This window comes from Strongylocentrotus purpuratus, unplaced genomic scaffold, assembly GCF_000002235.5.
Source record: "Strongylocentrotus purpuratus isolate Spur 01 unplaced genomic scaffold, Spur_5.0 spur5_scaffold_2, whole genome shotgun sequence".
Taxonomy (NCBI): domain Eukaryota; kingdom Metazoa; phylum Echinodermata; class Echinoidea; order Camarodonta; family Strongylocentrotidae; genus Strongylocentrotus; species Strongylocentrotus purpuratus.
This window is the reverse complement of record NW_022145605.1, coordinates 39116832-39188920: the sequence shown is the minus strand read 5'-3', so window position 1 is coordinate 39188920 and position 72089 is coordinate 39116832. Positions and strand designations below refer to the sequence as shown.

General features: G+C 38.3%; 3 protein-coding genes across 6 annotated transcripts; all 3 read left to right on the top strand.

Annotated features, from left to right (window-relative positions):
* Positions 1–1688: 1688 nt before the first annotated feature.
* On the top strand, positions 1689–16556 carry LOC593670 (arginine/serine-rich coiled-coil protein 2). Of its 3 annotated transcripts, none has more exons than XM_030992411.1 (9): positions 1689–1825; positions 4424–5117; positions 6071–6153; positions 9554–9837; positions 10239–10516; positions 11110–11228; positions 11449–11568; positions 12690–12807; positions 13552–16556. In XM_030992411.1, exons 2-9 carry the CDS (start codon positions 4448–4450, stop codon positions 13734–13736), a joined length of 1857 nt encoding a protein of 618 aa, XP_030848271.1. In that variant the 5' UTR covers positions 1689–1825; positions 4424–4447; the 3' UTR covers positions 13737–16556. The 3 variants fall into 3 exon arrangements, with proteins under 3 accessions (XP_030848271.1, XP_030848270.1, XP_011675404.2); XM_030992410.1 differs by having other exon boundaries at positions 9536–9837; positions 11113–11228; XM_011677102.2 differs by having other exon boundaries at positions 9536–9837.
* A 19665-nt stretch (positions 16557–36221) lies between these two features.
* LOC115926867 (muscarinic acetylcholine receptor M5-like) lies at positions 36222–38397 on the top strand. Its single transcript, XM_030992409.1, has one exon. The coding sequence runs from the start codon at positions 36625–36627 to the stop codon at positions 37894–37896; it is 1272 nt and encodes a 423-aa protein (XP_030848269.1). The 5' UTR covers positions 36222–36624; the 3' UTR covers positions 37897–38397.
* A 129-nt stretch (positions 38398–38526) lies between these two features.
* LOC583487 (probable G-protein coupled receptor No18) lies at positions 38527–69276 on the top strand. Of its 2 annotated transcripts, none has more exons than XM_783394.5 (2): positions 38527–38590; positions 65799–69276. In XM_783394.5, the coding sequence occupies exon 2, from the start codon at positions 65898–65900 to the stop codon at positions 67380–67382; it is 1485 nt and encodes a 494-aa protein (XP_788487.1). In that variant the 5' UTR covers positions 38527–38590; positions 65799–65897; the 3' UTR covers positions 67383–69276. The 2 variants fall into 2 exon arrangements, with proteins under 2 accessions (XP_788487.1, XP_030848268.1); XM_030992408.1 differs by lacking the exon at positions 38527–38590 and adding an exon at positions 47554–47763.
* Positions 69277–72089: the final 2813 nt, after the last annotated feature.

Sequence of the window (72089 nt, the reverse complement as noted above, 5' to 3'; positions counted from 1 at the left end):
AACACGATTCGTTGTACCGTTTTCGACTCTAAATAAGCCCTATTAATTTTGTCTGAATTCAGTTTCCCCCTCTCGCGCGAAGCGCGGAAGCTTTGACGTTTCCTGAAATTATTAGAGAACGAAGACGATTCGTTGTACCGTTCTCGACTCGTCTAAATGAAGTTTCCCCTTCCGCGCGAAGCGCAGAATTTTGGGCGTTTCATCACAATATAAAGAAAGAAAGACGATTCGTCGTACCGTTGTTGACTCTTAAACCTTGTTTGAATTTAGTTTCCCCGAAAATTTTAAACTTCTGATTTCTTTAGCTGATATTATAGGCAAGTGAAACTTCGAGAAAATACAAGTAACTGTTGTAGTCACTCTCGAAGTCGTCAAAGCGGATAAGAAGTCACAGTTCGTAGGGAAAAAAACTTGTCGACCGACCGACAATATACTTCTGCATTGATATAGTACACGAGGATCGAGCAAGAATACCGACACAGCTGACCCGACACAGCAACATATTTACCCGTGTCTTTCTTGCTCCCTCGACGAGACGACTCCACCCAACAACCCCCTCGTCTCTTTTAGTCCCACTCCTCCTCTCTCAGTCTCTTATCTTCCCTCTCTCTCCTCTCTTTCATCCCCCGTTTCTTTTGTTTCCCTTTCACTCTTTTTTCCTTTTCTTTCTTTTCCTTTCTTTCCTCTCCTCTCTCTTTTTCTTTTTTCTCTTTCTTTCTTCTCTTTTCTTCCTTTCTTTTCCTTTCTTTCCTTTCTTTTCCTTTCTTTCTTTTCTTTTCTTTTCCTTTTCTTTTTTTCTTTTCTTTCCCTTTCCCTCTCTTTTTTTCCCTCTCTTTTTTCCCTCTCTTTTTTCCCCTCCCCCTTTTCTCTTTTCCCGACGGCAGCGCAATTTTACCGACAATATCCTGACAGGTGGGGGGTGTCGCACCCCCCCACACCCCCCCCTTTGGCGACGCCCCTGCCAACAGGAACCCATAGAAAATATCTAATGGACCAACAGAAACCCATCATAGAAGAAAATATCTTATGGACCAACAGAAACCCATAGAAGACATTGGTGGATGCTGGTCCAATAGAAGCTTTCGGTTGGTCCATCAGCATTTCTTTCTGTGGGTTTTTGTTGGTCCAATAGATATTTTCTAATGGTTTCTGTGGGTCCATCATTTCACTTTCCTTATTGAAACCATTAGACACCAATAGTTCTAATGGTTTCTGATGGTCCAATAGGATCGGATCCTAATGGAATTTTGACCTGGGGGGGGGGGGGGGGCGGATTGATACCGGAGGCGTTTTATCATGTTTTCATATTAGGCCTACTTTAAGTTAGGACATGTTCCAATTCTTACTGACAGCCCCATCAAAGAATGTTTGGCTCGTTTCGCCACATGCCCTATCCAATTTTAAGGGGCAATGGCCCCTAGATTTTTTGTGGTATATATATATATACAATTGGTAATGTAGATTTACAATTTTAATTGTTGGTGAAAATGATTTATGGCACATACCCCCTTCCCATCGATTCACGCCTGCCACTTCAGTGCAGACATACCTCAACCCCTTTTGTTTCTTCTTCTTCCTATATACTTCAGTTCAGAAAGAAAACAAACGAACCAAAATTAATATACAAACAAAATTATCACGACCGAAAACACAATTTTCACTTAACTGAGTAGTACTTGACTTCTCGCAAAGCACGAGATTTTAGTAACGGGGAAAGCCGAGCGTTTGTGTTTCCTCGTTTGCTAGCGGTTAATTTTTCTTTTGCGGAGGAAGAAAGTGAACACGGAATGTTTGATTTATTACAATGAAGAACTTAAATGGAAAGGTAAGAAAACAGTGTATAAGTGTAACTTGAATAAAAACATATTCATATAGAAAGCCTTCTCTTGAATTGTAATAAACCAGACCAGGCCAGGCCAACCGGCCAGGCAGTGTAAGACAGTGGCACTGAGCTGTGAAGTGTGACTACTCACTGTGAGTGTAATACCCCATTCACAGTGGTTTTGAAATTTGTAGCGGCGTTGTAGCGGAGCGGCGACACCGCCATAACACCGCTACAAATGCATTCACAGTAGAAAAGTTATCCCGCTGCAGCAGCGGGATAAATATCATGTACCCATTCACGCTGCAGCGGGTGATTTTTATTACCTCCGTAACAAACACGTGTATGCATGGCTCATGACCCGCGAGTGACCCCGATATGACCGGAAATACTTCAGCGCGGGGTTTTATCATATTACTTTTTAAAAAAACTAGACCCCTCTAGCATTTTTATTGCTTCCAGTCAGAATATTTTAATTTTTTGAAGTGTGAAATATTATTATTTGGATAATTATAATATCTACATAATAATAAAATTAATTTGAATCCACTGGTTACTTTATTTCTATTTCACTTTATGTTCCCCATTGCTGGAGAAAAGAGGTCAGTGATAGGTAAGTAAACAAATCACACGTGTTTGTCGCGGTGTTATAGCGGAGAGCCTTCACACTGAATAAACACCGCGACAGCAGCGGGACTGTCCCGCTGCTGTAGCTAGGCGAACCTAGCGATAGTTTGTCGCGGCGTTATCGCGAGGCGGTGTTATCCCGCGATAGTTTATAACGGGTCCGAGCCTTCACACTGAAGACAACACCGCGACAGCAGCGGGACAGTCCCGCTGCTGTCGCGGTGTTTGAGGCCACTGTGAATGGGGTATAAGTGTCTCGGCTCGGCTCAGTTGCAGTGTGTCCACACCCGCACACGCATTACAGCATGTACTTTTAGTTTTACTAGAAGTCTAGTCTATCTAGACTATTATTGCAATATTTGTTCTTGTGAATGTGTGGCTGTGAGGTGTTTTGAGAAAAAGAGTTTCATGAAATATTGTAATTAGATCTATTTATAATATTATATCAGCACTGACAACAGAAGGGGCACTGCTCCGAGAATAAGGATCGTCCGCAGAATCAGAAACAAGGATCCTGTTCGTATTAAAAGCGGACAGATGCGTCCGCATTTTCAAAAAACTTTCATATTTCTGATCCGCGCATTTTACATGTTTACATTTGTACAGGGACTCTTACGATATGACCAATACAACCTCAAGAAGACGGACAAAATTAAAAGGTAGACCGGGAACTGGGGTTATTTTCTTATGCCGCTTACGCGTAATCCGTTCTTCGCATCACTAGCGTGCGGTTTGGGAACCCGAAACCTGCAGAGCGCCGATTAAAAAAAACGTCAGCGAAAATGAGGACGATCTTTATTTTTGAGTTTGAGTTTTTCAATTTGTCTGCGTTTACGAAGATAATGTACCGTAACGCCTTGTTTAGGCGGACGATCCTCATTCTCGGACGAGCTGATCAGTAGGGCTTAAGCGATGCGAAAAACGGATTCCACGTACCGGTAATAAAATACCCCCAATCACCATCTACTTTTATGGGTTGTCCGTCTTCCCACAGATTAATTGCTCATAACGTGAAAGTCTCTGTACAAAGTCAATGTAAATTGCATCAAGGAAATCATCGCGGAATCACTTTTTTGCACCTCCAATGCGCGTACCAGTAATAAGAATCATCAGCGAAAATGTGGACAATCCTTGTTTTTGCGGACGCGTCTGTCCCCGTTTACGAAGACAATCGTCGTTTGTGCTGACAATTCTTATTCGAGGACCAGTGCCCCTAATGAATAACATTAGTAACATGCGATTTATAGTTATAGACTACTAGTACTTACAAAAAACTCTGACCTCTCACTAGATTCGCTGAATTCAGCAAACTCCCCTAGACTTTGAATACTTAAAGGTACTATGTCCCTTTTGCAGACAACCTCAAATTCTGTAGAACTTTGCAGGAATTATGATGTCATGTACATGTATGTCCTATCTGTAAAATTTAAACGCTAGCAGTGTCCTAATATTCAAATTATGCAAGGAAACCCGTTTTCTTATTAGACTTCACCGTCAGACACTATTGAGTGACTAACTGGCTTTTTCTTCTTTGGTAATAACATACATAACATGAGCCGTAAAGGATTTGTCTACATCAATAACCCACTTCTTGTAATGGCTAAAATCAAACTGATTGAATCTTTGCGCAGCATAAAACATACGACCATGCGGTACAATGGTCTGAAAATCAAGACTATTACTTATTGGCTCTATAGCTCCCAAGTCGTTTGACAACTAATAGTCGTTATTTTCCCACTTAAAGACATTTTCAAGTCCTCTTTTTTTAAGGGGAGTTCTAAATTAGTATTATCTTTCAAATGCCATTGGAATTTAACCTTTTCATTTTTTCATTGGCCCGTGGTTTACATTACAAAAACAAAATAATTTTATTTTAGTCATTTCAACATTTTGATAAAAATGTATTTTTCTTATTTTCAGTGGCCTGAAAAGTACTCTCCCTTGTGACTTATTTCCTTTTCTTCATCATCATAGGTGATTTCTGAAACACTATAAGTCATGGATACTGAAAGTGATATTCCGGCTGCTACTATGTCATCCCCTGTGCAAGAGGAGGACCCTACAAATCATAATGAAGGAGGAGGTGCAATAGAGAACAGACTACATTCTGCATCAGAAGATCATGAACATAAAGCAGATCCTTTAAATGGAGACCATGGTTCTCCGGGTTCTGACAGGGGAAGGGGCTCGAGGTCACGATCTGGAAGCAAGTCACCTGGGTCCCCTTCCTCACCCATGGTAAAAGATGGTAACGGTGTTGATAAAAAGAAGCGGATCGACAAATCGCACTCCAGAAGCCGGTCAAGGTCACGGTCATTCTCGCCACGACGAAAGAAACACTCCAGGTCCCGCACTCCCAAAAGGAAGAAACGTTCACGCTCTCGGTCGCCGAAGCGAAGGAGACGATCTCGTTCGAGGAGTCCGAAGCGGCGGTCAAGGTCAAGGTCACCGTCACGCAGCAGCAAGCGAAGATCCCGCTCTAGGACACCACGGAAGAAACGGAGGTCGCGCTCGCCCCGGAAGAAGTCCCGATCTCCAAGAAGGCGGCATTCAAGATCGCCCTCTCCTGGAAAGAGGCGTAAAAGGTCACATACTCCAAAGAAGAAGAAGAGGTCACGATCCAGATCTCATTCCAAAGAGAAGAGAAGAGCTAGAAGTAGGAGTAAAGGTAAGCAAGCTTAGTACTGCTTTATAATATTAAGAAGATGTTGGGTTCTGGGAAAGGTGAAAAATAACTTGTGAGTCTTTTCATGTTAGTGTGGAAGAATGTGAGAAAAATGTCCCCTGAAAAGGATTTCTTTTCAAATGCTCCCATCTTTGAAATACGACGAGTAACAGCTGGACCACACCTTTCATGTCACATATTTGAGTACCGGTAGTCCCATACATGTATAAACACTTCAGTGTACAGTGCTTGTGACTGTAAGCAAGATTGGACTCTTTCTTATCAGTTTAATGATTCCAAACCCTCACAATATTAGGTGACATAAAAATTCTTTCATTCCCTTCCACGCAGTTTCTTTTACACTGAAATTACTTAACACAAATGCTCCGCCAAAAATTGTTCTGTAACCAGTGTGACACATAACAGAACTTCTAACTTCAACCCTGAACCCAAGACCTAAACCTGACCCTAAACCTAGACCAAACCTTAGCCCTTTCTGTTTGACGAAATAAAACCTGAGCAATTATCGCCAGAGTGAATATAAGTTCACCAAGATAATTTAGTTCTAGTGATTTACGTCGTTGAAAAGCCATACGTCTTTTAAGAGCATGCTTGTTCGAAGAGGAGACATGTTGTTCAAACCTCTGCAACCAGTCATGGATTTTGGCCACAATGATGGGTGATATTTCATTTCATTTTCATTTTTATCAGCCGTTGTCAATCCACTGCAGGATGAAGGCCTCAGCATGATGTTTCCAAATGCCTCTGATATTAGTTCTTTAATATCCTCCAGTTCATGATTTACTTCACTTCACTGTCCATAATCTCTTCCTTGACATGTTAAAACATGTATTTTTTAAAAACTGTTTACTGTTATCATAGCCACGTTACTGCTACGTATGATTGCTCTGATGTTATCAAGTTTCTGTTTGGTGTTTTCCCCTATTTTTGTCCAGATCGTCGCAGAAATAAACGGAAAACAAGTTATCGCAGTCGAAGTAGAAGCCATTCCACCAGCAAGAGCAGAAGTCCCTCTCAGGTAGGAAAGTGATGAAACAAATGTTTCATTAGGTACCGTTGTAATCGTCACCCTGTTCATTCATTGGCTTGATTTTATTTATTTACCATTTGATTGTGATTTTTGTCAACCCATTATTGGTGTAGGGATGCATATTAATTATTTACGAACAATAGCATCTTAGTGGCTGATGAACAAAGGAAATGTAGGTTGAACAAAATAGTATTAAAAAGGAATGCTTGGAAATATTGACAAAATATTAGGCACAAGACACTTCAAGATCTTAACTAGAACTCTCATTTTCCCTTAGTCCATGTATCTCTTTTTAAACGAGGTACATGTACATGTAAGCATGTTGCAGTGGGCTCTTTTATGCATGCATCTCAAATATAAGAGGGAGGGGTAGGGGGTGGTGAACACATTACAACACAACACTGAAATATAATCAAGAACATCACACAATATGTTTTTAAAATGTACATCTCAGATACACCTCACATCAACATCCTTGACATAGTCTGTGTCAAAAGAAGCCAAGTCTTATAGAAAAGTGGTAGTAATGTGCTTTGCCGTACCCAAAACCAATTGTGCATTCAGCCCGATGATAAACGTCAAGAGAGTGTTGCTGATGAGCCAGCGGGCCGGCCTTGGCTCCTTGGAAGAGAGCCATAGCAGTACCACCTACAACTCTTCCTCCTACCACTTCTACAATGGTGCCAGAACCACCCGTAGGTTCTGACACGGAACATGTCGGTGCAAGCAAGGTGAATATCTGGGGCAAATTACCGATGGGGTGTCTGACTGTCTGTAATATTGAAGCTTTTTGGGTAAGGGCATTGTTGTCAGAGTAGATTGTATGTTACCCTTGCCTTCATAGTTCGTAGGGTGCCACTTTGTTGATAGTACATTTGCGTTGACTCTATGGTGTTTTTTTTTAAAGGTTGCTGGTTGTAAACATAAAGTCTTGTATGTACATGTACTGTACGTAAGGGTCTATGTCCAATCAGTTTCATCAAACCCTAATCAGGCCAGGGGGCCACTATGGCCCCCCCCCCCCCTTCACGATTTTTCTGATTGTTTTCGGGTAACGCGTAAGGATGACGCCCCGCTGCTAGGTGACTTTTTTCTTTCGAGTCTTGCACATCTTTAGAAACAATTTTTGTTTACATTGGACCTATCGTTAAAAAGTCAAGTGACCTATTGTCTTTGCATGTCAGCCCAAAAATCGCTCATTTTTGTGATTTGTGTATCAAACATATAGAATGCCCGCCTCAAATACCAGCCTTCCTTTAGGGTTTACCAAATTAAGGCACACATTTTAAAGTATTACCTGTACATGATGGATATTCTATTCTATAAGTACATGTATAACCAGCAGCCTTATGGTATCATCTGATGAATATGACTGTATTCATTTAGAGCTTAATCGATCTTTCTTCCAGGAGTGGCTTACTTTGAAACCGAAGCTCTTGTATCTCACAATCATGTTATATTCTCTTCTACAGTGACCTATTAGATGATCATATTGTTGTTTTATTCCTTTCTATTTTCCAAACCAATAAGATACCAATAAAACCTGCAGATTCTGGTTTTAAAATCGTATCTTCAATTTTAAAACCAGAATCTGCAGGAATCATTATATAACTCCTCAATTATTAGTATTGTACCAATGTTCTTTTTGCTAGTAGATGTAGCTTTGGTATTTGTATGATAATTTTTTTTAAAACAAACATTAGAATGTTTAATTTTCGAAAAGTGGAGAATTATATATTATATATACATGTACACTAGGCTTGCAGGTGCACCATGTGAGAGAGAGAGAGAGAGAGAGAGGGTTGACGAGTCTGACTCGGTAATCTTTCTTGGGGGTGTGTAGTCCTGAAAAGGACTGTTTGTTATCTTTCTTAGCTTATAGTTCTAAGGAGAACTATAGCGCTTGGAGAGGATGAGTGGCTCGGAGTTTCGAACAGGTTGACTATCGGTCGTCAGGAGTGACGACGGACGACAGATGGTCAACCTGTTCGAAACGTCGAGCCACTCATCCTCTCCAAGCGCTATACATGTAGTTCTCCTTAGAACTATAAGCTAAGAAAGATAACAAACAGTCCTTTTCAGGACTACACACCCCCAAGAAAGGACTCCTCAACCCTCTCTCTCTCTCTCACATGGTGCACCCGCAAGCCTTCTGTATATTTACAGTACACCACCATGCAAGCCGACACTTACAAGCAGTATATATTATATGTAAGTGAAAATGCATAAGGTGGCAATAATTTATTTCGGTGCTAGTTATTGCAATTATTCAGAGTAGAATAATTGTATTTTTTGCTCCATGATGACATAAAAACCTAAAGATCTGAAACATATTTGGCTTCAGACAGTAGCTTTTTGGTGCTTAGGCTTTTAGGAATAACATGATTGTAATTGTCTGTCAGCAGTTAATTTAGATCATAAATTTGGGATACTGTGTGCCCCTTATTTTCAATCGTAGTTGTGCCTTTAATTCCTCCCTTGGAAGGGTTTAGGATGGGAAAAATGTATATTTCTCCTCATTTAAATAATAGAGTGGAAAAAGCACTTCTATCACACTGATTTATACATGTAGAACCACAGGTAAAATCTTTGTAGTTTTTTTTGTTGCTGTTGTTGTCAACTGCTGATCATTTGAACCTGAGGTCAAATCAAATCACAAAAATAATTTGAATTTTAGTTCTTTAAAAAAAAATCTGAATTTTGTCCATCCCATATTAATAATGATAAAGTTGTGTTATCACTTCATTTTCCTTCAATGTCAACCATTTGTCCGTAGTGCTACAGATTACATATGGGAAACGTGTCAGAATAAATACTGCATTGATCTCTTGAGAATTTTTAGGTAGCGACATACCCACATGTAGGAGACTGGGAGTGGAGTTACCCTCTAATATTTTTTTTGATTACACCGTACCTAATTTGGTAGAGGTACATGTAGACCGAATCAATGTAGACATTTTCATGTTTTGTATGTTAAATGTTTTGATTAGGGATAGGTTTGCTTGCTATGCCTCTGCTTTGAAAATCATACAACTTTTATTTATGAAATTTTGCAAGATTTTTAGATTCATGTTTTATGTTTAAAAATATTTAAATCGTACCATAAAAAAGTAACTTCCAATTTGTGATTTTGTTAAAAGTTTTTACAGCAGGAACATCCATCATGAACATTTTCCAGTAGTTTCTATTTATAAAGTTTAGTGTGTTTTATCTATTTGTGTGTTATTGTACATGTAAGTGGATGTGACCAAAGTTTGCATACAGTTACATGTACTGTACATGTACAGCCCAATGATGAATCAATGTCATCCAAGAAGTCGTGTTCTGTGATAACGCTAACACTTTTTGTTGGCTTATCCCTTCAAAATAGCGCCCTCTTTCCCCACAGATCAAGTCACGCCACTCCCGCAGCCCGAGCTCCTCATCCGGAGACGAAAGCGGAGCAGAGAAAAGGACATCCTCTCCTGCTAAAGCTAGCAAGCGGCGCTCATCTACCTACAAGAAGAAGAAGAAAAGGACAAGGTCGATATCAAGGTCGCGGTCAAGGTCAAAGGAAAGACGCAGGAGGCGGAGCAGGTCGAGGGAGAAGAGAAGGAAATCCCCTGCAAGGTCACGAAGGTCACGATCCCACTCAAGGTCAAAGAGGAGGTCGCCACCTCGCCGCAGGACAAGGTGAGAGAGAGAGAGAGAGAGAGAGTGGTGAGGGGGAGGGGGACCAGACATTAGCTCCATCGACATAAAATTGCTAGACCTGGACTTTAAATTTGTCAAAGATATAGGCTAAGGTTTACATCGAGTAGTCTCTTCTTGAGAGGACATGTTATGCATAAACATTATGCAAATCAATAAACATTGAAATGTGCAGATTAAGATGTGTTTGGGCACGAAACGTGATTGCGAAATGCTGACATAGTCTCTTTTCCTTGAAATGCTTTCTCTAAATTCGTTGCTCATTACAATAGACCTAATTTTAAGGAAGCCAGATTTACTTGATTGGAAAATGCTAAAGGAATTAAGGTTACTTCAATTTAATCTTTCATTGACAATGATGATATATTCTCCTGAAACAACAGGTCCAGGACTCCTCCGAGACGTCGTCGATCACCCGGTAGAAAGTCGCACAGACGTCGGTCTCGCAGCCGATCTCCCGTGAAGCATCGTCGGAAGTCATACTCGTCGTCGGACAGCGACACGGCGATGAACGCCCAAGAGCAGCTCTCCAGGAGACTGGAACGTGCCAAGCAACTACAGGACGAGAGAGAGAAGAGAGAGAAGGAGCAGAAGAAGAAAGAACTGAAGGAGGAGGAAGAGGAGGAGAAGGTGGAAGATAAGATACCTTCTGCTCAGAAAGGTACGTTTTTCTTGAAGTCTTTGAGAAGGTTGAGTTCTGACAAAGGGATCTGGTAACTTTGTCTCAGATCCTTAAACAAAATCCTTGATTTAGCTCATGCTGCAATCATAATTATAAACCTTTAGGTCAGTCAGAAACTCCATGACTTTTACAAGCCGATCGCCTGTCTGATTATCAAAATATCTATGATTGGAAATCGAAATCAAATTTTACGTTTTCCTAAAGGTTTTCATAACACTACAGTCTATTGGGGGAAAACGAGTATGGTCAAACCGGTCACTCAAAGGGTTTTACTTGTTTGAGGCACTTCTTGATCATTTTGAAGCGCAGTTTTTGTTTTGGCTTCAATAATACACCATATTACAGACACTGATAACACATAGGGCCGTGCATTTTAGATTTAACATTGTTAAACGATGCCTTTAAGAACGCAATTAACTATTTGAAGATTCAGATAATCCCTTTGCAATTCTTTTAGCACAGAAGTGATTTAAGAATTGTACTAAAAGAAATAAACAAGCTGATTTTTAGCCAAGTTGTAATAACTAAAGTATATTATATTTATGATCTTGTCTTTGTGATGTTTTTTCCAGCAGCAGCAGCAATAGCAGCAGCTCTGAATGCTGCTGCTAACCCTGTAGCTCTGGCAGCTGCCTCCACTGTCAACCCTCAGATAGCTCTACAGGCAGCAGCTGCTGCTGTACATGCTCAGGTAAGAAGCACAGTAATCTAGAACTTTTCAAGACTAAAGCCTTGTTCAGATATTGTTTGTTTGTTTGATTGATTTTATTTCTGCGTTCAAAAATATACAAATTCAAAGTCAAAGTACAAAATTTCGATATGCATATGGCAATTATATAGTTAACTAGATTGATGGCACACATTTTAAGCATTCTAATTAACATTATTTACGTTTGTTATGTTTTGTGTAGGTTCTTGCTCAGACAGGTATAGCCGTGCCAAACTTCTACAACCCAATGGCTGTCAACCCCGTCCACTATGCAGAGCAGGAGAAGAAAAGAAAACAACTCTGGGCTAAGAAGCCAGAAGCGGTAAGAAAAAAGATATGATAATAACAAAACTCTGTTCTTGTATCATGCATATCACTTAACGATATAATGTCTCTATGGACTTCCAAAGGACTTTAGAAAGTGTAACCCTGGCTTTCGCTCCTGGCAACCTCAGCACTTAGTGTCTTCAAAGAATGATTCACACCAGGTGTTTCTTACATTTGGGTCAAATATGGCAAATTCATATTAATTTCTTGCCAAAGGACGATTGGTGCTGCAGCAGGGATTTGAACCCTGTACCTTGTGGTTCGCAGTCCAGAGACTTATCGAGTAGACCAATGATGTGCTCAGATTTAGGAACATTCAAATTCATGTTAGACACATCTACAATTGTAAACCAGCATGCACTCAGTAAATGAAATTATAAAGCAATCATTGAGTGTGAAGGAAAATGTTATAGTTGTGTATCAAAAGTTGATTGAAGACCAAGACCGCTTATTTCATCCTATTTCAATCCAATAAATCATATTTTGACATGATACACCCATTTTGACTTCTGCTACGGCAAGCACGAGGGTTGGGAGCTGGTAGAGTTTTAAACTTGGCAATAGGGCTGTACACTCCAACATGAGATCAAGCTGCCCTGCACTTGCACATGATACAGTAGTTCCTGGGTTTAAGTCTTTTTTTATGCTTACGTCCTTGGACAAAGATGGTTTGCCCACATTTGTTTCTCTTGTCCTGGGTGCATTGGATGGTTGCCTGGCCAATTTTTGAGGTTATAATAATAGGAAGAGTAGTGTTAATACTGATCAGGCCGTCTAAGTGAACTATTTGTCTTGATTGCACTGTGAACCAGTATATAAAGACCTCTCAAGTAGACAAGATAAGATCTTAATAGGCTGGATTTTAATGTACCGGTTTCTAAAGTACATGCTTTAATGTGAAAAACTGTTCAAGGGAAATGAGCAGTATGTTCTCTAAAACAGTTGGTATTTACAGTATATACAGGTGGTTGCTGAAGCAGGTCTCACTGTGTCAACTCACTCCTTACGTGGAACTGTCGCTTCCTGTATTATTATTAAGCCTATGGGAATATGATACACTGTAAGTCAGTAGCCAATGGGTTAAACAAACCGATTTCATTTGTTGTTTCCTTGCAGAAAACTGAGAATGCACCTTCAAGCAACAACTGGGAGAAGACATCATTTGGTGATACAGCTACCCAGGACAAGTTTAGACGCCTCATGGGTATCAAAGGTGCTGCAGCACAAGCAACAGGTAAGATCAACATCATCCAGAAGGTTTCTTAGACCTGTCTCTACCTGCCTATGAAAGTGTAGAATATTTGTGTGAAGTTACTGGACAGTTAATTGCTGTTTCAGAGATGCAAACCAGTACGATTAAATCATATTTAGTACGATAATAAGAGTGAAATACGATATCACCTCTTAAAATTTTTCATCTTTAACAAATTAAAAAAAAAAAAATTAAAACCAATCAAAAAAGCGGAACCGCATAGAAACATCTACAAGTAAACCCCTGCAACCCCAACAAAAACTTTGCTTTACAATTTTCTCATTAAATTTTAATGAAAGAGGGCAGGTCCAAGCTATTTGGATTGTGACGTACGGGACATTTAGAGACTTTAAACAAGAAATAACAACAGATGAAATTATTTATATGGCTATCTTTTGGTATGAGTCTGTGGCTATTATGGGCTAGTTCATTTGTGGAAAGTTTTAGTTCTGACCAATTTTTAATTAATTTTAAATGTAATTAATGTGCTGCGTGACGTACGGGACCACAGCGTCCCGTACGTCATGCAGCACATCTTAGTCTTGGTGAAACCCCCCCCCCTCCCCCCTTGACAGTTATGGGGCAGTGCTACTGGTGCCCTAGAAGGTAGCTCCTACTAATGTTGATGTTCCTGTTGATGAATTTGTTATTGTTGTAGTAATGCCTACTAAAAAGCTACAATGACTGATCTTAATTCTGTAATATTCCTCTTTATTCTTTCTTTAGCTGATGGCAATGAGGGCACCAACTTAATGGATCAGTTAGATCACGACTATCAGACAGCTCGCATCAAGACACATACCCAACGTAGCTTTGGTCTAGGGTTTGGGTCCCTCTACTCTATGCCAACACAGCAAGTAGCTGCACCTTCTACTGCAACGTCCAGCAATGATCCAACCAAGAAAGAGTGATTCAAATTTTTGAATGAGCTTTTGTTTAGGCTTTACAACTGTAGGACCTGCATAGTACTTGCCAGAGACGTCTGAATGGCCAATCCTGGTTTGAGATGGGCACAGTATGGCCAATATTGCTTTGTTGGCCAAGCACAAAATAAAAGAATTTCTGACCAACTAATACCACATTGGCAAAACTTTGTTTAATGGTGGCTCTGGTAGTTTCACCTACTAAAGCTACATCTGGTACAGATCTACCCCCAAAGTGTGATCCAATATTCTGTGGCTGTTGTACATGGTTATGGCGCATGTTCATTTGATCTTAATTTCTTTAAAAATAACAGATGTTGGTTCCATCAAAATTGCTGCATTCTTTTGAAAGACTTTTATTTTTGTCGTGTAATACTTAGAACCATACTGCAGTTTGATAAACACTGATTGCCTATTGAGGGCAAAGCAGAACTTATTGACTCCCTGTTAAAGGATGTGAGTTATACCCTTCTGCTTTTCAGTAGACATGATATTCAATCAGAATGGATGATCATTGAAGACTAGGTTTTGCTCAACCTTTTCAATGTACAGATGCCAAGGTTGGGTCTCAAGTCACCTTGTAAATATTGAAAAATTACTCTTCTGTTTTGTAATTTCATGAATTCTACTGCTGTACATATGAAGGTCATTTTTATGAAACATTTACTCTTTGCAGTCACAGCTCACAACATTAATTTTCTTTATTGTTTTCATATTGTACTTGTCATTAACCAAAAACAAGCCGGAAATTAATGAAAATACACAGTAATTTTTTAATGCTTAAACTTATGAATGTTTCTTAGAAGCCTATTTCCTGTACAGATGGGAGAGGCTATCCTATATTGACATTTTGGAAGCATGATACTGCACAGTATTGTATATAGATCATAATGGGCAAAAAACAACATCAAAAGAAAGAAAACGATCACAAACCAAGTGAGCAATCATTTGCAACTTTGTAGTTATCTGAAGTGAAGTGATAAATCTATTTAAACAAAGCATGTGATCAAATGCTTGCAAACATATATATCTAAATATATATATATGTACACGTATATATGGATTAGATTCACATATAGTTTGTTTCTGAGAACAACATACCACCATATTTTGTTTTTATTTCCACTCTTGTTTGAACACCATTACCTGTAGAACAGTTTCACGTTATCACATTAGGAAAGTAATGCCATTTATACAACATTGTAAGCTTATTGACACATTTTTTTGTGTGTTACCTATTAATAATGTGTAAAAGGTGTGTATGATTACCGGTAATCAAGATAAATGGTCAACTTTGTAAGGCCAGAGAGTCTTTCTGTAAGCTTGGAGTCCAATCTATGCTTAAGCAACTTCATTGAATTGACATTTAATATGGTGACATTTGCTCAAGGCTCTATGTCAAAGATTTGGATTATGTTTAGGATTGCACTTAAACAAAAAAAACTTAGCAGTAAGCGTGAAATTTCAAAAGACTATTAGTTGGAATGATGGGGTACATTGAATCATATGAATGCAGCTCCATCACTCATCTTGTGGATTTTATTATGCCATTGTTTGATTATTTTATGTTAAAACTTTTTATCCTGTCATTTGTAAAAGGGTTCTTGATTTCAGTCATAGAAAACAAATTCTTGAGATTTCTTACTTGCTAATATTTGTACATAACAAAATTCAGCATGCTTTTTACTTTAATGCAATTGTACCATGTGTTAAAATTAATTTTGATTTTTACTTGTTTTGATTGCTGTAGGAAATGGTCCTGTTGAACCCTTTTCCCTTTTAATAAGCATCTATTTCTTTAAGTTGTACATACACAATGCAGTTTTATTTCATATTTTGCCAAATTTCTGATGACTCGGACTGAGAAGAGAATGTGTGGTTTGTAAATAATTGATCATTTAGTAGTTCATGTTAACCAATCAACCCAACCACTTATTTTATGTTCATTTTACATTGTCCTTGTTGATTACACTTGTAACCTTCAGATTTTGTTGGATGCTCCCTGTTAAGAACTTATCAAATATATTTGCTGCACTGCTAATATTTCATGAAAATATTATGAGAAGTAAAAAATAGAGATGGAAAGAAAAGTTGTTGAGCATTTCGAAAATGTGTGTGTTGTTAGTGACATGTGATTATATTATCAACAAAAAGTAAAATCATAGCACTACTGCAATGTACATGTTATTTCAGAGTTTTAGAAAGACTTTCTAAACATGAAGTACATGTCTTTTCAACCAGGTAGGAAATTGGGTGAGTTCTAAGGTGGATTCTTGAGCACATAATTACCTTTAGATGTATGTGTTTTCTCCTCTTATAGTTCTTTGATTGAAAAGAAGCAAAGTTGATTTTGTGTTGTTAAGTGGCAAGGGATTATATTATTAACAAAACTTAAAATCACAGCACTACTGCAATTGACAGTACATGTAACCTCAACATTTTAAAATCACTTTCTAAACATGCTGTACATGTACTTCGAATTAGGTATGAAATGGGATGAAATCTTAGATGGATTCTTTATAATTACATGATGTGTTTTCTCCTCTCATAATTTTTTGCTTGAATAGCAATTGTAGTGGTCTCACAAGACCACAATTCAAGTTATGTGAGCCTTGGAATTTGATTTGGATTTTCTGAGTGGGTTTTTAAGAAATTATTATTGTAGTATTTTTTAGTGACCTCAAAATCATTGAGCCGCGTTTGAATTAAAAAGACTGCTTACTCGTTGGATCTTTTCTTATAACCTTTGGGCTTTGAATAGCTGTATTAAAAACTTTCATTGAGATGAAATTCTGCAGAATTACAAAACGTGCGATGTTTTTTGTTTTGTATTCTTTTTGCATGATTTTCATCTGCCATAACATACACTTTTGTCAAGAAATGGCAAATTTTTGAGGGAGAATTAAGCACAGATTGGGAAAAGACAGGGAGAGAGAGATCGAGAGAGAAAGTGTGTGTGTGTGTGTGTGTGCGTAAGAGAGAGAGAGAGAGAGAGAGAGAGAGAGAGAGAGGAAGGGAGAGTGTGTGTGAAAGAGAGAAGGGGAGAAACATGGGCCAGAAAAAAAATCGATTAAAAGGGAAAAAATAATAGAGAACATAAGAGAGAGGGATACAGTGGAGTGTGTGTGTGGGGGGGGGGGGGCATTATATGAGAGCAATGCATCCGAATCGTGCCTAACAACGGTTCCAGCTTTACAAAATAAATGTTGATGATGCCCTAACATACAAGAAGCTACGATCCAAGACCAGGGGCGTCGCTAGACCTTTTTCAGTGGGGGTGGGGGGGGGGGTGTAGAGGCCAACGATTACCGACAAAACTAGCCACCAATTACCGACAAAATTAAATGTCCCAATATCTACAAATTTAACCCTATAAACCCGGGGCCGAAGGTTAAATTGTTATTCTTATGGACTATCTATAGTACTTGCGTATGCGCAAATGAGTATTTTCCTCGACGACATCACTATACGAATTATTTCGTCAACTTAGTCAACATCATAGCTATATATAAAGAGCGCGTGAAGCGCGCTCATTAGGGTGGTGTCGGTGTTACTGTTAGGCCTCTGTTAAGCTTAGACGTTTCCTTAAATTATTAGGATAAGTAGATGATTTATTGTACCGTTCTCGATGTTAATCCTTGTCTTAATTCAGTTTCTTCCCCTCCCGCGCAAAGCGAGGAAGCTTTGACGTTTCATTAAATTGTGAGAAAAAGCAGACGATTCCGTGTTCTGTTCTCGACTCTTAATCCTTACCTGAATTCAGTTCTCCCCCTCCCGCGCGAAGCCAGGGGCGGATCTAGCTTTTTGCTAAGGGGGGGGGGGGTTGACCAATAATGACGATGCGGAGCATCGTCCACGAGCCGCAAAGCGGCGAGCCGATTTTTTTAGGGGTGTTTATTTGAACCCCGTAAGTGATGTTTTCCTGGCATCTATTAACACAATGGAGACCATAAAAAGCAGTGCATGATAACGTCTTTTTAAATCAAGTAACAGTTGAATACACAGTTATATCCAGAGTTATCATGTGTTTGGTTAAGTTACCAGATGAGTTGAATATCTTTTCACAATATTTGCACTTGAAAGGGTTTCTCTCCAGCGTGCGTTCTTTTTTCTTTCTTTTTTTCTTTTTGTTTCTTCTTTTTTCCCCCTTTTTTTGTTTTGTTTTTTGGGCCGCCCAAGGGGGGGTCTGTTTGCTTCCATATTGCTTGTCACTACACTCAGACCAGACTGATAAAAAAGTGAGCAACTTGAACAAGTAATCCAGGAAATGAGCAGCCCAGCTCAGCGTGCGTTGCCAGGTTAAATCTTCACAAAATCCCCACCCAAACGACACTTAAAATATCCCCAAAGTTGCCAAATTTTAATGTGGGGATTTTGGGGATGAGAATCGGCAACGCTGGCCTAGCTTGTCACTTCGGCGGTGGCCCGTGTCCTCAAAAAAGCTGATGGGGGGGGGGGGGTGGCAAGGGACTCTGTGACATTTGTTCGCCCAACCCCCCCCCCCCCCCCTCCCCCCAAAAATAAATAATAATAATAATAATAATAATAATAATAATAATAATAATAATAATAAATGAAATAAATACATAGAAATAGAATAAAATAAAATTACAAGTTTAAAAAAAAAGATAAGATTTTAAAAAAATGGTCCCCGGTTTTTTTTTTTTGGGGGGGGGGTTGCAACCCCCCCAACCCCCCTCTAGATCCGCTTCTGGAAGCGCGGAAGTTATGGTGTTCAATTAAATTATTAGAGAAAGTAGACGATTCGATGAACAGTGCCCGACTCTTCATCCTTGTCCGAATTCAGTTTCTCCCCCTCCGCGCGAAGCGCGGAAGGTTTGACGTTTCATTAAATTATGAGAAAAAGCAGACGATTCGGTGTCGGCCTACTGTTCTCGACTCTTAATCCTTTTCTAGCTGAATTAAGTTTTTCCCCCTCGCGCGGAAGTTTTGACGTTTCATTAAATTATTAGAGAAAGTAGACGATTCGTTCAACCGTGTCTTAATCCTTGTCTGAATGAAGTTTTCCCCTTCCAGCGCGAAGCGCGAAAAGCTTAGACGTTTGATTTAATTATTATAGAAAGAAGACGATTCGTTGCACCGTTTTCGACTCTTATTAAGCTCTATTAATCTGAATTCAGTTTCTCCTCTTGCGCGAAGCGCGGAAGCTTTGACGTTTCCTTAAATTATTAGAGAAAGCAGACAATTCGTTGTACTGCTTTTTTACTCTTTGTCTGAATTCAGCTTCCCCCTCTTGCCCGAAGCGCGGAAGCCGAGTTTGACGTTTCATCACATTACTAGAGAAAGAAGACTATTCTTCGTTGTACCGTTTTCGACTCTTAATAAGCCCTAATTGTCTGAATTCAGTTTCCCCTTTAGCGCGAAGCGCGGAATCTTTGACGGCTCCTTAAATTATAAGAGAAAGCAGACGATTCGTTGTACCGTTTCCACTCTAAATCCTTGTCTGATTTCAATTTCTCCCTTCCAGCGCGAAAAGCTTAGACGTTTGATTTAATTATTGTAGAAAAAAGATGATTCGTTGCACCGTTTTCGACTCATATTAAGCTTTATTAATCTGAATTCAGTTTCCCCCTTCTTGCGCGAAGCGCGGAAGCTTTGACGTTTCCTTAAATTATTAGAGAAAGCAGACAATTCGTTGCACCTTTTTTTTAACTCTTAATAAGCACTCTTTGTCTGAATACAGCTTCCCCCTCTTGCGCGAAGCGCGGAAGCTTTGACGTTTCCTTAAATTATGAGAGAAAGAAGTCGATTCGTTGTACCGTTCTCGACTCGTCTAAATGAAGTTGTCCCATTTTTGCCTACCTTCAAAATATAGAGAAAGGAAGACGATTTGTTGTACTGTTCTCTAATCCTTATCTGAATTCAGTCCCCCCCCCCCTCCGCGTGTATGGCGGAAGCTTAGACGTTTCCTCAAATTATTAGAAAAAGAAGACGATTCGTTGTACCGTTCTCGACTCGTCTAAATGAAGTTGGCGTTTCAGCAAAATATAGAGAAAGGAAGACCATTCGTCGTACCGTTGTTGACTCAAAGTTAATCCTTGTTTGAATTTAGTTTCCCCGAAAATGTTAAACCTCTGATTTCTTTAGCTGATATTATAGGAAAGTGAAACTTCGAGAAAATACAAGTATTGTAGTTTTAGTCACAGCGGATAAAAAGTCACAGTTCGTAGGGAAAAAAAACTTGTCGGCCGACCGACAATATACATCTCACCTACTTCAAAATTCTGCATTGATATAATACACAAGGATCGAGCAAGAATACCGACACAGCTGACCCGACACAGGAATATATTTACCCGTCTCTTTCTTGCTTCCTTGACGAGACGACTCCACCTAACAACCTCCCCCCCCCCCCTTTCTTTTACACTCACTCCTCCTTTCTCAGGCTCTTACCTCCCCCACTCTCTCCTCTATTTCACCCCCCGTTTCTTTTGTTTCCCTTTTCTCTTTTTTTTTTCTTCTTTTTTTCCTTTTCCTTCTTTTCTTTCTTTTCCTTTCTTTCCTCGCCTCACTCTTTTTTTTTTTCTCTTTCTTTCTTCTCTTTTCTTTCTTTTCTTTTCTTTCTTTCCTTTCTTTTCCTTTCTTTCCTTTCTTTTCCTTTCTTTCTTTTCTTTTCCTTTTCTTTTTTCTTTTCTTTCCTTTTCCCTCTCTTTTTCCCTCCCCCTTTTCTCTTTTTTTCCCGACGGCAGCGCAATTTTACCGACAATATCCTGACAGGTGGGGGGGGGGGGGTGTCGCATACACCATGTGCGACAAAAAACGCTCAACCTTCTTTAAAGAAAATTCCTCAGGTTTCCTTTGATGGTACGGAAACAGCCTATACATTATTGGTTGGACTAGCACTTGAATACAGGTGCGGATCCAGGATTTCTTAGGGGAGGGGGCCCAACTTTTTTTTTTTTTTTGCTCCCGAAAATTTGAAAAACGCGCCGGCCAAAAATTCGCTCAGTGGGGGGGGGGGGGGGGGGGGGGGGGGGTGTGAGCACATTTTTTTTTTTTTTTGATCCTCAAAAAAATTTCAATTTGCACCCTCTCCCCCCCCCCCTTGAGCGCCAGGGGGGGGCCCAACCCCCAAAAAAGGTAAAAATCACGTGATTTTAAATGATTTTTTTTTCTCAAGGGGGGGGGGGGCGGGCCCCCGGCCCTCCCCCCCTGGATCCGCCACTGCTTGAATATGCCGCTACCTATTGGGACCCATACCATCAGACATCAGATGAAGTTCAACAGGATGGAATCTCGGTGTACCAAAAAAGGGCGGCTAAAACTCATTAGCAACGATCGACTCCAGGAGAACAATTGATTTAAAACTTACATCATTCCAGCAAGGACATGAAATGTCGAGGCTACCTATGCTTACAAACTACTCCTCAATCAAGTACAATTGACAGCCTCGATCACTTCTTAATGCAAGATTATTCGACAAAGAGTAGAATAAACCAGCATGAAGGTCGATCAGTACAAAGGGATTACTCCAAGGATAGACGCGTACTAATACAGTTTTTACCCAAGGACCATCCATCAAAGTATGTATGGAACGTTCTCCCCATCCACATATATTAATGCACCCACTGTAAACATGTTTCATGCACTAGCCCAGCTATGGGTCAAAAGAATATCATAAGGCAGCTGTATAATTATGAGCTCTGTGACTTCTCCTGTTGGTGCAAGCTTTGATTAGTTCAACGTCATCTAATACTTGTCACCCGCCCCCAAAGAGTAGAATAAACCAGCATGAAAGTCAGTACAAAGGGATTATTCGAAGATTGATTGATTGATTTTTATTCGACAAGCTTCCAACATACAACAATATACAATAATACCCTTTTCACATCTATTTTTCTTAACCCCGGACTATCCTTAACCCCATACTATCCTTAACCCCATACTATTTTTTTTGCTGTTCACATCTATTTTCTTAACCCCGGACTATGTGCTTAGCCGGGGTTAAGAAATTTCACGCGATTCACACTACGTTCGCCTTAGCCCCGGACGCGTTATTTTTTTATGCGGCACAGATTGGGGGCATGGCGCGTGTTAAACCTATGGGAAGTACGTTCTTTCCCTTCTGAATAGTGTCTGCACGTACGTGAGACTAGTCATGTTCGCTAGCGGATTAGCGCTGCGAAGAAGTTTGTATATCCATCGCGAACTATGTGTTTAGATAACATTCCAATTCGTTTAAGTTAGTTAAGTTTCATTGACTAATTATTGTGATGTTCTCCTTATCGACGTGCTGCCTCTTCTTCAGGTTTCCAATTTGATTTTAATTGTTGATGTAATGATTTTCCATGCGGTAGTGGATTACATGTAACACTATTAAAAACAGACCTCTACTACTTATACTGTCTATAGTACAGTCTGTAAATCAAGACCCCTTTAAAAAAAAAGCCCCAATCTGTGCCGCATAAAAAAATAACGCGCCCCGGACTATTCGATAGCTCATGAATATTAATGCTTTTGCTACCGCGCAAAGCGTTTTCCCTTTATTATTTTACCGATACAAATCAATTACCCATTTTTCATCCAATTCACTTGATAAATTTACCTACGTAAATATGACTGATAATGATAAATGCAATAAAAAATTATGAGCTACATGTTCTTTCACTATTTTTTTAAATCAATTTTATAATAAAGATTTTTTCATAATGACCTCTGCCTCGTAAAAGACTAAACGTCAATACAGAGAGCATGCATGCGTAACGTGAACTGCATGCATAGCGCGCGATAAATGCAAATTCACGACCACACGACCACGCTGTCTGTGATTGGCTGTTGCTTAGCCCCGCTTCTCCTTAGCCCGGTTCGGATTCACACTACGCAGCTTAGCACCACAATTGCCCGGCTAACCCCGCAATTGCCCGGCTAACCCTGCTATTTTGCAGGGCCAGATAGTCCCGTACTATTTGTGGGGTTAGCCCACTTTGGCAAAACGTAATGTGAACAGAAAGCCGGCTAAAATTACCCCGGGTAATTGGTGGGGCTAAGGAAGGAATAGGTGGGGCTAAGAGCCCCCTTAGCCCCACCTATTTCCCGGGGTTAAGCAACATATGGAAAACTTACGCGCATCTGCTCTGCGCCTCGTCGCTTATCCTGTTAAGCACGGGGAACGTACACCAAAAAAGCCATGTTTTGATATAATTGCTGGTATTACGGGAAAATGGAATTTTTTAAAAAAAATCTTCGGACGGTTTCTTATAATTTGAAATGTCGTCTTAAAAATGATACTAAATTTGGGATTATTCTTTCAGGGGAAACGGTTGCACTTTTCCCCTAAAAGTTTTGACTTTTTCAGCCTGCCTATGGAGATTGCACTGTTTCCCCCTTTTTTGTCGGGTTTCGCTCAGTCAACCAGTCGGCAAATCTTACACGAGTGACGTATAAAAAATCTTCGGACGGATTCAGAAACCTTGACATCCCACCTTTACGTTGGTATAACGATTGTTTTCATTTGTGGAGGGGAAACGGTGGCAATTTTCCAACAAATAAAAGGTAGCTTTTCATAGTAAACCAAGGTGACTGGGATAGTGTAGCGCTATAGCTACTCACAACGAGTGCGCCCGTACCGTACAAACAATGCACAGTTATAGCTTCCGTGCAATCGCTGTAGAGGTCAGTGTGTGTATTTAACGCAGTGCGTACAGAGTGTTTGCGTTGCGCTCAAAATCTCGGAGACCGCATTACGCGCATCATGTCTATACATGCGCACCCGAATGGGTCATTGCACTCCAACTAGAGGGAAGTCAGTATAATCATTGGCAAAGGGAATGAGTTCGATTTCGTCTACGGTGTAATGGCAAGCCTCTGCTGGTGTAGTCTACCGTAATTTTGCATTTATTTAACTATAGGTGAGTTTCATTTCTAATTCTAGTTTGTTAGTGTTAGTAAGTAGTCAACGAGAGCAAGCGCTCGCACCCCTGCTTTGTCGCATTGAACTAGTCCGATCAGTGTACTTTCACGCAAGAGTGCACTTGAGCGCGCTCTCTTCGTTAAAGCGGTTGTTTAGTGCTGTATTCTTTTATGCGCGTTTAGGGCTAAAAGTTTTCCATATGTATTTGGTAGATGTGAAAAGGGTATAACAGATCAAAAATAAGTCAGCTTGAACAGGATAACACACGAAAGCTCGAGAGCTTATTTCCAGTGGGGTCCCTTACAGACATGTATAAAATTAATAAGTTAAAATAGTAATATTTACAGACAGATAAGAAAATTAAAAGAACTACTTATTAAAGATAATAATAATAATAACAACATTAAACTGATGATAGAATGATATTAAGTACAAGAAGGAAAAGAAAAAGGAGAAGAAGAAAAAGAGGAGAAGGAAGGAGAGGAAAATAATGATGAATTTGTAGAATTTCTATAACGTACGAAAACATAAGTATATATAACATGAACAAGTATGAACCGACAGAAGAATACAAATTTCAATCATATAACATGTCATTCACTTCTCTTCTCTGACTGTCAAGCATTAGGTATTCCTTTAATTTCCTCTTAAAATGATCATAGTTTCCTATTTCTTTTACACCATTGGGAAGGGAATTCCAATTTTTATGGCATTGTAATAAAACGAATTTCCAATACTACCTACTTTTTCTGGTAAGTTAAAGTTGAATCGGCTATTTCTTGTATTATAATCATGTACGTCAGTAACAAGATCGAAGTTGGATCGAATATATTTCCAACTAGCCACTGGCTCAACAACAAGAGGCCATGATTTCAAGATTGTCAAACAACGTTTCAACACAAGACTTAGGCAGTATAGTTTCTCAAGAAGGAGTGTAAATAATTGGAATGCCCTGCCTAAAGAAGTAGTCAATGCTGCCACCATTAACCAATTCAAGTCATTCCTAGGAAGGTATTAGAGAAACAATCCAATTAAGTTTGAACCATACTTGAGACGGGATGCAACAGTAAAGAGGGACAAATAAGCAAAGATTCCAGTCTCTACACCCAAGTATATCCAAGTAAGTAAGTATACCAATCGTTTGGTTTTTCTTCTTCCTTCTTTTTTTTTTTTAAAATTTGAAGTTCAAACTTTAAAAAGATCACAACTATGAGATGATGTTTCCCTTATACCGAATGTGCCTTTCAAACACTTGGCCATAAAATAAACCATGGAATTACTAGTAACTCCATGTCTCCATGAATAAACTGAACGGTCTACCAAGAGTCGAAGACAATGTACATGTCGATGTAAGATGCGTTAACACGAAGAGAAAAAACGGGGAGAAAGAAAATATGTGTGTGGGTGTGCGTATAAATGACAAGAGAGAGAGAGAGAGAGAGAGAGAGAGAAGAAGAAGAAGTGAGAGAGAAAAGAAGAGAGAGAGAGAGAGAGAAGATGGGGGTGGACATGTCTCATGTATTTTAACTCAAGGTATCTAATAGAAATAATGATTCATTATTTCTATTAGCTGAATTTCCATATTAACAAATGTTTGTAAAATAATTATAACCATTATTTTGGGTCCTTCCCCCCATACACACTGATACACACTATACAACCTTCATAATGATATATATAGAAAAGAAGTTCTTTGCAAGTTAACCAAACCAAACCAAAAAAACTATTTGTGCACACTTGTTGATAAGAAAACACGTTTTTTGTTTTCGTTTTTTTTTTTCATTCTCATGTAAAAAGCATAAAAATGAACATATAATCATTAACAATTTCGATGCAAATTATACACAAATAAAAATTGCATTGAAATGTTGAATAGCTTGCAAATTATATTGGACAATGAAAGGAGATAATTAGAATAAAGCCTGAGAGGCCTTGTGGGGGGTAATTCCCTCGAAGAAAATTGTTAATAATTTGCAGAAATATCTTCAGTTTTACCTTCAACATATAACAAACAACAGAGAAGATTTTTTTTTTTAAGTTGTAGCCTCCAAATTATGAATATTTTTGTTGTTATTCGAGTTTGTTTACTTGATGATATCTTATTCAATCGAACAAACTGCACCTCAGATCTAAGATCTGTGATATATTTGTGATAAAACAGGAAAGACTGTAAGTTGATGAATGTTTCGCAGTCAACCACAGCGCTATTAATTAGGAGAGTTTTGCCAACCCGATTCGAACGGGGCACATTATGGCGAATACTAATTTATTGGGCAAGCACAGAGCAAAAAAAAAGCCATGTTGTGACCAACCGAAACGAAGTTGGCCAAACTTTGTGTATAGATGACTCTGGCCAACCATGAAGAGCTCCGCCACAAAAACACGCGAATTTCCCCCGGAACTTAAAAAAATATGTTTTTTCACATTGAATTTTTAAATTATAGGATATTCTATTTCGCTGAAATTATTTTCTAAAGAAGTGACTTGTATGTCTTTGTGATTGACATGCTGATTTTACTCTTTTAGTCCTTTGATATAAGAAATATTCTCTTGGGGGAAAAAAGCACCTAAACCGAAACAAATCATCTTTCTTTTGTCTCGCTACCCGCCCTCATAGCTTCTCTGAACACGGGAAAACTGCAAAAAAAAAAAAAAACACGAAATGCAATCTGGTCTCGTCAACTCGGGCAAATGATTTGATGAGAAAATCAATCCGGTTCAATAATTTATGAGGTGTGCATTAGCGGTTACCGTGCAAATTTCTGTCGCCTTTCTCCTCTCATTATCGCTGAGGCATAATGGTGATCTAATCCTACATAAATCATTACGACAATAGAAAATATAAGAACCACAATAAGGTTAATGCGAATATTATAAATACCCACAAATCATCCTGAAAAAATCATTTTGTCGTTGGTGCAGGCCGGAGAATTGTCGTTTTAAATCAAGTTGCTACCTCAATTTTATTGCTGTTATCCTTTCTGCCGTTTCCGAAGTCAGTATTCATTAACAAAAAAATAAAATAGAAATATGTTTATTCATATCTAATACTATAAATAATTTATTTTGTTGAAGTTGCTGTTTGGCGCTTGGAAAAATATTGACCATAACGTTGCAGATACATTCGTATATCAATTATGTCTGTTCATTTTGTTTTGGTTGTTTATTTGTGCTTTGTTTGAATATTTGTCTTGTCTTGTATTTTTTGGGTATCATGTTTAATTCCATGCAATTAATTTATCTTTTAGATCTTTTGGAAAAAACGCAACAGTTTGTCATTGTTGATTTCAGACGATAAAAATTCCTAAAAATATTGATTGACAATAAAATATCATTACACGTCGAGCTGTTGTTGGAAAATAATTATATACGTCAAGTTTTTAAGAGATACAGAATTCTGTGATCATAATGTAGACGTTCGATTGCTGTTTTTCTTTTCTTATGTGTAAAATAAAATGGCGGTTATGTCAGTGGAAAAAAAAGAAAATTATTAATTTTTGTCAATGAATTTTTTCGTGGCGGAGCATGCATGATGACTTTCCAGTCTTCTTCAAATGTCGTAACGAAAATTGAAGTAAATGAAATTATGTCAACAATTGCTCTATTCATTCAGCGACGCAATTTAATTATCTTTGATCATGTCACCCACAAAACAATTGAACGGATAGATTTTTTCGAACATCAAATACTACCTTTAACCAATCATTCGAACGTTTGGGAAGTGGTAGTTTAGTTGAAAAGGATATAACAAATTGGTAGGTATATAGGTCTATGGGAGTACTAGTGTTTAAAAAAAAAACGTTCGAATTATGAAGAAGTTTCTTTTGTGTATCTATTGTGTGCGTGTGTGTGCGTGTGTGCTCTCACCTCAGCATTCTTGTGGGGTTTTATGTGTGCTTCACATACCCCTTGTGAGGCATTTTTACTTTGTGGGGTATTTTTTCAGGACCCCACAGAGTAAAGTCTTTCAAATGACTGTATATTCGGTGTCCTATGCCCTGCGGGGCATTAGAAGTGGTACCCCATAAATGACTTTTTGTGAGCGTGTGCTAAAACTTGCACACTTTTTTTATGGTAACATCGTAAGCACACCGCCGGGTTGTTATCGCCAGGTTGTACATACCCCACTAGTAGGGGACCACAAGGTTTATCTGGAACGCACAGAAATACCCCCACAATCAGGTGCCCCACAAAGGCCCTGATGTGAGAATGTGTGTGTGTGTGTGTGTGTGTGTGTACATGAGAGAGAGAGAGAGAGAGAGAGAGAGAGGGGGGTGCATCGAAAGTGATTATGTCTCTCGAGCATAGGCGCCGGAAGTGGGGGGCAGGGGGAGGGGGGCAGTGGCCCCCCAGTCAAAAATGTGGGGGGGGGGGGGGCAAAACGCATAACCTGATCGCTTGGTAACCACTCATGTTCAGTATGACCAGGGTATGACCCCCTTCCAAACGTTTTTGCTCATTACGCCACTGCCCCAAAATTTGAGCCCCCTGGAACGTTTGCCCCCCCCCCCCCCCCCCCCCCCAATCCCAAACTGCTTCCGGCGCACCTGCTCTCGAGGAAGCGGGTATTTGACACCACTGCATACAGTCAAAAGACGACTGAAGTAATTCCTACCAGTCGGAAATTATTTCGTCTCAAGAAATAAATCCCATCCCCGGCAGACGTGCTATAAAAACGGGAAGAAAAAACATTTTAAAGTATGAACTAACTGCTTCAAAAATAAATATATTCTCTTTGGGTTTAGAACTTAGGTTAAGAATACTTAGTGTCACATGAAATCTATACACTATTTTAAAAAAAAATTTTTTTTAATGGAAATCATTATAAATACCTGGATTGCAAAAATAAGTTAGAAACTTGTTAACAAGCAACCCCAAAAAAAACATACAGATACAATACAATACAATACTGTGAAATACGATACAATATAATACATACTTCTAACAAAATATATGAATCAATTATCTATTTCGATAAATCAATAAGAGGCAAGTATTGTTCTTTTCTGTGATTATAATGTAGACGTTCGATTGCTGTTTTCTTTTCTCATGTGTAAAATAAAATGGCAGTTATGTCAGTGGAAAAAAAACGAAACTTATTAAATTTTTGTCAATGAATTTTTTTTCGTGGCGGAGCATGCATGATGACTTTCCAGTCTTCTTCACATGTCGCAACGAAAATTGAAGTAAATGAAATTATGTCAACAATTGCTCTATTCATTCAGCGAAGCAATTTAATTATCTTTGATCATGTCACCCACAAAACAATTGAACAGATAGATTTTTTCGAACATCAAATACTACCTTTAACCAATCATTCGAACGTTTTGGAAGTGGTAGTTTAGTTGAAAAGGATATAACAAATTGGTAGGTATATACATAACAAATTGGTAGATATATAGGTCTATGGGAGTACTAGTGTTAAAAAAAAAACGTTCGAATTATTAACCCGTTGGCTACTGAATTATCTAATTCCCATAGGCTTAACACAGGGACCACCAGGTTCCAGTAGGCAATGGGTTAAGAAGTTTCTTTTGTGTATCTATTGTGTGCGTGTGTGTGTGTGTGTGTGTATGTGAGAGAGAGGGAGAGAGAGAGAGAGAGGGGTGCATCGAAAGTGATTATGTCTCTCGAGCATAGGCGCCGGAAGTGGGGGGCAGGGGGGGGGGGCAGTTACCCCCCAGTCAAAAATGTGGGGGGGGGGGGCCAAAACGCATTACCTGATCGCTTGGTAACCAATCATGTTCAGTATGACCAGGGTATGACCCCCTTCCAAACGTTTTTGCTCATTACGCCACTGCCCCAAAATTTGAGCCCCCTGGAACGTTTGCCCCCCCCCCCCCCCCCCCCAATCCCAAACTGCTTCCGGCGCGCCTGCTCTCGAGGAAGCGGGTATTTGACACCCACTGCATACAGTCAAAAGAAGACTGAAGTAATTCCTGTACCTGTCGGAAATTATTTCGTCTCAAGAAATAAATCCCATCCCCCGGCAGACGTGCTATAAAAACGGGAAGAAAAAAATTTTAAAGTATGAACTAACTGCTTTAAAAATAAATATATTCTCTTTGGGTTTAGAACTTAGGTTAAGAATAATTAGTGTCAAATGAAATCTATACACTATTAACGATAGTCACTATGCTTTCTTTATACTATACACTCGTATATTCCTACCTTTCGTATTGTAACTGTGGGCGAGAACGTTTAATAATTATTTCACCTCTCTTGAAACGCAACTTAATAAAGGTCGCGTTAATTTCCTCGTTCAATTCAATTCAATTCACATTTATTCGGCAAAAGATACGAATCAAAATGAAATCATTACAAAGGAAATCATTATAAATACCGGGATTGCAAAAATAAGTTAAAAAATTGTAAACAAGCAACCCCAAACATAAAAACATACAGATACAATACAATACAATACTATGAAATACGATACAATATTAATAATGTTACATACGTCTAACAATATATATATGAATCAATTATGTATTTCAATAAATCAATAAGTGGCAAGTATTGTTCTTTTCAGTTTACGTTTAAATGCGTTGTGGTTCTTTACACCCTTTAAATGACTTAGCATGGAGTTCAATTTTTGAGGACCTTCATATCTAATTGATTTATTTTGCAAAAATCAGTTAGTGAATTTGGGTAGATGGAAGTCATCCTTTTTTCTTGTATTAAATGAGTGGACAATCCGAGTTCAACCGAAAACTGTCATAAAATGTTACTGATAACATAGCATTTTTGAGATTGTACATAAATAAAGAAGTACCTTGAGAAAGTTTGAGTAATTTTAAGGATTTAAACAATGGAGAGGTGTGCGCCCTGAAGGAAGCGTTGCAGCACAACCGAATAGCCCGCTTTTGGAGTATGATAAGGGGCTTTAATAATTTATTATGGGGCAAAGTTTCTTATTCTTATTTTAGATTTGTATTTTATTTTTGCATTTTTCCAAATATAATAACTGAATAACAAAGAAAATATAAACGTAAGGTGTAATACAAAATATACAAAATGTTTTTTACATATAAACATTTAAAAAAAAAACTTAATATTTCTATAACATATGATATATTTAAAGTAATATCCGAACTATCTGTGGAAAAAGTCTAGGATGGCGGCCTCAGAGTGAAATAATTGAATCTTTACAATGGATTGCAATGTAATTTAAAGCCACTCAGCAGGGGTGATTCCACATTCAGTGCATGCATGCAACCATGTTCTCGCCCATTCCTTGTTTCATTAAAGTAGGAAAATTGAATTTTGAAATCACTGCACACTCTGATGTTTTGATCAATCTCGACAGAGTAACTTCAGCAGAATCATTGAAACTATATCTCACTGGAGAATTTGTTCAATTCACTTAGCTCGCAGTCAAACAGATAATGCAGGACGAAAGAGAGGAAAGGTCATATTTTACACCCCCCCCCCCTCCCCCAAAACGAAATAGTTCTTCAGCATAAGTGTATTTTGTTTGTTTGTCCGTCAGTCTATCTGTTTTGTTCTTCTTTTCACTAGGCCCTTGAAATATGGGAGGGAGATAGACACAGGCCTGAGTGAGCTGGATAAGATACTTCTTGTTTGTTGTTGTTTTACCATTCTTTCCTACATCCATTTTTACAATAGCATCTTCACCACAATCTAAGGTATATAAAATAAGTACGTTAGCAGAATGGCTTATGCAAACATACTACATGAATATAACAATGATTCGATTTTGAATTGATTTCATTCGATTTATTCCCGATTCAATATGCATGATATGGGCGTGCAGAAAATGCATATATATTCATTAATTGGCATAAAAGATGTCATACGTAATACATAAATGTGATGCGTTTATAGTGACAGACAAAATACTGAAGAATTATAACATGAGCATGATAAATGTCATGGGTTTGATCGATGAATTTACCTTATTTGCATTGGAATTGCAAACACGAAATGAAGCTAATTGACAATCATAAAGTCTGAAGGAAAAAAAAAATCTTCCCTATTTTTCTCTGATAGAGTTTTGGAGTTATACGTGTATCACACAATGATCAAGTCACTCCCCTAGTCGCATTTAATACTATATTTAGAAGCATTCATTGCAAGAAAGGCAGAAATCAACCATTTGTGAAATTGTGGCGACAGAATTGCGTGGTATGCTGATGTGAGTATATGACGAGGACTTATACATGAACAGTCAATACATTATGCAAAGATGTCTCGTTGAAGTTTGATTGCTTTTTTAATAATAATAATAATAAATTATATTTCTATAGCGCATTATACAAGGTATGTCTCTATGCGCTTTACATTGTATTACAAGCTTAATTAATTACATGCATCTACTATTGAACTATCCTAAAACAAAAATTCTGCCAAAATCTTAACTAAAATAATTTAACAGTAACTAGAGAGATAAACATTATAATTCATTCTTAAATAATGATACAACAATTATGGTTCAAGATTTTATTCATATATTACAAGTTGTAGGCATATACAATTTCGATTGAAATTATAGATAGCAAAGCATAATAATAATTAATTCTTAAAAAGGTAGGTCTTAAGTGTAGTCTTGAAGGTCTGGATGGAAGGTGCAGTTCTAATGACGAGCGGGAGAGAGTTCCAGAGGGTGGGAGCATTGAAGGTGAAGGAGCTACGGCCGTAGTAGCCTACTGGGTCTTAAAACGAGGAATCTGGAGAAGATGTTTGTTCTGGGATCTGAGAGCACGGGAGGGTGTGTAGGTGTAAATGAGTTCAGACAGATAAGAAGGGGTGGAGTTAGAGAGAGACTTGTAGGTGAGAAGTAGGATCTTAAAGTGAATCCGCTTGATGATCGGGAGCCAGTGGAGGTTACGGAGAAGGGAGAAGGGATATTTTGTCAATTGCATAGCTGGCAAATACCAAAAAAGAAAAATTATTTCATGAAAGTCATAACAATTCCCCCCACAAATATACGGAATTAAAGGTAATACAAAGTTTTGGTATGGGGTCATGAATTTGGTTCAAATGAACATATTGGAAGCATTTGCGATTTTAAAATATTCACTGATCGTTGTCGCGGTTGAAATCGAGTCTAAATTGAGGAAATTGTAAATAATAAACTATTTATGTTGTACAGCCCCCTCTCAATACTGATATTGCTTAAGCTTTAAAACAATGTTTCTTGACTACAATCGATCGACTAGCTATTCCCGTTTGGAAATTATGTATCAGAACTGCGTATTCTGAGATTTTCATGGTTGCAGCTACAATGGAATGGCCTTAGGCGCTATTTGAAATATTTGAAATTTACCGTGAACACCGGTAAATTTTTGATCATTCAATTTCTCGAAAGCAGAAGTGTTTAAGGGGTTTAATTTTCTAGTGCTTATGATAAATCCACAGGGGCATCCAAATATATCAAAATTTGAAAGAATTACTATCCATCCAAATTTCAAAATTTCCCAAAACTTTGCATTACCTTTAAAAACTACTATATACAAACAGATGAGGACTCATCAGCACTCTATGTGGATTACACCCATACTAATATTAGAAACAGTGGTGTAGCGCGGGTCCTTCACACTGGCGTTATGGGGGGGGGGGGGCTTTGTAACAAAGGCTAGGGTAGGTGACAAACGAGAGAACAAGGTCATAGAGAGAGGGGGATATGAAGAAGGGTGTCGTACATATTCCCCCTCTCTCCTTCCTCTCATCTCTGTATTGCTCTCTCTCTCTCTCTCTCTCTCTCTCTCTTTCTCTCCTCGAAGCTGAGACACTAATCAGAGAACGAGCTTGATAGCCATCGTTCGCCAAAACTTCTGACCATTTCGTGCAAAACAAGATACTCAACGTCCTTTTCAATATCACCTGCATGAAGGCCGTGTATTATACCTCGCCTACTTGTAGGTAGTTCTCACCATCAATTAATCGATGGCAGGTCGGGAAATCGAGGGTCAACTTTGCCCCCCCCCCCCCCCCTCACCTATTAGTTCTTTTATCACAACCCTTTGTTGAGCTTGTCAGATAATTTTTAACACTAACTTGTACCCCCGCCTGAAATAACCAATGGCCTTTGCGGGTCATAACATTTAAAGGTTAACACTCAAGAAATGTAAACATTCAACATCAGGAGAAGATTTTTAACAAGGCGGTGTTGTGGTATATAGTGGTTCATTGACTTGGCAATCGACTCGATTTTATTACCCCACTCACACTCATACAACCGAAACAAGACTCTCGACTCAGTTATCAAAAGATTTCATAACTCGAACGCCAAGATTTGGTCGTTCATTGATTAGCTCGATGTTATTTTCTCAGGGTGACTGCATGGGATATTGTGGAAATGATCTATGATGTTTAATTTGTCGACCCACGCTTAATGCGTTGTTCTTTGCGCAAGGTCGAATGGAATTTAGATTCAATCAATTATGGATTAGGGAATAAAACAATGGATGGCAGTTGCCATCGCAGTAGCTGAATTATAAATATCCAATAACGCTATAGTGCATTTTCCTTTAAAATTTTCATCTCCAAATCGCACTTTTAGAAAGTACCAGCCAAATATGCAGATGCAACGGATATGAATTCATATAGATTTCAATTTCAATTTCATTTATTTCAACAGATTCATAAAAGACAGTTTAAATTACAATCAAATATAAAAGCATTACAACAAAAGATGAACCTGCAGAGGGGATGATCAAAAACCACAGAGGTTTATCGGGGATCATCCCCTGCTTAAAATTACAATAGTTTTTTTTTAAATTAAACAATGACCCATACAAAAACATATATATATATATATATATATATATATATATATATATATATATATATATTACATGCAAATCTATGTATGGGGTGAGTAGTAGTGGGTTGGTGGTACCAAGAAATACAATATATAGAGGAAATGAATGACAGGAAAGAAATATTGAGAACAATAGAAAGAAACACCGTACAAACTATATTTTAAGAGTTGGATACGAGATCAAAATTGTTTCAACTTTGACTTGAAAGAATAAAGTGATGAGCAGCTGACAATAATCATTGGGAAGTAAATTCCATAGTCCACTAAAATAATGTTCCTTTGAAGAAAAGTTGTTTTAACAGAGGGCAAAAGAAATTTATTTGAACTTCTTGTTTCATAAGAGTGAATTTCAGCATTAACAATGAACATCTCATTAAAAATACATGGCAGCTGATTTTTCTTGAAAAGAAACATAGATTGAGCAAGTTGCATATAATATAGAGATTTCACATTCAAAATATTCAGGCGTTTATACAAGGGTGCAGTATGTGCAAGATATGGAGAGTTTGTTATTGCACGAACAGCCTTTTTCTGTAAAATCTGCAGACGGTTCGTTAAGGTAATTAAACATCCACCCCAAGCTAAGACAGCATATGAAAAATGTGGCAAGATTAGGGTATTGTACAAATTCATTCATATTTTTTTGGGGAGCAGTTTATTTACAACCTCCCATCCGACAAGTCAGTTTTATTTGATGGAAAGTAAATATTGGCGCCGTTTGTGTCATTGGGCATTGAGGAATACAACGCGTGGTTAACTACTGGAGGAATGGGGTTATTAAATTGCCCCCATCTAATGGGAAAAGGAGAGAAAGATATATATATATATATATATATATATATGTATATATATATATAGAGAGAGAGAGAGAGAGAGAGAGAGAGAGAGAGAGAGAGAGAGAACGGAAAAGGGGGAAGGGAAAATGGGGAAGGGGCGACGTAACAAGGAGACGATACGACTCCCTCCCACATCCTCCCCTAGCTCGATTCAATTATAACACGGATTATAAGTCAACAGGTTTGCAGCAAAAAGCTGAATTGCACATCTATTGTATTCGAAAGCTAAAATATTCCATCAAAAATTCAAATTACGTAGAAATATAAATTCGTAAAAATGTAGAAAGTGTTCTATGGCCTTGTTCTGTATAGCATCTTATGCATCTAATAATGTGGGGGAGGGGTTCCCACGCTACTCAGTGTGCCAGTTGCTGGACCGAAGATACGCCACTGATGGAAATCCCATATTTGGCTTTTTTGAGAGATTGAAATTTAAAGGAAATCCTTTCATCCCTATGACCATTATGGTTAGAATTGATCAATCAGAATGCGACTTCCATTTTAATTATCGTTTTCAATCCTCAAATAATTTTCATTCTGAGTAGCAAGCAGATTTACATCTTTTTAAAAACAAATAAACATGAATGCATCAAATATGCTTTGGCAAGAGCAGGGAGTCCATGTGCAAATTTTGATTAGAAGTCATTTTATTTGATGAGGGTCTGTCGACTATGTCGGCATATACACAACGCCATAGTAACGGCACATTTTAGTTGAACTCATATCCATATCTTATCCCTTATATGAAAAATTTGGTCAGGAATATGTAGAATTATGGATGGACATATATACCGTGTTTACACAGTGATCCGCCTCGAGGGTTGAAGCCGGGTTGAAGCCGCGAGGCGTGTTGAACCCGGCAATGGGACCCCGTTTACATGACATAAAATTGCCGGGTTCAACACGCCTCGCGGCTTCAACCCGGATTCAACCCTCGAGGCGGATCACTGTGTAAACACGGTAACAGTGGACAAAATCTCATTTATGCGCTCGTTTGGCTTTGTGACTTTCCACTTATTACAATCGTCTCTCGCGGGGATATTCGGATGATTTTTCAGGATGGGAAATAATCAAATTTCCTTCATGAAAGTCACACCTTCACTGCATCTCTATTGATCGTACACGTATCACCTTTTACCTACTCCGTACCAATTAAAGGTCTATATTTCGATGCGTAGGCATTTGATAATTGATGGGTGTGAAATGTTCTAACAGCAATTTTCAATCTGAATTTAAACATCATTGTTCGGAGTGGAGCAAATTTGACCACGACGACTTACAGGACACGTAGGTTTGACGGAAGAGATCTTTGAAAACTCGAAGCATTCTGGATTCCTGAATCCTAATTTCGGAAGAAGATAACCAGGATAATTATGTTCAGTCATGTCTAGTAGCGGCAATGAAAGAATGGATTCACCTTGGAATAGTCCTATGTCGAACACTTCGTTCTTGTTTCAATTCACTTGGGAGAACTGCCTGTTCATCAGCCTTGCGTCCTTGATGTCGCTTACCACGGTTCTCGGAAATGTGATCCTCATCTTTCTCGTATGCGTCGACGTAAAATTACGCCGCAATAGCAACTACTATATCATCAGCCTTGCATGCGCTGACTTTCTTGTCGGGATATTCGTAATCCCAATGTTTAGTGTCTACACAATTCTAGGAAGATGGCCACTGGGCCCCTTTGTCTGTGAACTCTGGATCATAGTTGACTTCACGTGCGTGTCAGCATCTGTCTTCAGTATCTGCATGATTTCGTTAAACCGTTACTGGGCTATCACCCAGCCAGTGAAGTATCTACAGAGACAGCGGAAGCAGAGGGCGCTGTTGTTTGTAGGCGCCATTTGGGTATTAGCGCTTCTGTGCTGGATTCCTGCAGTGTTAGCACACAGATTTATCTTGGGTAGCTCCGCGATTGACTCGGCCTGTCTGTACCTGCCAGGTTTCATCTACGTTCTGCTTTCAAATACCATCATTTACTCCATCCCGATGGGATTTATGGTATACCTTTACGTCAAGATGCTTCATGCTTTGAAGCAGAATCTGCTGAATTTGCAGCGGTCACAGGCTACAGAGATGGAACCTTCACATCCTAACCCTACTAGGAAATCATTTGGCTGTTTCAGAAAAACAACCCTTTCTAAATCCACCCTTGCAGAAAAGCCGCATTTGACGATCTCAACTATCTCATTTAAAGTTAATTCTACATCTACTCTAGATATCACCAAGATGGCGGACCACCATGGCACCGGAGACGAAAAAAAAGGTCATCAAGTTACCATTACAAACGCACATGGGTCATTGTCGTCTCACAGGTTCCAAGAGACGAATCTCACAGATTCCAACAGCAAATCTATCACGAACTCTAGCGAAGGTCCGAGAGCTACACGGGTAGACCTTCGCAATCTTGAGAAGGTTCGTCTGCACCAGCGCAGAGCTCGAACCCTTGGTATCATTGTAGCGTCCTTTATCGGGTGCTGGATTTTATTCGTAATCCTCTTTCCACTCAACTCCTACTGTAACTGTATTCCGCTAAGACTGTATGACATGTCCTATTGGCTGGCCTATCTGAACTCCACACTAAATCCTTTCTTGTACGGATTCAACAAAGACTTCAGAAAAGCTTTCAGAAGATTGTTATGTTCCTCAAGGTAAATTAAGAGAACTTCAATGGAGCCGTTGCTTTACTGGTATGCCATCGGGAAGATATTCTTAAATTCCTGTACTGAACTTTTGTATAACCATTTGCCGAAGTAAGTTACTTCGAAAAGGCCACGATTCACCTACAATTAGATTTACAGACAGAAATGCCGAAGCTAATAGTAAAACAAATGGAAATAAGGGCCATTTCTCATAGCTCATTAGGTGGCTATATACTTTGTACTCTATCATTATAACTTGAATGAATTGCTCCTCTGAGTGTATAGGTAACAAAACAGAAATTAGGGGACAAAGAATGTGTCTCTCATTTTTATTAGATAACTTCAATGCCCTGTAGGGAAAGTACAGTCCAATTAAAAAATGTATAAAATGAGTTTAAGAATGTAGCCAATGAGAAGCCTCGAATTGGATCACGTTTGCGTGCATTCGATAGACAAGCTAACTTAGTCCTTGTTTTTGTTGTCACGAATGTTGACTTCTTTGTTAGAGGGCGTCGTTATAAAAGAAAGTGTTTAGAGCATTGATTCCACACCCCCTTCATACCCCTCTTCGGAAATGGAATTGTCCAATGCGAACATGAAGAAGGTCATTGTTGAACTCCTCATTCAACCATTTTGTCACGCAACGCTCATCCGGCTCTGATCACTGTGTTGTCCTTGTTCTGGAAAGAAATTGTTCCATGTCTCGTGTGAGTATACGCTTTGGACTTCCTTATCCCTTTTTTTTTTTTTTTTTTTTTTTTTTTACTCATTCAGTTTAATCCTAATGCTGGGCTTAGACTATTTTGTTCAGAATCGGTTTTGACATAAGAAGCTAGTCTGAGGCATTATGTTTATGTTAGATAAAAATAGACTAAGTATTGGGTTTAACAGAATGAGTAGAATGTGGACCCATAACTTGTAACATTTCTCAGAATATTTCGTTTATTTGTTGTTACTTTGAGATATTTATATATATATACATATACATATCAAATCATTGATTAGACGGTTTCAGATATTTTAAGCCTTGTTAACATAATGATGCGGTAAACCACCGCGTAAACGAGCAACGAGCAGTGTAATCCATAATGATATAATGTCGCTTTCTGAAAATTAGATTGATGAAGATATTACATGTAACATGCTTTATATCGAGGGTTTTGAGTTTAAAAGGAAAGATCGCAATCAGCTTGGAGGAGGTGTTGCATGCTATTTAAAAGAAATTTAAATTATGTAAAAGGAGACGTGATTTGGAAACTGATGATATCAAATTAATGTGGCTTTAAAAATTAAACCAACAAACAGTCTATTTGCTGTAAGGAATTATTTACAGAAAACCAGATAGTGGTATTTGTTGTTACTTTGAGATATTTATATTAAATCATTGATTAGACGGTTTCAGATATGTTAAGCCTTGTTAACATAATGATGCGGTAAACCACCGCGTAAACGAGCAACGAGCAGTGTAATTTATAATGATATAATGTCGCTTTCTGAAAATTAGATTGATGAAGATATTACATGTAACATGCTTTATATCGAGGGTTTTGAGTTTAAAAGGAAAGATCGCAATCAGCTTGGAGGAGGTGTTGCATGCTATTTAAAAGAAATTTAAATTATGTAAAAGGAGACGTGATCTGGAAACTGATGATATCAAATTAATGTGGCTTTAAAAATTAAACCAACAAATAGTCTTTTTGCTGTAAAGAATTATTAACAGAAAACCAGATAGTGGTTTTACCTTTTTTGACAACTTGGAAAGTGTTTCAGAACGTGTTCTCTCTTTTTCGGCCAGAATTATCTTACATCAAATCCCTTTTTTTTTTAAATGACCAAATTGTGTACTACTTTAGGATTTACTCAGCTTGTTCAACAACCTACTTGCATTACTCAAAACAGCACCTCATTCATAGATTTAATATGTGTTTCCAACACAATAGGTCTATTGAAAGCTGGAGTTAAATCAGTTGGATTAAGCACCCCAAATCTCTTCTTTCAGAACGTTCAGGTCCTTGAATGAAAATTCCATTCCATCCATTGAATGAGATTCAGTCTTCTTTTTAGAAGACAATGTCGACCAAATCATGGGAACTATTTGCTTTGTCAATGCTTTAGCTTATATAGTAACAAACACGCTCCGTACATTTCTGTGAGGAGAAAGATGAATGGTTCTCCTGGAATAACGATGAATACTTGGCTTTAGCCCAAGAGAGGGGCTTCAACAAAAAGAGTTCGACCAACTTAGCTAAGATACCGGAATCCAATTATCAACCAAATCATACGTAACAAGTTGCACTGGGAAAATACGCCATAAAAACAACAACAACAACTATATGTTTTGGTTGTGTGATTAGTGTTGTATGGCAATCAGTCTATGTTCTATTGCCCCTGAGGGGTATAGTCCCAACAATGCCATGCTATTCTTCATGTTTCAATTAATACGTGTAATTACAAGAATTACCTTTATTATTGTAAAAAGTCTCTTATTCGAATGGTTTGATAGTCATCTATAGGAGTATGATAGTTTAGAAGTTTAGTCTGTTGGATTTTTAATCAAATCAAAAGTCATTCAGAAAGACATTTTGTTATAAGCAGTTTACTCCGTTATATCTCATTGTTTGTTTTGTATACAGTATATTGGGGGAAATGAGTATGGTGAAACCGGTTACTAAAAGATTTTTACTTTTTTGAGGCCCTCGTGATAATTTTGAAGCGCAATTTTTTTTAGGGCTTCAATATTACACCATAACACAGACACTGATAACACGTAGTGCCATGGATCTCAGCTGTAACATTTTCAAACAATGCCTTTAAACTCTCCACCTGTTGTTATATATTCTATTGTATATATTAGTTACAGGAGGTAGTTAACATTTTTCAAATGAAAATGCCTTTGTTTTCTGTATCATTTTATATCTTGATCACACTGGATCCTCCTGAATTTAACGTTGACTTACTTGACTTAAAGAGAAGGTTGAGTTCTGGGAAGAGGTAAAAAACAATTTGTTAGCGTTGTTATTGTTACTATGCAAGTGTGGAAGAACATCAGATAAAAAACGTTCTCTGAAAATCATGGCTCTTCAAATGCCATAATATTCTAAATAATGGTATGTAACAGCATACAAATCGGGACGGATTTTTTAAACTCCATGTTCGTGTAGTCCCATATACATATTTATGTGTACATAGTGCTTGTATTTACTAAGACTGGGCCACATTTCTCATCAATTTGATGATTCTAGAACCTTGCTGTACACACCGATACTTATATGCTAGATGATCAACCTAATTTCCCGATCGATTCCACAAAGTTTCTCTCACAATGCAATCGCAATATAACCAGAATTCAAATTTATCTTCAAGCCGTCCACACCATCACTGGGATGTATGACGGCTTCTGTTTCTTCTGTTAGCCTAGTGGCTTTAGTCAGGGAGTAAACTTGTCTGTTGTTGCAGTCCGCCTCGAAGCAGTCTTTCCATCTATTAGCTGGTCTTCCCCTTGGGCCGCGTTTGCCATGTACATTTCCGTTGAGAAGGATGTGGGGGTATCTTTCTTAATTCATTCTGTTGATATGTCAAAATTATCTCAGTCTTTTTGTGGCAACCCTGTCGATGATGGTTTCTTCCATGTTAAGTTGTGTTCGTATGTGTGTGATTTTTAGCCTGTCAAACCTGGTCACACCCATGATACCCTGAGGCATGCCATCTCAAAAGTATGAAGTCTATTTTCATCGACCTTCTTTAATGTCCATGTTTCTGCACCATACAACACCAGGACTTTGTACAGTTCTACCTTTGTTGAGCAGCGTTTATCTTTCGATGCCCAGATTTTCTTGAGTGCTTGGCATGCTCCTATTGCCTTTCCAATGCGGTGCTGTATAACGCTAGTACTTTAATTGTTAACCTTGTTCATCATCCTTTGCAATGTGTGAACATTACAATTGCGCAATCCGATCATGATTTCAGTCAGGCGCGGATCCAGGATTTCTTAGGGGGGGGGGGGGGGGGCCAAATTTGAAATTATGCGAGCCAAATATTGTTACGTAATGGTGACCAGCAGTGACGTAATGCAGGGGGATGTAGGGAGGGGCGAGTTTCCCCCTCCCTCCTCTGCAAAGCGCGGAAGCTATATATGACGTTTCATTAAAGTATTAGAGAAAGAAGACAATTCGTTGTACTGTTCTCGACTCTTAATCCTTGTCTAAATTCAGCCCCCCCCCCCCCCCCCTCCGCGCAGCGCGGAATCTTTGACGTTTTATTAAACTATTAGTGAAAGAGGACGATTCGTTAAAGCGTTCTCGAAAATTATCCTCGTTTGAATGCAATTTTCCCCTCCCGCGCGAAGTGCGGAAACTTTTACGTTTCATTAAATTATTGACAAAAGAAAACGATTCGTTGTATCGTTCTCGACTCTTAATCCTTGTCTTAATTCAGCCCCCCCCCCCTCCGCGAAGCGCGGAAGCTTTGACGTTTCATTAAATTATTAGAGATAGAAGACGATTCGTTGTACCGTTCTCTATACTCTAAATCCTTGTCTTAATTCAGTCCCCCCCCCCTCCGCGAAGCGCGGAAGCTTTAACGTTTCATTAAATTATTAGAGATAGAAGACGATTCGTTGTACCGTTCTCTATACTCTTAATTCTTGTCTGAATTTCAAAGATGTTTTTTGTCTGCTCATTTTTCTCCCTACGTCCTCTTCCTTTCCTCTCTTCTCTATTTTTTTCTATCCCCCCCCCCCCCCCTGGCTACGCGCCTCCGGTCAGATAAACAAATTTTGATACCTTGTCCGACCCGGGAAGCTCAGGGGTTTTAGGCATTTGATTACGGTCAGATGAACATATTTTAAAACCTTATTTGTGACACTGGCAGGACACTAATTGGCGTGAGGTCCAGCGGGCGAAGCCCCCAGAAAACAGGGGTTTTAGGCATTACATTTCCGTCAGATTAGCATCCAGGGGAGTCTAGGGCCCTAGGCGGGGTGCAAGGGACGGAACCCCGGAAGCTCAGGGGTTTTTAGGCGTTTAATTTTGGTTAGATGAGCAACTAGTTAACTATTCTTACTTTCTTGCTCTCTTTATTTCTATTTCTCTTTACTATACCTTTTCAAAAAAAGTGGAGGGGGGGGGGGGAGCTCGAGGCTTGCGATTCCAGCCTTTCCCCGGGCCCTAACTTTTCTCAAGAATCATATTTCTTGCCTGGCTGTAAATTTAGGAATTTGTCATTTTCCAACAAACGCATACACAAGTATAATTTACTAAAAACTGAGGAAAAATCTCGGAAAGAATTCAGCATTATTTGTAAGCCACCGTTATGGAATTAGAAATAAACCACGTTTGAATTTGAATTCCCCCAAGCCCCCCCCCCCCTATCAGTACGCCAGTGCCCAGTTTTCTTCTTTCTCTTTTTTTTTCTTCTTTCCCTTTCTCTCCTCCTTAAGGTTTGCAGGGGGTGGGGGGGGGGCAAGGGCCTTTCGGCCCCCACCCCGACCCACACGTTGTCGGCGGGATTAACCGGAACTGATCTCCCGTTCTTTCGCCCTTTTCTTTTCTTCTTCCTCTTTTTTGTTCCCTTTTAGCTCTCCTCTTTCCCTTTTCCTTCTTTCTCTCTTTGTTATAGCGGGGTCGGGGGGAGGTAAGGGCCTTTTGCCCCTCCTCGATCCACCGGCGGGAAAATTGCAAATGATATCCCTTTTCTTTTCTTTTCTTCTTCCTCTTTTTCCTTCCCTTTATCTCCTCTTACCCTTTCCCTTTCCTTCCTTTTCTCTTATTTTTTGATTGGAGGGGGGGGGGGGTGCAACAGCCTGGGAGGCAAGGCCCTTTCGCCCCCCCCCCCCCGATCTCCTTCTTCACCCGTTTCTTTTGTTCTTCCTCTTCTTTCTTCTGGCGCTACACCTCTTACAAAAACAAAATGCAAAAATATCCAAAAAGAGAGGACTGCAATGGGAAACTTTGATTTAAGCTACGCGACCATTATTCTCTCATTTCCTTTCACATTGTATCTAATAACCATGAGAATTGCCAAGCTATTGTATACGTTATTTCGTTACACGCACACACACAAACACACGCACACACACACACACATACACACGCACGCGTACACACACGCACACACACACGCACACCCACACACACACACACACCCATTCTCACATCAGGGCCTTTGTGGGGCACCTGATTGTGGGGTATTTCTGTGTGTTCCAGATATACCTTGTGGTCCCCTACTAGTGGGGTATGTACAACCTGGCGATAACAACCCGGCGGTGTGCTTACGATGTTACCATAAAAAAGTGTGCAAGTTTTAGCACACGCTCACAAAAAGTCATTTATGGGGTACCACTTCTAATGCCCCGCAGGGCATAGGACACCGAATATACAGTCATTTGAAAGACTTTACTCTGTGGGGTCCTGAAAAAATACCCCACAAAGTAAAAATGCCTCACAAGGGGTATGTGAAGCGCACATAAAACCCCACAAGAATGCTGAGGCGAGAGCACACACACACACACACACACACACAAGATCATAACCTGCACGAGTCTACAAGGTGTGAGAAAACTCTGATTCAGGAAAGAATGCAAGGGTGAAAGTAAAAGCGAAAAAAGTGGACACTCTCACATGGCTTCCATGGATGCCGTCTTTGTTCTCTTTTTGCCTTCTTCTTACTCCTTGACCGTTCGCGCATATTTTTTTTTTTACAAAACTGTTTAGCCATAAATATATAGTACATGAGCAAGCACGTATACCCAGGGAAGGGAAGGTAATAGAAAAGGGAAAACAAAAAATACATAAGGAGAGTGCAGAGGATATGGAGAAAGAAAGACAAAGAAATACATAAGAAAAACATAACGGAAGGGCTTTTAGGCACCAAATTACGCATCTAGGGACCCGCCTTAGGCCCCTTGGTTGAGTCCAGAGGGCAGAGCCCCCGAAAGCTCAAGGACTTTAGGCATTTAATTACGGCCAGATGAGCAAACAGGGGCCCGCCTTAGGGCCCTTGGTTGGTTCCAGGGGGTAGAGCCCCGGGAGCTCATGGAAAAATACTGCCATTTTAGCAATACTTGTAAATCACTGGTATCAAATAAAAAATAACCCATGTTTAAATTGTATTGGGGGGGGGGGTACTGCCCCCTCCCCCATCAGTACGCCAGTGAAAGAGGCGGAGGTGACGAAAGGGACTACCCCCATAAAGCTGTATGATAAGTCTTATATGTAAACTCCTCACAGGTTTTTGAAGTTTTGTTGTGTTACAAAATTACATTCTTTAGCAAAACTACAGCATAAAAACAAGCAATATACTTTGTTCACGCTTCACTTTTACTTTGCCGATATTTAGTGTGCAGTCCGAAGGGTTGTAAATATTTACTAGGTAAATTTTAGTAAGTACTGAGCAGGAAGGGACTTCTTAAAAGAGCAAGCTGAACATTCATTTTTGGAACAATGATCTATTTCTATAACTTTTAATCTTTTTAACATACAGTGTAAACTGTACATACGTGATACCAACAGAATACATATTTTCTACAATATTTACTTGTATATTTTTAGGATATTATGCGAAGGAGCGTAGCGACCGAGCGAGAAGATTTTAGCATTTCTATTAGTCTAAACGCTGTACTCTTGGGCCCACCAGAGCCTTAAAGCGTGTTGCAGTCTTTAGTCAGTATTTGCTATACATTTTGTTGGTGTGCACTTTTTCAAATTATCCATGGGGAACGATCCCCCTCAGAAAATTGAGGGAAGACGTGTACCCCGTCCTTCCCCCGGGATCGCCGCCCCTGACTCGCACATTTCGCTTTCAATTGCAGAACGCTTTAGCTGTGTCCAAGAGAACAAAGTCTCGGAATGTGGGGCATCTCGCAAAAGACATGGGGAAAAAAAATGTGTCGTGTGAAAAGCCAGGGAAGGACACAGACACAAAGGCCCGAATTCACAAAGGAGGTTTGTAGACAAACCTATGTTTATGTGCGTCATAATTATATGACGCGTTTCAGACAAAGGTTTGTCTAAACCTTGGTCTGAAACGCATCGAAACGCGTCATATGAAGCACATAAACCTAGATTTGTCGACAAACCTCCTTTGTAAATTCGGGCCAAAACCTCCATGGGTGCGATGTGACCTGTGTGGAAGTTGGTTCCACCTATTTTGTGTTTTGCTCAGAAAACTATCCACAAAAAAGGACTATGTATGCCCCTTTTGTGAAGCGACCTATCAATATTAATGTTCACATATCAGTCCCTTTTTGGATTGCCCTCCTCCCGTCCCCTCCCCCCCCCCCCAAGAAAAAATATTATCACATTGTTACATTTGTGCACAATATATATATTGATGTGTCAACCTTGGTGCTTTCATAATGATTATTGACCTCCTTAAAATGTATATTTATATGGAAGACAACTGTTTACAGTCCAACTAAGGGTGTATAGCATGCCGTGTAGACTAAAATGTGCAATGTTGTTCAATTTCTGAATTCTTTGTATAAAAAACTTGCTTGCTGTCAATAGTGTATACATTTTTTATACATTTCAAATGTCTAGTCCGGTTAAAAATAGCACGTAATGATTTCATTATTTGACACGTACTTCACATTCATTTATCTTATCGATAAGCAAAACGATTTGCTTTAGTATCATATAACAAATATAACAGTAATGACAAGTATGGTTTTCCTGAAAATTGCATTATACAATGTATATTCATCGTTATGGAAAATGTTGTATAATATACATCAATGGGCATAACATTTTCCAGACCGATGATTTAATTACGTTTGATATTGAAGCTGTTGCCCTTTGTATATACATGAACTTGAAATAATAAGTAGTCTTGAAAGTGTCGCAATAAATCATGTGTGAGTGAGCTTGAAGTTTAATGATGTAGGTTTGTTTGATACTGTATAGCCTTTACTCTGTTTTTAATGAGATATATCTCCAATCAAATCAAAGTGAGTGATGTTATCATACAAATTAACAATATCAATCTTCTGTTCTCCTAAATAAGCCTGGGAAACTTGAAAATTGCATTACAATGTGAATTGTCAGTGAAAATGTAATACAATACACAACAATGGGCAAATAATTGTTTCCAGACCAATGATTTAAGTAAGAAGAACTTATATTTTATATTGAAACTGTTGCCGTTGTATATACATCAGGCGCGGATCCAGGGATTTCTTAGGGGGGGGGGGCAAAATTTGAAATTATACGAGCCAAATATTGGTTCGTAATGGTGACCAGCAGTGACGTAATTGGGGGTTGGTGGGTGCAGGGAGGGGCGAGTTTCCCCCTCCATCCTCCGCGAAACGCGGAAGCTTTGACATTTCAATGAATTATTAGAGAAAGAAGACGATTTGTTGTACCGTTCCCAAAAAATAATCCTCGTCTGAATTTAGTTTTCCCCCTCCCGCGCTAAGCGGAAGCTTACGTTTCAATAAATCATTAGAGAAAAAAAAAGACGATTTGTTGTGTCGTTATCGACTCTTAATCTTTGTCTAAATTCAGTTTTTTTTTTCGCCCCCCCCCCCCCACTGGATCCGCGCCTGCAGTTATAACATATTGCACTTTTAATTTTGCATTGAGTTCCATAAACAATAGTGTTTCACTCTTCTAGATCGAAGCTTCGAAAGACAGGCTAACTTAATCCTTGTTTTTGTTGTCACGAATGTTGACTTCTTTGTTAGAGAGCGTCGTTATAAAAGAAAGTGTTTAGAGCATTGATTCCACACCCCCTTCATACCCCTCTTCGGAAATGGAATTGTCCAATGCGAACATGAAGAAGATCATTGTTGAACTCCTCATTCAACCATTTTGTCACGCAACGCTCATCCGGCTCTGATCACTGTCTTGTCCTTGTTCTGGAAAGAAATTGTTCCATGTCTCGTGTGAGTATACGCCTTAGATTTCCTGTTCCTTTTTTTTTCTTTCTTTCTTTTACTTATTCAGTTAAATCCAAATGCTGGGCTTAAGAAATTTGTTCAGAATCGGGTTTGACAGAAAAAGCTAGTCTGAGGCATACGTTTATGTTTGATAAACGTGATCCTATATAGAGTAAGTGTTGGGTTTAACAGAATTAGTAGTATATGGACCCATAAACCCATTCCAAAAAAAAAGTAGACTTTCCAAAAAAGTCTAAAAAAATGGACCGTTTCATGCAATTCTAGATGGTCTAAAATACTACTTTTTCACTCAAATAGAACCAAATTTCTTGGGTTACAGAAAATAATGGTCCTTACCTTTGTCGTTATAGAACAATGTTCTTGCAAGTATCCAGCAAAGGTTCGTCGATTGCCACACTTTGATCTGTACAAGGTTTGTCGATTGCCACACTTTATTCTTACCAACGTTCGTCGATCGCCGCACTTTACTTTGACCAAGGTTCGTCGATTGCCACACCTTGATCTGTCCAAGGTTTGTCGATCGCCACACTTTACTTTGACCAAGGTTCGTCGATTGCCACACCTTGATCATTCCAAGGTTTGTCGATCGCCGCACTTTACTTTGACCAAGGTTCGTTGATCGCCACACTTTACTCTTTCCAAGGTTTGTCGATCGCCGCACTTTACTCTTTCCAAGGCTCGTCGGTCGCCACACTTTACTCTTTCCAAGGTTCGTCAATAGCCACACTTTACTCTTTCCGAGGCTCGTCGATCGCCACACTTTACTCTTTCCAAAGTTTGTCGATCGCCACACCTTGATCTGTCCAAGGCTAGTCGATCGCCACACTCTTTCCAAGGTTTGTCGATCGCCGCACTTTACTCTTTCCAAGGCTCGTCGGTCGCCACACTTTACTCTTTCCAAGGTTCGTCAATCGCCACACTTTTCTTTGACCAAGGTTCGTCGATCGCCACACTTTATTATTACCAACGTTCGTCGTTTGCCACACTTTACTCTTTCCAAGGTTTGTCGATTGCCCCACCTTGATCTGTCCAAGGTTTGTCGATTGCCACACCTTGATCTGTCCAAGGTTTGTCGATCGTCACACCTTGATCTGTTCAAGGTTTGTCGACTGCCACACTTTATTCTTACCAACGTCCATCGATTGCCACTCTTTACTCTTCCCAATTTTCGTTGATCGCCACACCATACTCTTACTAAGGTTCGTCGATCGCCACACTATACTCTTTCCAATGTTTGTCGATCGCCACACCATATACTCTTACTAAGGTTCGTCGATTGCCACACTTCACTCTTTCAAAGGTTCGTCGATCTCCACACCATATTGTTACCAAGGTTCGTCGATCGCCACACTTTACTCTTTCCAATGTTTGTCGATCGCCACACCATACTCTTACTAAGGTTCGTCGATTGCCACACTTCACTCTTTCAAAGGTTCGTCGATCTCCACACCATATTGTTACCAAGGTTCGTCGATCTTTCAGAGGTATGCAATTGCTACACCTTGATCTGTCCAAGGTTTGTTGAATGTCACACTTATCTCATACAGATATTCATGCTGAAATATGTCATGCATACTTTAATTGCATTGAGTGAGCTAGCAAATATCAATACCTTAGAAGAAATATTCTCACCTTATCTATGCAGTTATCAAGGCCCAGGAAAGAAATGATGAACGAATGGTGATTATCCAGAATGATATGTATCCTTCTTATATTGTCCAAGTTTAGGTGCACACCAATTCCTTTATATATTGTTATGTAATGGTAGTACAAGTCTACACTCCTCGGTAATAATATGTAATATCACTCAGTATATGCCCCAATACAGATAAGACCCACCCTGCGAAATACCAGACCTCCTTCCAAGACATTTGTTTAATAACTTAATCTAGCCAAATAAACCCCAAATTGTATACACTTGATAAGAGCCCCCAAACCTCCAAAACAAAAGACTTCCTGTCTTTCTCCCAACATGGACCCTACTACATGCTCCCAATAACTAAAACCCCCTTTGTTTCATAAGACACTTTCCCAGAACAGATTACATGTGTTAGCTAAATGACTGTGAGAGGGAACATAACTCCATGGAGGGAACTTGTCTTTGTCCCTTTGACACAATGTAACCTACCCTCATATGATCATGGAGTAACTCCATGATATGATCAAGACCCTCTTTCTAGCTGGCTCTCTCTTCATCTTGTATTTTACAATGTGGAAGTTCATAATGAGGTGACCGATTCGAGTCTCCAAAGTTTGGAGATAATACTCTTAATATAGTCTATCCTTACTTCTTCATATTTATTGATGTACCTCTCCTACCGCCAATAACATAACACATCGATCCCAACACGACAATAGGCCTACAGACTTCCATGGAGATATTGGGATGTATTTCATAGTAAATATACTAAAGCTTAATTTTTGATGGGCCAGAGAGTGTGTTTGTTTGGGGATAACAACTTGACAAAAAGGCATCTTAATTATTATCGTGCATGGTTTTTTTTGCTAAATAGCAGGCTGCATGGATCAGTCCTAAATTTTGAATCAGTGCATGGCTGCTGCTACAGAGTTTCAGCCATACTTTCAACCATGTAAAATACCTACAAGCATGTATCCAACCTCGATCTTCATCGCTTCTGAGCATATTTTCCGCTTCATGTGAAATTTGGGGTAATGCATGGATTTTGAGGCCTTGAGCTCAAATTTTAATTAGGATTTCATGACTATACTTGATATTTCTGATTTGCTTGCTTCTGCATAAATCATGTATAAAAATTATTTATAAAAAAAGTCTCAATTACTGTAAATGTACATTCACAGTCTGCAGGTTTTTATTTCAAATTGATACATAACAATTTTGTCTTATTTAGATTTAGAAACGCTGTAATTCTATTCTTTGGAAGAGCATATAATTTCATTCATGAATTGATTTCAAATGGTAGGTGGAAAAGAGTGTGCTCAAAACTAACATTTCCTAAATTCCTTGACCTCTATTTATCAAACCATAGACTTACAACATATGTTTTAAGTCTATGAACAAAAAAACCTACAGAAGCAAAAGTTCCCTCCTCAAAACATGGATCTATTATTGTATAACTCCATACCCTTGACAATTAACATAACAATGTTTATCTGTCATGACGAAAACTCGTCGTTTAAAATTGAAACCCCCATTTGACTTTCACCATTTCTACTTGTACTAGAGCTGAGATTGTGATAAGCCCTATTTAAGTAAACACTAAAGCGCTGTAATCCACCCCCACCGAGACCTTGATGAGGTGATAGCGCAAGAGAGATAAGCATGATACAAGGGGAAAGGAAGGGAGAAGGGAGAAAGTCACATGCAGGGGTTCGCTGCCAGAGTTAAAATTGTTGTTATATTGCCAATTATGGGTCATTTTGCTTCGTTCGAACTTTCATTTTGGTCTTCATCTAAATTTTTAGTGACTTTAGGACATGAAAATATCTTAAAACAAGTAAAATACTTATTTCCTACTTCTCATTTCCTTTCAGGCAGACCCAAGTAAGAGTTTGTTTACACTAGTATTACGTAAGATGATGATCAGAGTCCTGCTGCAATCCCATATCTTAATCTCTCACTCAGAGCCTCAAGGCTCTGTCCAAGTTTTTAAGGAGAGAATCGAAAGTGGGGTAGTGAGACCCCATCAGATTCCCATTGGTGCCTGTGTAATAGTAGTAGCTCTCTCAAAGTTTTAACGAGAGAAACAAAACTGGGGTAGTGCTACCAATTACGTCTATGGTGCTACCCCACCAGATTACATTGACTGCTGTGCTATAGTGGTGGGGTACAACGAGAGCTTTTCGTAATGTCATAATGCCCCTGCCACAAGTTTTACATACATCCACTCACTCGCACGCGCTCCCACACACTTACACACTTACACACACACGCACACAGAGCAAATGCAAACACCATAATCGTACTCCCAAACCGACACAGTGCATCAACCTACATTGCCAACTCATTGCAGATGAGGTTATGTAATTCTGACCAAGTGCAGTGAGGTGGATAGTGGAAGTATTTTCTGTAGAGCATGTAGTAAGCAGAAAGTCTACATTATAGGCCTACTGACAGGAGTCATTCACTGCATTGAAAAACTATAAAAACTTATTCTCTGTGAATATCAATCAATCATATCATGATTGAAAATAATCATTATATTGTCAGATATAACAAGTCTAAGACTCTAACATGGCTACAGCAGCAGGGATTAATCATATTCATGATCTGTCTATCGATGACATGGATTTTCATTCAGGCAGTATTTATGAGTCTTACTCAGACTCAGAGTTTTACTACAAGATTTATTGCAACTAAGTCTGCATGATGTAGACCTAGCAGAAGCACCAGTACGTATTGCTGCAAGTACTCCCAAGAAAAAGCAAAAATTTGCTCCCTCGATCGACTTCACTCGAGTCAGGACGATTTGTCTATTGATGGTATGGATATATCACAATTGAGTCTTGATGATGTATCTTCTGAAAATCATCAAGTTGGCGCTAGAAAACAACATGGCGATCTCTTCACTTATCATGTGGATGAATATTCATTCAATGAATCAGACACTGCTGATCATCAAGAATTTGTGCAACCACCATTGTGTAACATCGGAAACACCCTTCTTGTGATTACAAAAAATTATTTGATTTGAAAGGCCTGATTTGTGATTTGACTTGTGTTAAGACTTATAATAACTTATTTCAAAACAATTTATTCACTCTAGATACCCTTAAATATGGATTATCATCATTTAATTGGGTTTTCTTTGCTTTGGACATTGCAACTGTTTACGGAAAATTGGTTTTAACCATAAAATAGTATTGTAATAATGTATTGCAATTTTTTTGTTTTGATGGGTAGCTGCCATGTGATGTTAACAAAATGTTAGGATAGATATGTCCTGCAGTTCATATATTTTCTGCTACTTTAAATTCAAAGTTGTTTCGGAAGTTACAAAATTGTTTACAGAAAATTTGAGACAACTTTTTCAAATTTTGAGTATTTTTCGAATATTAGCGCTACTATAATTAAATTATATTTTCTTTCAATATAATCACTTGGAGTAACTAATAAGCTCATTCAAACCATATACAATCTCATTATTTTATTGTTCTAGTGGGTTAAATGAGGGTCAACATTGTTTACGGAAAATGTAACGTCCGAAACACCATTTCCTCAATTGCTCTGTTCCATTAAAATACAGGAGTTGAATCAGATTACTGTTATCTTTCTTGAAGATCCACCCATGCTCATTAATCATCAATAGTAAGAAGAAAAAAAATTGTATGTTGCTATATATTTTTTTCAGCTCAAACCAAAATGGTATGTTTAATTTTGTTACAAAATTCTGTAAACAATTTGCTGCTCAGGGATACCTCATGCATATAAAGCAACATTTTTTCATTAAGCTATGGCCTATGGGAGGTCAATCTAGGTCCATGCTACAAGAAAAAGTTGTAACTGATGTCTAATTCTTTATCTTTGAAAAGTTTCAGGCTCTCAAAGGGCCATTTAGCTATTTGGTCATAGTTTTTTTTTTAAACCAGTACCATATACACAAGGAGAGTATTGTTTTAGGGGGTAGGTAATGGGGTCAATGCTTGATAGTGATAGTCTTGTATTTCAGGCAGTGATATAGTGTTACCAGTGTTAATATCTCACAAAAACCTCTTTTTAAAAGAGGAAGCATTAAAAAAGAAAATGGCGGCTGGTTTCGTGTAGAGCCCTCTATACCAAAACTGAACTATCCCTTGAAGAGAATACAGCTAGTTTCTATTAACTAAAATATACATTATAATCTTGTGCAGCCACTCACTTGGCATTAGTGCCTCTTGTATAGTGACAAAGATGTTCAAAGACAACCTTGAACATTGATTGATCTCAAAAGCTCTCAGTATTGTGATTGTTTATAGACATACCATGCAAAAAGCTGTACCAATTTTATGGAGATTTCAGAGTCTTGATGGAAATGGTTTCCAAAACTTGGCCTATCGGCATATAATGCATGTGTTCGTTTATGATATTTAATACCGGTAAGTCCACAGTGTCGATATGCATTGAATAGTCATAAATTGTCTGAATGAAACATACTGCACAGCATAATTCCTATAGGTTTGGGTAATTCTAATTATAGGCATTATTGTGCATGTAGGTAAATGTATAAAACAAAGTGGTTGTAGTTTGTTATAGTCTATAATTCCACACGCGATGAATTGTATGCAATTGTTTTGTACCTAAATAATTATTTTTTCATGTCATTCACAAATTATATTTCCATATGTTAAAAATGGGCTGGAAGTTATAACCAGTACGTAGCCTGCATTGATCTTGAATTAAAGCATCTTCAATATTTATAATATGTCAATTGTATTGACTTTGAATACATACAGTATTTCTGTTCACATATTATTTATACATACTTACAATGATTCTTAATAGCCATTGAGTGCTGTAATGAGCAAACAATTTTGGGGGTCAGAAGAAAGTCTTCATCCATTCATCACCAGGTATAGCATAATGGCAAGATTGACAGGGTTGCAAACTTAGAGCATGAGACTTTGTGAGGGAGTGAAGCAACTGAGCTGGGGGTTGGGGGGGGGGTGGGTGAGGGCAGGGTCTGAGGATGTTTGAGCGGTACGTGTCTCCCTCTCCCACGATAGGGAGATTTTGCATTTTCTTCTTAATAATGTGCAATCTGGTCCATACCGGTCCTACAATTCAGACTTGACATGTTCTATATGTGGGTAAGTGCATAATGATTTTACAGATTGTGATCAAGTTAAAATTTTGTCATGAAGAAAACATAATTATACCAAAATATGCACGCCAAGAATTAATGTTCATGCCCATTTAAAGCATAACACCACATATACTTATGAACAAGATATACCAGATGCAGACAAGACCGATTCCCGAGGGAGCATAGAGACCAAGTGACAGGAGGTGTGTTTGGAGGGGAGGGGAAAGGGTGTCTGCCCCTGCACAGTAAAGGAGCTTTTGCAATTCTGTTGCACACCTGGGAAGAAAATTTGACTTGAAATGAAGTAGAATCTGAGTTATAGAGTCTCAAAAAATACTCCTTTTTTTCAAACACTGGTATCAAATAGAGCCATGTTTTATTATTATGGGGGGGGGGGGGGGGAGACACTTTTTTTCTTGACAAACCTTGGTAAGAGTAAAGTATGGTGATCATGAGGAACCTTGATAAGAGTGAAGTGTGGCAATCGACGAACCTTAGTTATAGTCAGGTGTGGCGATCGACGAGCATTGGAAAGAGTAAAGTGTGGCGATCGACGAGCCTTGGAAAGAGTATGGTGTGGCGATCGACAAACCTTGGAAAGATCAAGGTGTGGCAATCGACGAGCATTGGAAAGAGTAAAGTGTGGCGATCGACGAGCCTTGGAAAGAGTTAAGTGCGGCGATCGACGAACCTTGGTAAGAGTAAAGTGTGGCGGTCGACAAATCTTGGCAAGAGTAGAGTGTGGCAATCGACAAACCTTGGTCAAAGTAAAGTGCGGCGATCGACAAACCTTGGAAAGAGTTAAGTGTGGCGATCGACAAACCTTGGAAAGAGTTAAGTGTGGGGGTCGACAAATCTTGGCAAGAGTAGAGTGTGGCAATCGACGAACCTTGGTCAAAGTAAAGTGCGGCGATCGACAAACCTTGGAAAGAGTTATGTGTGGCGATCGACAAACCTTGGACAGATCGAGGTGTGGCAATCGACGAACCTTGGTCACAATAAAGTGTGGCGATCGACAAACCTTGGACAGATCAAGGTGTGGCAATCGACGAACCTTGGTCAAAGTAAAGTGCGGCGATCGACGAACCTTGGTAATAGTAGAGTGTGGCTATCGACGAACCTTGGTCACAATAAAGTGTGGCGATCGACAAACCTTGGACAGATCAAGGTGTGGCAATCGACGAACCTTGGTCAAAGTAAAGTGCGGCGATCGACAAACCTTGGAAAGAGTTAAGTGTGGCGATCGACAAACCTTGGACAGATCAAGGTGTGGCAATCGACGAACCTTGGTCAAAGTAAAGTGCGGCGATCGACGAACGTTGGTAAGAATAAAGTGTGGCAATCGACAAACCTGGTACAGATCAAAGTGTGGCAATCGACGAACCTTTGCTGGATACTTGCAAGAACATTGTTCTATAACGACAAAGGTAAGGACCATTATTTTCTGTAACCCAAGAAATTTGGTTCTATTTGAGTGAAAAAGTAATAATTTAGACCATCTAGAATTGCATGAAACGGTCCATTTTTTTAGACTTTTTTGGAAAGTCTACTTTTTTTTTGGAATGGGTTCATAACTTTTAACATTTCTCAGAATATTTCGTTTATTTGTTGTTACTTTGAGATATTTATACATATATATATATATATATATATATATTAAATCATTGATTCGAAGGTATCAGACATTTTAGTACTCGTTAACATAATGTCGTGGTGAACCGCCGCGTAAACGAGCAACGAGCAACGAGCAGTGTAATCCATAATGATATAATGTCGCTTTCTGAAAATTAGATTGATGAAGATATTACATGTAACATGCTTTATATCGAGGGTTTTGAGTTTAAAAGGAAAGATCGCAATCAGTTTGGAGGAGGCTATTTAAAAGAAATTTAAATTATGTAAAAGGAGACGTGATCTGGAAACTGATGATATGAAATTAATGTGGCTTTAAAAATTAAACCAACAAATAGTCTATTTGCTGTAAGGAATTATTTACAGAAAACCAGATAGTGGTTTTACCTTTTTTGACAACTTGGAAAGTGTTTCAGAACGTGTTCCCTCTTTTTCGGCCAGAATTATATTAGCGGTGAATTTTTAAATCTAACATGCTTACATCAAATCCCTTTTCGAAAAAATTAACTGAATTGTGAACCTCTTTAGGGTTTACTCAGCTTGCTCAGCAACCTATTCGCATTACTCCAAACAGCACCTCATTCATAGAATTAATATGTGTTTCCAACACAATTGGTCTATTGAAAGCTGGAGTTAAACCAGTTGGATTAAGCGACCATTCTTTAGTATACTTAAACACAAAATCACATCATTCAAGGTTAACGCCCCAAATCTCTTCTTTCAGAACGTTCAGGTCCTTGAACGAAAATTCCATTCCATCCATTGAATGAGATTCATTCAGTCTTCTCTATAGAAGACAATGTCGACCAAATAATGGGAACTATTTGCTTTGTTAATGCTTTAGCTTAACAAACACGCTCCGTACATTTCTGTGAGGAGAAAGATGAATGGTTCTCCCTGCATGGATTAATGATGAATACTCGACTTTAGCCCAAAATGAAGCTCGACCAACTTAAAGCTAAGATATCGGAATCCAATTGTCATCTTCCACAACCTGATTAATATAGCCAAACCATGAAGTTGCACTGGGAAAATACACTTGCTTACGAAACAAAGCGAACTATTTGAATAAATCATTGGAAATGTTTTATTATAGGACTAAGCTTACGAAAAACAGCAACGATTTTCGGAAAACTTGGAAGGTTTTGAATGATTTACTTCCAAGCAAAAAGTCTGAGGAAGAAACGCATATTGTTATTAACCAAGATGAGATATCTGATACAAATATTATAGTTAACAAATTCAATGAAATATTTAGTAGTGTCGGCAGCGATATAGCTTCTAGTTTAAACACAAATGATGATACGAATCTTTTGAAAACTTTGTCACACACAGCTTTTTCTTTTAAATTTGGAAACATCGAGTTTGTTCAGATAAAGTTAAGTACTATTGATTGTACAGAAGCGATTGGTTTGGATGATTTACATCCTCGAGTATTGCAACTGGGTGCTCCTTTCATATCACAGCCTTTACCCTACCTATTATTTGTTGTTGTTGTAACTTTTACCATTATTATACTTAGTCACTCGCCTACAGGGCTCCCTTGAAAAGCAGGCCTTGCGGCTCTGAAGGGACCACCCTATATTTTAAAGAAGACTGAATAAATAAATAATACCTATGACTTATCAGATGTATGAATGTTTATTATTTCATTATCATTTTACAGTTGCAATATACATGCATGCTTGTATGGAAAGGGGATCTGTACACTGCAGACGCCCCCCCCCCCTCCCCCTCCCCCTCCCCCTCCCCCCATCTAGAAAAACTGAGCTCGCAATGCCTTAGGTAGACGGATAAGATCTGAAGAGGATTAAATCGTTTTCTAAAGATGAAACATGCATACATTGTAGTTGCCATGACGACGGGTTCTTACAGCTTGCGTGGTGAATGTAAAAACAGGGGTCAAAGTCCTATATATGTTTTTGGTTGGCGAAAATCATCCAACGACGATGGAAAATGCCATAAAAAACCCAACAACAACAACAACATTATGTATTTGGTTGATTCAGGCTATGTTCTATTGCTCCTGAGGAATATAGCCCCAACAATGCCATGCTATTCTTCATGTTTCAATTAATACATGTAATTACAGGAATTGCCTTTATTATTGTAATAAAGACACATATTCGAATGGTTTGATAAATCATCTATAGGCTACACATTTGAGTGCGTGTTTAAATTCTTGAGGATTATGAGAGTTAACAAATTTAGTCTGTTGTATTTTAAAGGTACTATGTCCCATTTGCAGGCCAAAAAATGAAAAGGTTAAATTCCAACGGCATTTGAAAGATAATACTAATTTAGAACTTCCCTAAAAAAGGTGGGGCTTGAAAATGTCTTCAAGTGGAAAATAATGACTATTAGTTGTCAAATCGACTTAGGAGCTATGGAGCCAATAAGTAATAGTCTTGATTTTCAGACCATTGTACCGAATGGTCATTTTTTGCTGTGCAAAGATTCAATCAGTTTAATTTTGGCCATCACAAGAAGTGGGTTATTGATTTAGACAAATGCTCATGTACCCTTTACAGCTCATTTTATGTATGTTATTACCAAAGAAGGAAAAAAAGCCAGTCAGTCACTCAATAGTGTCTGACAGTGAAGTCTAGCAAGTAAACGGGTTTCCTTGCATAATTTGAATATGAGGACACTGCTAACATTTAAATTTCACAGATAGGACATACATGACATATTCATAATTCCTGCAAAGTTCTACAGTATTTGAGGTTGCCTGTAAAAGGGACATAGTACCTTTAAATCAAATTAAAAGTAATTCAGAAAGATATTTTTGTATAAGCAGTTTACTCCTTTATATCTCATTGTTTATGGACCTTGTGGCAGATAAGCCTTGTGCTAAACAAGTTATCCAATAAAGTCTACTACTACTACTACTACTGTTTTTTTTTATTTGGATACAGTATAAACAAGAACGAACGCTGCGTTCCAGTAAAAAAAGGATTTCAGAAACGCATTTTCAAAATAGAAACCTGTATAATACATGACTATAAACTACATATAAAACGATAACGATTAAAGAAAAGAAAATTCAATGTCTGTAAGGAAGTCATCGGATGATAAATGTCATGTAAAATGTTCTCCGCTTTGAGAAACTGACCAAAATTTAGAAAGATAACTGTCACATTTAAAAATATCATCTCGGTGCCCTGTTCACGAAATTTCTGTTATATTCGTAAAAGTATACATGTTTTGAACGTGGTGAAACATGATACGTTAATTAAAATCTCACGAAGTCCCATGTATGGACACGCACTGCCTTGAAACTATGAAGACTAATCAGGGTCCGACTTTCTTTTTAAAAAAAAGATCGACTTTTTGTTGACGAATATCCGTATGTGATATCCATCGCAATAATTAGGACTTCATTCAACGTTACCCTGTTTATGCCAGCCAGCCAAGTGCTTCTTTTGTTATAATCCCAGCGCATTTCCATTGATCTTCTCTTAAAGGAAACCGAACCCCAGGTAACAACTTTATTTATTCTGAGAGATTTATTATATTATTGCCCATAAATTTACAAGATTCCCCGCCAAAGTGTATGAGAGAGGTATAAAGCAAAAATAAAGTACAGTTTCTCAGCATGACATGGGCATCGCCATTTTCTTGATAATGTGACGTATTATGCGAAGTCGTTTATCAAGTAAATGTATTCAAATGTATGGATGCTTCTTTCCCAAACGTGTGTAGTGATGAAGCATTTCATTCACCTGCTATTATCCTTTGTACTATAAATGCCAGAACGCAAATTGCATAAATAATTTAGTGCTCTTCTGGGGTGAAGGTTTCTCATAAATGAAATAGATTTGTCAACTGCTATAGTGTAGTTTTTACAAATGAATTTTGTTACAATTGTGCCCCTATTATTTATTTTTCACCTAATATAATTTCTATCATCTCAGTTATTATTTGTTTTTATTGAAAAGCAAAGGTTTCGTTATTGATTCAAAAATTCTTTCCAACTAAAGCTTGGTGCATGGTACATGAACAACTTCAACAGGTACATCACATTTTTAAGAAAATGGCTGCGCCCATATCATGCTGAAAGGCATCACGTCATGTCAGGAATATCTTCATTTATATATATATATTGTACATTTTCGTAAGGGGTATTGTACATCAAAGGGCAGGAATACATCTCATTTTTCAGAATACCTACACTTATTCTTTGGTTTTAGGTTTCCTTTAAAGTGACTCAGTTACATATAGCCTCAGATTTTGCAACAAAATCCTGGATCTAGCTCATGCTGCAATCTAATTATAAACCTTTAGGTCAGTCAGGAATCCCATGACTGTTACAAGCCGACCGCCGATCTGATTATCAAGATATTCATGACTGGAAATCGAAATTTCATTTTTCGTTTTAGCCCTACATCCTATTGGGGAAAGTGATTATGGTAAAACCGGTCAATCAAAGGTTTTTACTTTTTTGAGGCAATTCATGATAATTTTGAAGCGCAATTTTTTAGGGCTTCAATATTACACCATATCACAGACAATAATAACACGTAGGGCCATGCATCTTAACATTGTTAAACGATGCCTCTGATTTCTGTGTCACTATATCTTGATAATTACGCTGGATCCTCCTGAATGTTTAGACGGTGTGATGGTTTATTGTATATCTTCTTAGCTGTATAAGTCATCTTGATTAGAAGCATTTGATGGGTTTTTATGCTACAGATATATAGAACCGTGGTTTGCATATTTCTTTTTAACGTCTTCATGCAATAATACCCTGATCGTGCTAAACGAAACGAGCCGAGATGAACTTCATAATTTATAACTTGATCAAAAACAGAAAATCAACCGGAGGCAATTTCGCAAAAAGGCTCTGGAACCAGTAACCTGGACGACGAGCGAATATAACGTTAGCACTTCGTTAAACCTTGTTCATCATCCTTTGCAACGTGTGAGCATTAAAATTGAGTAATCCGATCTTGATTTCAGTATTGAATGATGGGACATACAATAGGATATTGAAACCGTCCTTGAGTTGATTTTCCGAACGTCTTTGTGACGTTTCTAATTAAGAATATGAGCTACCCTAACAAAAGATTAGAAATAAATTAATAAATAAATAAATAAATAAATATATAAATAAATATTCTGAACCATTTACCGCCTTAGTACGCAAATGCAAATGCTATTAGTATGATTGTGGATAACAAAAAAGGAATCCATCCTCATCAGAAACAAATGATGCTATTATCGGCTCATAGATTATTGATAGGCATACAATCGTGCAGAACGATGAATAGGAATCAAATAATTAACTCCTCTCAGTTTCATTTCGTTGGAGTAGTTGAGAAGAAGACAACTTAGCTTTCAAAACCCAATGTCAATGTAGTTCTGTGAACATACGTAACAAATTGATGAAACACAATAATTATCACGCGACTCATTTTAAAAATATAATTTTCCCCTATATTTTCGATTGTTTGGTTACTCAACATTATTATTGTCTGTTTATCTGCTACCATTACCCTAAAGCAGTAATTTGACGATCTTGACCACTACTTTCTCTTAGTTTATTTTGGTATTGTATCGATTGAAATGTATTATTTTTTCATCTTTATTACCATCTTGTACATGTCATACCTGTCTGTTTGGCTCACTATTGTATATTTACTGTATTTGTAACTTTATTGCATTACTTGTAAACATGATCAGTTTTGGTCCTTGGACCTTTGAATCATGTATATTTATGTGTCTTTTTAAACCGAAACAAATGTTTAAAAATATATATATATTTATCACGCACTGCATCATCTTTCACAATAACAACATTTGACAACGCATGTACAAAACGTATTTTAGACAAAATATCATTACACATCAGCATAGCATGAACAATAAGATAATCGTGTATTTAGATGTGGTGATACAGACAGGCTACATCTGAAGCATAGCTTCATATTCTTGCAGCCCAGAAACATTGAGTTCATAATACACTATTGAAAGGGTTTAAAGGTAGTCTGTCCCCTTTTCAGGCTGAAAATATAAAAATGATGTCAATCCTATGGTAAACAAGAGATGATACCAACTAAAAATCCTCTTAAAAAGTCAGTCAGTCACTCAATATTGTCTGACAGTGAAGTCTAGAGAGTAGACGGTTTCCTGAGCCAATGCTTACATTTCACAGATAGTACATACGTGACATACTCATGATTCCTGCAAAGTTCTACTGACTTTGATGTTGGCTGCAAAAGGGATACACTACCTTTAATTACAAGGAACAAAGAGAGAGACAGAGACAGAGATAGAGAGAGACAGAAAGAGAAACAGAGAGACAGAGAGCGAGAGAGAGAGAGAGAGAGAGAGAGATAGACAGAGAAGGGAGGGGGTACTGGGGTAGTGGCGGATCCAGGGTGGGGGGGGGGGGGCGATGGGCCCGAGCCCGGGCCCCTTGAGAAAAAGTTCATGTAAAAACATGTGATTTTTACCTTTTTTTTTTGGGGGGGGGGTGCAAATTTTAAAATTTTCGAGGACCAAAAAAAAAATGTGCTCAGTTGGTCCCCCTCCCCTAAGAAATCCTGGATCCGCGCCTGGAGGGGGGTAATAACACAAAGGAATGGGTTGGTTATTCCCAGCTATCAATGAAACTGCTAACATATTATAAAACCTTAAAACCTGTTCAATGCAATATATGTATTTTTCATTAGAATCTAATTAAATATTTGATTTTCAATCTTATAATTGAGTATTATGATGGTAGTGAAATACATGGACAAGTGCGCTCATGGTTGCTGTTGTTGTTTTGGTTTATAGTCGTTTATCACTCAGGAGTGAATGTTTAGGTCTGGATACACCACTAGTCTTCTGGATTTGTTTTGATTTTGTTTCATTTTTTTTTTTTTTTTTTTTTTTGGATGGACCGGGGGGGGGGGGGGGGGGTAACGAACATATGTCGCACTTTAGCTGACGACTAATTGGCGATTGCGTTATATTTACCAACGGAAATCAAATCAAAACGCCTTCAGAATGTATTGTGCAAGTGGATCAATTACTGATGCGTACGCCCGGAGGATTAGCATGATTGATGTGTGTTATCCTCGCAGTCCTGTCGTTTGAAGGATAAAAACATTTCCCTTAAAGGCACACTGTCCTACTTGTAGCTACTTGCTCCCTCTATATAGAAAACTTCCCCTATCGTTGCCTGTTGGTCCCCCATGATCCTCTTTTTCTTATGTTAAATGAGAGCTGAGTTGATGAGATAACCACCTGTCCAGTGACCTTGCAGGGCAGTGTAATCCCTCCTGTAAACTACGGCAGATAAGCTTTAATCAACTGCGCAAACATTTTAGTTTAAAGATACTATGTCCCTTTTGCAGCCAACATCAAATTCTGTAGAACTTTGCAGGAATTATGAATATGTCATGTATGTCCTATCTGTGAAATTAAACATTAGCAGTGTCTTAGTATTGAAATTATGGAAGGAAACCCGTTTACCTTGTAAACTTCACCGTCGGACACTATTGAGTGACTGACTGACATCTTTTTTCTTTGATAATAACGTAAAAATGAGCTGTAACAGGTAGGCCTACTTGTACATGAGCATTTGCCTACATCAATAACCCACTACTTGTAGTGGCCAAAATTAAATTTGATTGAATCTTTGTGCTGCACAAAACGTACGACCATTCGGGAAAAGCGTCTGAAACTATTACTGTAGTGATTGCAATCACTTAAGTCGATTCTACAACTGATGGTCGTTATTTTCCCACTAAAAGCCATTTTCAAGCCCTTTCGTTTTGAGGGAAGTTCTAAATTAGTATTGTCTTTCAAATGCCGTAGGAATTTAACCTTTTCATTTTGTTTGGCCTGCAAATGGGACACAGCACCTTTAAAGGATGCCAAAGGATAATTCATCTGTATGTTGATAATATGGTTTAAAAAACAACAACACAATACTGTCGGGTATGGTAGTGTAACCCGTATACTGTATTTCGTGTTTGGAAATGTATCAGAACGGTTAGAGCATTATTTTTCAGATGGTGGTTTCAATGTGTAGATAATTAATCTGAATAATTTAGGAGAGCGACGTCGAGTGATGGGTCAATTATGTGATGGCAAATTGCAATAGTAAACATGTCATGAGTTTGGTGATGGCGGCAATAAATCGTAAAACCAGTATAATCAAACGAGACTTCAGGTGAATGTTTAGAGCTACATTATTTCACGATGTCTCTCTAACGGTTTTAGTAGAACAAAGTACATGCGAAATGATCAACGAAAGTTAGTAAATGAAGCCGAAGTCAGTACAACCACACGCAGTTATATTTTAGATGCAAAGAAGAAGAGAAAAAATCGAGAGTGCTTTATTGTAAACATGATTTCTAGAAAGTCATCATTTAATTTTAGTCTAATTACATTTTCGTTGGTCTAAACAGCGTATCTTGTACTCGAGCAATTCAGAATTATTTCAGCCTTTTTATAAAGAAATGGAACGCCACTCTCAGAGCTTAAATTATAAGCTTCAATATTGCCTGAACAAACACACTTTGTAGCATCTTTTTATACACTTTAAAATTTGTAATTGGAAATAAGTGCTCTGCACATGAAAAACATGTCGACAACAAGGAAAATCTTCATCACGGACGTTAAAGGGAAATCCAACCCAAATAGACAACTACTCTAAAAGAAGGCAGAATCATAAGAGAAGCCAATTGACGAAAGTTTCAATTAAATATAAGAAAGTTATGAAATTCCAAAGCTGTAATTCACTATACGTATGGGCACTATTGACTGCAGCTGTAATGTAAATGTGATGTAGTGCTGGACTACTTTTCCATCTTTTCCAACATATGAAACGATTTTTTTTTTAATTCTTCAAAAATTCATTGCTAAGGAGGGTCTGTTATTTTTAGAGGACCTATAATACTAATATGCTATCTATAATATATTTTGAGTAGTGCCCCAAGAGAGAAGGAACTTACGAGAAAAACAGAAATTAATGATATTTTTGTACACGGCAAATGGGAGAGTTATCCACGTCCTACGGGACAATCCACTGACCGAACAACCAACTTGAGATTCGCATAGACTTAGTGATCTCATATTTGAAACATTCATAACTTCCTTACTATTGGTTCGATTAATTCAAACTTTTGCCATTCTGTTTCTGTTATTTTTCTACTTTCATACAAATCAACTTATTACAAGGGTTGGATTGCCCTATAATAGATTTGATAAATTTAGGTCCACCAATTCAAAGTGTATTTCGCTATGAAACGAAGCTGTAATGTCAATGTCTGCCAATAACCATCAAGTCAATAAATAAACGAATATTTGCATTTTTTGGCAGTTAACATTTTCAACCTTGATTATGACTTAAAGAAAAGCTCAAATTAGTTGCTATGGGTTTTTAAAATGTTATATAATTTTATCGGCTACTAAATTAATGTTTAGGGAGAATCATAATATCATAGGGAAATGGCATAGGCAGTATTTTTTGTGAAGGATATTCGAAACGTTAACGCTAATTCAGGTAATACACTTTGGGGTTTCAGGCATACGGAAGATAGTTAATTGAGTCTCTTCACTTCAAACTTCTTATTCAATTTCTTATAATCTGTGCTGTTTGTTTTCCCCTTCTTTTATTCATTACAGACTGCACATGACATATCGGCCGGGAAATTCGTGAGATCTTAGGTAACGTGTGGTTGTTCCATCAACTGTGCTTGGGGAAGATGATAGCTGTCGAAGAACATGGCATTCTGGACTGAAGCGACCAATACTGAGATGTTTTCGACGGTACAAAGTAAGGAATGGACGGATCGGCCGTTTGAACCAGCGATGACCATTAATGCCTCAACTTTTGGGCAGGTGGAGACCGACGAGGATTCGGTCATGTCGAGCAGTATCGCGACAATGGCTTCATCGTGGAACGCTTCTTTGCCGGACAATGTCGAACTGTTTGAGTTCACTTTTGAGAACTGTCTTTTCATCGTCCTTGCATCCTTGATGTCACTAACCACGGTTCTTGCGAATGTGATCCTCATCATTCTTATGAGCGTAGATGCAAAATTACGTCGGTACAGCAACTATTACATCATCAGCCTTGCATGCGCCGACCTTGTTGTCGGGATTTTTGTTATTCCAATGTTCAGTCTCTACACCATCTTAGGAAGATGGCCTCTGGGGTCTATCGTCTGTGAACTCTGGATCATCATCGACTTCTCGTGCGTCTCAGCCTCTGTCTTTAGCATATGCATGATATCCGTAGACCGTTACTGGGCGGTCACGCAGCCTCTAAAGCATCTCAAAAGGCAACGCAGGAAGAGGTCGCTGTTGATCGTTTGTGCCATCTGGATCCTGGCAGGGTTATGCTGGATTCCTGGTGTGTTGGCACACAGATTTATCTTGGGTAGCTTCGCGGTAGATTCCGCTTGTCTGTATCTACCGGGTTTTACCTACACCCTGCTTTCAAATACCATCATTTTCTTTTGTCCGATGGTAGTGATGGTTTGTCTTTACGCCAAGATGCTGTATGCATTGAAGAGACATCTGCGTAGCTTGACTGAAGCAACGATGATGGAATCAGTAGATCCTACGTATGCAAGGACATTCTGCTGTTGCAGGGAAACCATCAATCCTGACTCCACGCTGGCCGTAGATCACACGCAATCGTCAATATCGACCATATCTTTCTCAATAGATTCATCCCCTACATTAGATGTCATCAACACCATAGGCAGACACATGGGAGCAACTCATTCTAACAGCACTAGCTCTGAGACACTGGGGACAAATGCGTTTGAATCGACGAGTCGCTATCCTGGCAACGGAAGCTCTACAAATAATCCTGCGCCACCATCCCGTGTGCTTCAGGAGACACATCTGACGCAAAAACCTTTAAAATTTACAAAAAATGCTTACAGTAACGGTCTGAGAGCTGAGCGGGTCCATCAACGTCATCTTGCGAACAATCGTCTCCATCAAAGAACAGCCCAAACTCTGGGTATCATCGTTGTCTCCTTCGTACTATGCTGGATTTTCTTCGTGATTCTCTTTCCCGTCAATTCATACTGCGATTGCGTCCCGTTGTGGCTCTACGACATGTCCTACTGGCTGGCCTACATGAACTCCACGCTAAATCCTTTCTTGTACGGATTCAACAAAGACTTTAGAAGAGCTTTTCGGAGATTAATTTGCCCTTCTAAGAAGTCTGAAAGTAATTCATTCTCCAATTAAGGTCACTGGACATCTGAAGATATGACTTATATGGATTTTGAAAGAAATTGCAATAAGAGTATGGAATTTCAAAGATGTACATTGTTTATTCTTGATGTCTTACATTACCATGCGACTGGTATGAGGTCTTAATCATTCTTGGTGCAGCTAAATGGATATTTCCTCTTACTTGAAGACTCACAACACCCCAAAATTATGTTTTTACTACTCAAACAAACAATGTGGAACCTTTATCAAGAAGAATTTATCTTTAATGTTTAAATGTTCACACTCTAAAAAGTCCATACGCAGAGAAGTCATAAAGTGTATTGTAGCCTTTATTTGTAACTTTGAGAGCGTACCTGAGTTGTTATATATAATCTTTTTAGGTGGAGGTCGATCTAATTCTATTTCTTTTTAATTTCAAATTAATTTTGGATCTTGACACACTATGAAAATATGATTTTAATTTTGTTTTTTCCGTTTCGTTGGCGATCAGCCATGCACAAAGAAGACGAAAGACCTCATGCTTGGCTGATCGTCAACGAAACGGGGTTAAGTCTTTTGTCAACTCTGTTTGTTGCTACGGCAGGCAACAAGTGAAACCGAATTCATGTAATCAAATTATGGGAATGCAAGCATTACTTTAAACAAACGGAACTTTGTTATGCCTATGCCTAGCTCATTTTTTCTGATTGAGATGTCATATGAAAGGGCAGAAAATGAACTTTATTATAAATGTGATTTTCTCTTTGAAATTCAGATACCGTCCGCCAAATTACTTTTTGGTATCCTCTCTTTAAATTGTTTTGAATCACTCATGCGTGAAATGTGCATCATATGAAAGAGGAGGATCTAAGCTTTACACATGTGTCATTTCTTAATTATAATTGTGATTAAGTATTGATAAAACATCGATAATTCTTATTTGGGACGTACTGTATATATAAAATATTATATAAAGTATAAATAAAATGGATGTAAGTGACTAATAAGTGACCATTTAGATATTGAATATTATGATAACTATAAAAAAAAAATCACAATAATATACAAGGTAATTTTCCATTTACCATACAGTATGATAACATTCCATTTACCCTAGAGTATGATAACATTCCATTTATCATTAATTAAATGTCTACAAAATGCTCAGTCCACCTCATATTATCAATGAAGAAAAAACATCTTCAGTTTACACATCTTCACTTAAAATAAAGAAATAGAGTATGACATATCTCCTGATTAGTGAATCCAAAATTTCGGTTAGTCGAAATGTTACAACTCGGTGATAATCAAGCTTTAAATTTGAAATCTCGAGTTTGTGGTAGACGATGTTAAAACCAGAGTTGGTAGAATACTATAGTTTAACAGCTGCTGGGCACCATTTTGTTGCTATAGCTCAAAACATTCGATAACAAATAACTCGGAAGTTGCGGGCTATATAATTCGATTTCAAGAATATAGTTTGTCATGTTTTGCAGCAATCCTTTCCATAACATAATACCTAATAAAATAAATAAATTATTTTTTAAACAAAATGAATTCAAACTGAAAGTATATTTAGATACACTCCCCTTACTTACATATTTAACTATAGATACATACTGATCATCGATCTAGTAATAATTGATTTATTCATAACATTTGAGATTCCTTCAATTCAGTATATTACCGAACATGTTTGTTTAGAAAAAAAAACACACACAGATAATAAATCAAATGAATCAAGTTTTCTTTTAAAGTGCAGCGGCTTTGACCTATGGCATTGACAACTCGAGATATTAATGCTGAACTGTTATTCAGATCATGTCTATCCTAATCTACAAATGAAATACAATCGCAAGTACTGATTATGCATTTTTAACATGTTTTCTGTGTTCATTTTATTTTTTCAAATAAAATGTACATTTATTATTTTAGTGCATTACTGTATTGTTAACAGCCCAGGGTAAATAAAGGTCCATGAAAAATAAACTTACAAACAATAAGCCGTATTCAGTGGCGGATCCAGGGGGCCGAAACGGCCGCGACCCCCCCCCCCCCCCCGCCCTATTGGCGGGGCAAAAAAAAGGAAGAAAAGAAGAGAAAAAAGAAAGGAGGATAAAAACGAAAGAAGAGAAAAGAAGAGAGAGAGAGAGAGAGAGAAAGACAGAAAAAGAAGAGAGAAGCCGGGTTACAAAGGGAGAAAGTTACAAGGAAATGGCACTAAGTGACAGTAAAGATGAATAACGGAAAACTCGGGGGGGGGGGGGTATGCGCGCGTATGAAATGCCGACTGTATTATAATTTTTAGGTTGTGCATGCATAACCGAGTCTGAATTCAGCTTATTAAAAAATATACTAAGCATGTTTGTTCATGTTAAACACTTCTGAAAGGCCGCGGTCGGCCGGCCCCTCCAAAGGGTGGCAGAATGGTTATCAGGACATTTGGGGTCATTCCAAAAGGCTTGGGGCCGTATTGGCGAGCGAGCTGCCCGAATAGTTTTTTTTTTAAATATCTGATCTCGTATGTTTTGGTGATAAATAACACTTTTACAACATACATATGCTCAAATTTTCGGTTGCTCGCTCGCCAAATTGTGAAACCAGCAATTTCATATTTGGGCAAGAGGCTTCAGCCCCCCCCCCCCCGATGAAAATGATAAGAATTTAATTAAAACGGGTAATTTTGTTATCGAACAAATGACGCGACGTGAGCCTGCCCCCTTTCCAAAATTGTGCCCACTTGTAGGTTCCTACCGGTAAATACGGTGCTTCTGATATGACCTAGTCAGTATTAATAATAATAATAATAATACATATATCTTGTTTACCCAGGGTAGCCTCATCAGTATAGGCCCTGCATTGGGATGTTGACTTGAAATGGCGGTCTGCGCGATTTTCAAATCCCCCCCCTCCCCCCCCCCCCCCCCCCCCCCCATTGGAAAATCCTGGATCCGCGCCTGGTATTCATAAAAATAAGTAAGTACTAACTAGAGAAGCTTCACGTAAATGCATAAGCTACACAAGTAAAATGTGTAGCTTAAACAATCGCTAACAATCACATTCATAACCTTTCACTTTAAATATGATAACACTTATTACTCGCAGCGGCTTGCAAGTTCTAAAGAACTTACAGCAGCAGCTCCAAAAAAAGCGTTTTTTTGGTGAAAATCTCAGCAACACAAAGTATACTTCAGAATTATATATAAATGTCACATTCAGTTACTAATGTTACTCATATTAATTGTAGGCTAAATGGGAATATAAGATTTAGAAATATTGACTTCAAAGATTTGTGAATATAATGATGAAACGACCTCATTTATATCTCCATTATTGAATTTAAAAAATGTTGGATATAAATAATATGTTGGTTGTTGTTCTAAACAGATGCAAACTAAAAGAGACATGCCATAAATTGAGTAGAAAAGGTAATGCGTTTCACCAGACAAAGTGCATTTTAAGCCTTGAAGGTAAGCTACTTGCTTCATAAAAGTAACATATTTTCATCAATGCACAGAATTTTGACTTCAAAATTAAAAATCAACTACATCTTTATATAAATTATAAATAGATTTGTTTGTAAAACCAATAGGTACTGCTGCAATATCAATTTTTTTAAATAGCTTTTTGTTCTCATTTTACTGAAAATCTATCATATTTAACTAGTATATTTTTATAAATCAGTCGTTATATAAACTGCATCCTGATAAGAGATCGGTAGTGACGCCACCAAGGCGTCTCTGGATGCACGAATGTGTTGACCGCGCCATATGGGTCGCGCGAGGAGACAAGACGCGATAAATAACGCGGGTTCACAAAGACAGAGACCGTTTACTTCACTACCAACCTCTTCTCAGGAAGTAGTTTTATTACGACTGAATCATATAAATATACTAGTTACATAATGATTGATTTTCAGTAAAATGAGAACGAAAAGTAGATAATACCAAATTACACAAATGGCATTCTTAGCTTCTCAGACCGTCTGGTCCTGCAGGTGGAGTCCTAACTTATTATACGCTATACTTAAATTCCAACAAGTAAGACTTGCCCTCGCATGATAAAAAACATGATAAAGTTGTTTACCACGAGCAACGGGACACAGGGTTTGGTCTTGCACAGTGCAATATTTGAGCTTCATGATAAAGGAGGTCAAAAACATGGGGGACATTTGATTTTTTTTGGGGGGTGGGACATGTCCCCTGTCCAACCAATGACGCCCATGCATGAGAGGAAGCTTAACTGTCAAATGCACCAAACCTTGGAGTGCTTTTTATTCCATTGTTTGGAACGATTTACCTGAACCTATGAGGAAATCTGTATCTCTGTTAAGCTTCACTTGGAAGCTTAAAAAATGTATCATTTTAAACTACAATTCATAATTATTATCCCTATACCCAGTTAGGCTGACGAGTGTGTATTTATATTGTATAAGGGATGTATAAGTATATATATATATATATATATATATATATGTGTGTGTGTTGTATGCATGTGTATAATTATGTAAATAATTATGTAAACATACATGTATGTATGTATAGGCCTATGTTGTATAAATGCATGTACTTGTAACGAAGTAAATATATATATATATGTATTATATATGTATTAGACTGCATATATTATATGCAGTCTAATATTTCAACACTACACTCTTCACCTCTTTCTTGCCATTATGTTGTTTATGCATGTCATACACTCCATTGATACTATGTTGCAGTCCTCTTCTTTTCCTCT

What these genes read in the sequence shown, in the direction of transcription:
- LOC115926867 (XM_030992409.1), top strand. Translation starts at nt 36,625, where the DNA reads ATGTCTAGTAGCGGCAATGAAAGAATGGATTCACCTTGGAATAGTCCT.
- LOC583487 (XM_783394.5), top strand. Translation starts at nt 65,898, where the DNA reads ATGGCATTCTGGACTGAAGCGACCAATACTGAGATGTTTTCGACGGTA.
- LOC593670 (XM_011677102.2), top strand. Translation starts at nt 4,448, where the DNA reads ATGGATACTGAAAGTGATATTCCGGCTGCTACTATGTCATCCCCTGTG. An exon ending in GATACCTTCTGCTCAGAAAG is followed by an intron (nt 10,517 to 11,109) that starts GTACGTTTTTCT and finishes TGTTTTTTCCAG; the next exon opens with CAGCAGCAGCAATAGCAGCA. An exon ending in TGCTGCAGCACAAGCAACAG is followed by an intron (nt 12,808 to 13,551) that starts GTAAGATCAACA and finishes TTCTTTCTTTAG; the next exon opens with CTGATGGCAATGAGGGCACC.